Here is a 62,989-nt window from a genome sequence, read left to right as displayed (position 1 = left end):
TAGACACCATATTAAAAAGCAGAGACATTACTTTGCCGACAAAAGTCCGTCTAGTCAAGGCTGTGGTTTTTCCAGTAATCATGTATGAATGTGAGAGTTGGACTGTAAAGAAAGAAGAGCGCCGAAGAATCGACACTTTTGAACTGTGTTGTTGGAGAAGACTCTTGAGAGTCCCTTGGACTGCAAGGAGATCAACCCAGTCAATCCTAAAGGAAATCAGTCCTAAATATACACTGGAAGGACTGATGCTGAAGCTGAAACTCCAGTACTTTGGTCGCCTAATGCGAAGAACTGACTCCTTAGAAAAGACCCTGATGCTGGGAAAGACTGAAGGAGGGAGGAGAAGGGGATGACAGAGGATGAGATGGTTGGATGACATCACCAACTCAATGGACATGAGTTTGAGTAAACTCTGGGAATTGGCTGTGGACAGGGAGGCCTGGCGTGCTTCAGTCCATGGGGTTGCAGAGAGTTGGACACGACTGAGTGACTGAACTGACTGACTGACTCACTGACTGACGTCCTGTGAGGAACCATCCAGGCCACCACCCCCAGGGGTCTCACAACCTTCCGGGGCCCAGAAATGAGATTGCCACCGATTGGGGCTCGGGATCAAGCCTGATAGCAGCAGGTAGAGCAGTATGATGCCTGGGGCCCTGGGCTCTAGTCCCTCTCTTCATCTCCTCTGTCGCTCAGCTTTAGTATCTGTAAAACTAGGACTGTTCATAGCACCAACTACATAGGGTTTGTCATAGGGATAACATACAAGTTGCACTCAACAAGTAGTAGTAAGTGGCCTACTCAAAGGTCACCTCATTTATGAAGTGTTCCCTGAGTGTGGGACAGATATAGTTCCTCAAACTAGATTTTTAAAACTCCTGTTCTGTTCAGTTCAGTTCAGTCACTCAGTCGTGTCCTACTCTTTGCGACCCCATGGACTGCAGCACGCCAGGCTTCCTTGACCATCACCAACTCCTGGAGCTTGCTCAAACTCATGTCCATTGAGTCAGTGATGCCATCCAACCATCTTATCCTCTGTCATCCCCTTCTCCTCCCACCTTCAGTCTTTCCCAGTGTCAGGGTCTTTTCCATTGAGTCAGTTCTTTGCATCAGGTGGCCAAAGGATTGGAGTTTCAGCTTCAGCTTCAGTCCTTCCAATGAATATTCAGGACTGAATATACTCAGTCCTTTAGGATTGACTGGGTTGATCTCCTTGCAGTCCAAGGGACTCTCAAGGGTCTTTTCCAACACCACAGTTCAAAGGTATCAATTCTTCAGCACTCAGCTTTCTTTATGGTCCAACTCTCACATCCATACATGATTACTGGAAAAACTGTAGTTTTGACTAGATGAACCTTTGTTGGCAAAGTAATGTCTCTGCTTTTTAATATGGTGTCTAGGTTGGTCATAGCTTTTCTTCCAAGAAGCAAGCATCTTTTAATTTCATGGCTGCAGTCACCATCTGCAGTGATTTTGGAGCCTAAAACAGTAAAGTCTGTCACTGTTTCCATTGTTTCCCCATCTATTTACCGTGAAGTGATGGGACCAGATGCCATGATCTTAGTTTTTTGAATGTTGAGTGTTAAGGCAGCTTTTTCACTTTCCTCTTTCACTCTCATCAAGAGGCTCTTTAGTTGTTCTTCGCTTTCTGCCATAGGGTGGTGTCATCTGCATACCTGAGGTTATTGATATTTCTCCCGGAAATCTTGATTCCAGCTTGTGCTTCATCCAGCCTGGCATTTTGCATGACGTATTCTGCATATAAGTTAAATAAGCAAGGGGACAGTATAAGCCTTGACATACTCCTTTCCCAATTTGGAAACAGTCTGTTGTTCCATGTCCAGTTCTAACTGTTGCTTCTTGACCTGCATACAGATTTTGCAGGAGGCAGGTAAGGTGGTCTGGTATTCCCATCTGTGGTATTCCCATTTTTGAAGAATTTTCCACAGTTTGTTGTGATCTACACAAAGGGTTTGGCATAGTCAATAAAGCAGAAGTAGATATTTTTCTGGAACTCTCTTGCTGTTTTGATGATTCAGTGGATATTGGCAATTTGATCTCTGGTTCCTCTGCCTTTGCCAAATCCAGCTTGAACATCTGGAAGTTCATGGTTCACATACTGTTGAAGCCTGGCTTGGAGAATTTTGAGCATTACTTTGCTAGCATGTGAAATGACTGCAATTATGCGATAGTTTGAACATTCTTTGGCATTGCCTCTCTTTGGCACTGGAATGAAAACTGACCTTTTCCAGTCCTGTGGCCACTGCTGAGTTTTCCAAATTTGCTGGCATATTGAGTGCAGCACTTTCACAGCATCATCTTTTAGGATTTGAAATAGTTCAACTGGAATTCCATCACCTCCACTAGCTTTGTTCGTAGTGCTGCTCCCTAAGGCCCACTTGACTTTGCATTCCAGAATGTCTGGCTCTAGGTGAATGATTACACCGTCATGGTTATCTGGGTCATGAAGATCTTTTTTGTATAGTTCTTCTGCGTATTATTACCACCTCTTCTTAATATTTTCTGCTTCTGTTAGGTCCATACCGTTTCTGTCCTTCATTGTGCCCAACTTTGCATGAAATGTTTTAAAACTCCATCTGTTAGGAAAAGGCAGCCTGGACAGTGAGAAATTTAAAACTGAAGCCAGGTCTAGATTGAATCCTTCCAGAATGCACTAGCTTTGTGGCTTATGGTAGGTCATGTCACTTGTCGGAGCCTCAGTTTCTTATTCATAAATGGAGACAATAGCACCTACATTGAAGGGTTGTTGGGAAGATTAGTTTTTAAAAAATTTAAAAAGGTGCTTCAGTATAGTGCACACTAGTTGCTCAAATATTTGTTGAATTAGTACACAATAAAACAGTATGTACTCCAGACATCTGTCAGCCGTGAAAGTGTATTGAAGGCAGCATGAAAAGAGGAGAAACAATTTACAGACCTGCTCTGTTACATCCTACGTGTCTGGGCACAGGACAGTCGCAGTCTGTCTCTCTCTCTTTTTTACCTTTCTTTTAGCATTTGTTCCAGAAAGGGTAATTCATTATTTATGACACACAAAATGCATCAGTGTTTGTCACTCTCCTGAATTTTTTAATCACCAACATCATGTGTTACAGGGCACAGATCTGCAACCGCCGTGTGCATCGTTCTGCAGTAGTTTACTGCTTATGACACTTGTTTATAATTGGTGCACATGTAAGTTTAGACATCAGAAAACAAACCTTTAGTTGGAAAAAACAAACAGTGCCAAGGAAACAGAGTCTAAGCTCATACTGCTTGTCACATGCCAGGCCAATAAAGCCCAACAAATAAGCCCAATAAATCGAGAGACAGGTTTTGGGAGCAAGGAATAATGACTTTATTGAAAATGCCGACTGAATAAGAAAGTGGTAGGCTCATGTCCTAAAGAACCATCTTGCCTGAGTTAGAATTCAGACTCCTTCTATACTAAAAGGGGAAGGGAGTAAAGTCAAACACTTCTTGGTTCCCATCAGCCTCCAGAGGGGATTTGTTCATTTCCTCCTGCCACCTTTCACAGGTGGACCTGGTCAGGAGGTTCCTATGAGCTAAACATAGATATTTTAGCTTAATGCTCTTTACCGGGAGAGCAGGATTCCCAGAGATGGGCCATTATGTATAACTTAAGTTTATAGGCAGCATCCCTTCAGTGATTAACTTGTAATAGAATACAGAAATATTCTTTCCTATTACATTAACACAGTTAATACACAAGATCAAGAGTCAGCAAACCATTGGTCAAATCCAGCCCACTACCTGCTTCAGAAAGCTAAGAATGTTGTTTCCTTGTGAACACTTGCAACTTATTTGATGATAGCGAACACACTAACTTTGTACCACAAATAAGTGAAATTATCTCCCCTCCCCTCCGCCCCCAAAGAAATCCATTCTTCTCATTTGTAGATCTCAATTGTTATTCTATTTTTAATCGATTAAAATTTGTGAATTTTTACAAAAGTGATGAAAAGCTAACAAGATTATAAAACTTACATTAAGCAAGGAAAATAAATTTAAAAAATTTAAGTTGTGAAAATGTGTGGAACTTTTAAGTGGCAGAGTCTGGATTTGAACCTAGGAAGCCTGATCGTTCACACTACTGCCCTCCTGAAAAGCAAAGAGCCGCCTTTCGGAGAGATGGTGCGCTTTCAAGGTGATGCTCTGAGCTTCGTTTGCAGGCTTCTCCAGACCTGCGCACCGCCTTGCCCAGGCTCCCAGAGCGCTTTGGGTCCATCACCATTTATGTTTGGCGCCATCTAGTGGAGCCAGAGCTACTATGCACCCGGCTGCCTAAGCCTGCCCCTCCTTGGTTCTGGCCTCAGCCCTTAACCCCAGAAAGTAAGGTTAAGGGTCACAGATGATGTGCTTAACTGCTGGCTCATAGTAGGTGTTCAGTAAACACTCTTTTCCAGATGAGATGTCTCTGCAGTGGCTGGTTTCTGAGGCTGGTTCCTCGGGGTCATATTCCACCAAGGGTGTCTTGAAATACCAACAAGTAGTGGGATCAGCTCCAATAGTTTGGCCAGCTGATGTGAAGAGCCAGCTCATTGGAAAAGACCCTGATTCTGGGAGAGATTGAGGGCAGGGGAGAAGGGGGAGACAGAGGATGAGCTGGTTAGATAGCTTCAGTGACTCAATGGACATGAATTTGAGCAAACTCCAGGAGACAGTTAAGGTCAGAGGAACCTGGCGTGCTGCAGTCCATAGAGTCACAAAGAGTCAGACACGACTTAGTGACTGGACAACATCATGGGGTCAAGACCCCATCGTGGGGTGATCCGGCCCAGCCCCTTCCTGGCCTCTGCTGTCTACGGCCCTCTGCTTCCTTGGCAGGTGGTCCCACTGCCCCACCCCCCAGGCAGGGGTGCTGTCTTCATGTGGCCCCCACAGCCTTCTCCACCCTGAACACGGCACATCCTTCACCCAGCTCATCCCAACAAGGTTGATGGCAAAGTCTGTCCCGGTGTCTTTTTTGCTAAGAACCACCAGCTTCACATTGACTGAGGGCCAGAACTCTCAGTTACATCATTTTGAGGTTTGATGCAAAATGAAAATGTGGCAACTCTTGTTCAAAAATTATTAGGAATTTCAAAACAACTACAGCAGCATTAACCACATGAGGGGCCAACCTGAGCATGGGGGCCCTGGGCGGCTGCCCAGGTGGCTGGCCCATGAAGCCCGCCCTCCTGGGTGCACGACAGCATCCTAAGATCTTAGCCAGAGCTCCCCTCATTAACACCCTCTCGCGGACCCTGCCTGATGAGTAGTTTTATCTCATACATTTTTTAATGTGATAAAATATTAATACATGCAACATGAAATTTACTATCAGTCATTCAGTTCAGTCACTTAGTCATGTTCCACTCTGTGCGACCCCATGGACTGCAGCACGCCAGGCTTACCTGTCCTTCCCTGTCCATCATCAACTCCTGGAGCTGTCCAAGTCCATGATGCCATCCAACCAGCCTCTGTCGTCCCCTTCTCCTGCCTTCAGTCTGGCCCAGCATCGCCGTCTTTTCCAATGAGTCAGTTCTTCACATTAGGTGGCCAAAGGACTGGAGCTTCAGCTTCAGCATCACTCCTTCCAACGAATAGTCAGGACTGATTTCCTATATTAACCTTTTAAAGTGTCCAGTTCAGTGTTGTGATACAGTATATCCACATTGTTGGGTAACCAATCTCTAGAATTTAGTTATCTTGCAAAACTGAAACTTTTCCCACTAAACACTAATTCCCATTCTCCTCCTCCCAGCCCTAATGACCACCGTTCTGCTTGCTGTCTCTACGAATCTTACTCCTCCAGGCGTTTCACCTAAGTGAAAACATTTAGAATCTGTCTTTTTGTGACTGGCTTATTTTATTTAGCATAACATCCTCAAGTTTCACCCCTATTGTAGCCTGTGTGAGAATGTTTATTTTTCTTTTTAAGGTTGAGTAATATTCCATTGTATGTATTTACCATATTGTTTATTCATTCATCAGTCAGTGGACATGGATTTGAGTTGTGAATAATCTTTTGACTATTGAGAATAACTGAATATGAGTGTTCAAATATCTGTTCAAGAGTCTGCTTTCAGTTTTTTTGGATATATTCTCAAATATGGGCTTGCTGGATCCTTTGACAATTCTGTGTCTCATTTTTTTTTGAGGGACTGCCATACTGTTTTCTACAGTGGCTACAACTTTTTTAAAGTTTTTAGGCACTTTATTATAAAAAGCTGGTGTGTGAGTGCGTGCGTAGTCATTCAGTCGTGTCTGACTCTTTGTGGCCCCCATGGACTGTAGCGCGCCAGGCTCCTCTGTCCATGGGGATTCTCCAGGCAAGGATACTGGAGTGGGTTGCCATGCCCTCCTCCAGGGGATCTTCCCAACCCAGGGATCGAACCCAGGTCTCCAGCATTGCAGGCAGATTCTTTACCATCTGAGCCACCAGGGAAGCCCAAAAAGCTGGTACATAAATGAATAAATATTTCAAATTCACCATCCAGGAACTCCCTGGCAGCCCAGTGGTAAGGACTCCACACTTTCACTGTGGAGGGCCTGGTTTCAATCTCTGATTGGGAACCAAGATACCACAAACTGTGCAGCTTGGCCAAAAAAAAAAAAAGGTAAAATTCATCATACATTTACTTCATGTTTTAACTTGACCGTCTAGTAAATCTTTAGCATCATTGATTTTAGACTGCTATATGAGGAGATTCTCCCTTGCATTTGTGATTTAAAAGCATAATTCATTGATAAACATTGCTCACTTTTCCTTGCTGGCAATAGGACTTACACTGTAGCGGTACTAGTGCCGCTTCCCTCGTCACTTTGGGTTCAGACCCACCTCTGTCGTAGCCACCACGGAGGGTACATTTTGATAGACTTTGAAACACTTGTTCTGCTTGAGGTTCCATACGCTTCCTGACCTGCGTGGAGGCATAAAACGGCCTGCAAGTCCTGCAGCAGGAGTGATCAGCCCAGCGGCTCCCACTCCACTGGCCGAGGGTCCCGCCCGGCTGCCCTGCCCGCCCCCGGGCCTGGCTCATCCCAGCCCAGAGGCCACAGCCGCCGATTCCACACCTTGACCACCCTGGCTACAGCATTTCTTTTTTCCTTAGTTGCAGCATGTGGGGTCTAGTTCTCTGACCAGGGCGCGATCCTGGACCCCCTGCATTGGGAACTCAGAATCTTAGTCGTTGGACCACCAAGGAAGTCCCATTTTACATTCCCTCCAACAAGGCACAAGGGTTCCAATCTCTCCACATCCTCACCAACACTTATTTCCTGTTGTTGGGTTTATTTATTTATTTATTTCAGTAGCAAGGATGATATGCTATGATATCCCTACTCTTTTAATATGATGTCTGGAAAAAAAAAAAAAAAGGAACCTGAAGCTTGGAGGCAGGAAATAGCTTGCCCAAGGCCATGAAGTCCATCCATGTCATCAACCCAGCTGCGACGGTCACTGATTGCCCTGACTGACTCACGTTGCTGCGGAGGAGGCCAGCCTGCCATTGTCAAGGTGCCAGCCAGGACCACTCGAGGGTTCTGACGGAGCCCCAGCCCAGCTCCCTGAGGCCACGACGAACCTCCGGGGTGCCCAGTTACCCGAGAGCCAGCACCAGCCGCCACCCTGCTTAGACTCAGGCCAGCCGGCACGCCCGGCCCTGCAGGCTCACGGCCCTCAGCCCCTCAGCCGCCACCAAGTGCCCCCCGCCAATGCTGTCCCGCCCCCCAAAGCCTCCTACAGCCTCAGTGCCACGCTCAGGTCCTGGTGTGGCCAGGTCCCCAGCACCCGCACCCTGAGCCCCTGCTGTGTGGAGGCCAGAAGGCCAGAACTAGGATCCAGCCCGAGCATCCTCTAAGACAGGGGTCTCCAACCTCCGGGATGTTATGCCTGATGATCTGAGATGACGGTGAGGTAATAATAATAAAAACGAAGTGCACAATGAATACAGTGCACTTGAATCATCCCGAAACGGCCCCCTACCCTGGTCCGTGGAAAAATTACCTTCCATAAAACTGGTCCCCGGTGCCCAAAAGGTTGGGGACCACTGCTCTAAGGACTGAGGAGGGGGCTCTGGTACTGGCCCTGGCTCTGTCTGACCCATTTTTGACCCACAGTGGGAGTTGGGGGAGAGAGCTGTCTGGTGTGGAGCCAAAGGAGCAGAGTTCCTGTGAGCTCAGACGTGACTGAGAAGGGACGTCCCCGGCGGTCCGGGGGTTAGGACTCTGCTCTCACTGCTAAGGGCCTGGGTTCAATCCCTGGTTGGGGGGCTAGGATCCCGTACACTGCACAGCACAGCCAGAAAAAGGAAGAAATGGGTAAGAACAGAAATGGGGAGGGAATCAAGATCTGGACCTCCTTGGGAAAAACCTCTCAGGAGTAGCTGCTTTCTTGACAGCGTGGTTGCCCAAGAGTGGGTTGTGAGCTCTGTTTAGAGGCAGGACCAGCATTAGAGAGCACACAATTCATTTGAAACATAAGTTACCGGGGCCTCACTCCATGAGTGGGCTTCCCAGGTGGCGCTAGTGGTAAAGAACCCACCTGCCAACGCAGGAGACACAAGAGATGTGGGTTCGATCCCTGGGTCGGGAAGATTCCCTGGAGCAGGGCATGGCAACCCACTCCAGTATTCTTGCCTGGAGAGTCCCCATGGACAGAGGAGCCTGGCGGGCTTCAGTCCATGGGGTCACAAAGAGTTGGACATGACTGAGCGACTAAGCAGCAGCTGATGAATTAAGCTCCCCAGGCCCAGTTCACACCACGGTCTCTGCATCACACCTCCGTGGCCACGAAGGCTGACACCAATTCCCTGTTCAGCACAGCTGGAAAGTGAGGCTCATGGGGGCAAGGAGGCTGGCCCAGGCCCCACAGTTCTTCTTTAAACAAAAAATCTTTAAAAAAAAAAAAAAGAATTTATTTATTAGATTGTGTCAGGTCTTAGTTGTGGCATGCGGGCTTAGTTATTCAGCAGCAGGTGGGATCTTAGTTGCCCGACCAGAGGTGGAACCTACAGCCCCTGCATTGCAAGGCAGATTCCTAACCACTGGACCACCAGGGAAGCCCCAGGCCCCGTGGTTCTTCCGGGGCCCCCGCAGGCCTGGCCCAGGCCCCGCAGAAGATTCGCAGGGGCAGATGTTTGGTCCTGACGGGGCTGCACAGGGCTTCGCCTCTTCCCTCAAAACCAACAGTCCCGCCTCACAGGCACCGAGTATCAGAGGACTCAGACCTCTACATGGTCAGCTGAATAGTTTTTCCCAAACCCAACCACCCCCCTAGACGCTGAGGCCCCCAAGGGCAGGGGCTTTGGACGCCCTGTGTTGTCTCCAGAGTAAGGCTGCTCAGGGGAGAAGCCAAGGGCAGGCTGGGATGAACAGGTGAGGGACCCTGAAGCTGGGAGTCAGTCCCACCTGAGTTCCAGTTGGGGCTTTGACCTGCCGGCTTCCTCGTCTGTGAGTTGGGCTCCGAAAACGTGCTTCCCTGGATTAGGGAGAAGAGAAAGCTGTGCTGCAAGGGCTTCTCGGGCTGTGGGCACCAGCCCAACGCAGGCGGCTACGCATCTGTTTCCAGACCCTAATGCTGGGCAAGATTGCGGGCAGGAGGAGAAGGGGGCAACAGAGGATGAGGTAGTTGGATGGCATCATGGACTCAATGGACTTGAGTTTGAGCAAACTCCGGGAGATGGTGAAGGACAGGAAAGCCTGGCGTGCTGCAGTCCATGGGGTCGCAGGGTCGGACACGACTGAGCCACTGAACACCACCACCACCAGGTTTAAGCCAGGGCCTCCTCTCCAGAATTCTCCTTCCTGGGAAGCACGGTCCACTCGGGGGGCTCAGCCCAGTCCCTGGGGGGGCGATTGTGTCCCTCTACCTGCTGGGTGAGCAGCTCCCTTCCTTCCGAGGCAAACGTCCACACTTGAGCTTCCAGCCCCCACACCTTTGCTCACACTACCCTCTGGCCCAGAATGTCCCCCCGTGAACGATCGGGGTCAGAGAACATGCGTTTGGCATGTTTTGAGACACCAAGCTGCCCTCCTGGGAGGCCGCATCCACATGTGTTCCCAGTACAGCTGCCCAAAAAGACAAGGCTTCTGCAGCTCTGCCCACGCAGGGTGTTATCAACGGCTCACATGCTGGGCGGTATCAGTATTGTTTTATGTGCGTTTCTTTCGTTATTCATGGGGATATGGGAGTACATACACTTCTTCAGAAAAAAGGACAGGACCGCAGAACTTTGTCTTTTTTTTTTTGCAGTTCCGTGAGGCTTCAGTTTAGTTCAATTCAGTCACTTAGTCATGCCTGACTCTTTGCGACCCCAGGGACTGCAGCACGCCAGGTCTCCCCGTCCATCACCATCTCCCGGAGTTTACTCAAACTCATGTCCATCTAGTCGGTGATGCCATCCAACCATCTCATCCTCTGTCGTCCCCTTCTCCTCCTGCCCTCAATCTTTCCCAGCATCAGGGTCTTTTCAAATGAGCTTGGGGGATCTTAGTTCCCAGACCAGGGCTTGAACCCACACCCTCAGCCATGAAACTGCCTACTCCTAACCACTGGACTGCCAAGGAATTTCCGCCTGCAGAACTTCAAATAAAACGAAATGATTTCCTGGGAGTTCCTCGGCAGTCTGGTGATTAGGACTCCTCACTCTCACTGCCAAGGGCCCAGGTTCGATCCCTAGTTGGGAGGCCACAAATAAATAAACAATTCCTATGAGAGAAAACAGCCCTGAACACTGTGGTCTCCCAGGCCCTCATCGTTCTTCCAGGCAGGGGAAGGGGAGTTGAGAAAGCCATGATCAGCAGTCGTGAGACGCGGAAACCCCAGGGCCTGGAATGAGAAACTGTGCACCTCATCACCTGCGGGGCCTCAGTTTCCTCCTCTGTAAAATGGGAGCTGCAGGTCTCATCCTATAGGGTTGTTGTTGATGATGAAATGGGATGGAAGGACTTCCTTGGTGGTCCAGTGGTTAAGAATTCTCCTCCCAGTGCAGGGGACGCAGGTTCAACCCTCAATCTGGGAAGTTTTCACATGCCCCAGGGCATGTGGACTAAGCCTGTGTGTCACAACTCCCGAACCCACACACTGTGCAGCCCGTGCTCCACAACGAGAGAAGCCACTGCAATGAGAAGCCCGCCCATGGCGAGGAAGAGCAGCCCCCCACTCGCCCCAACTAGGGAAAGCCCACGTGCAGTGACAAAGACCCAGAGCAGCCAGAAACAAACAGAGCAGTGTGCACATGTAAAAATAAACAAATAAATAAAATCAAAATGAGAACCAAGATGGCAAAGGGGAAATTCATTCATCTGTGAAACAGATGTCTACCGAGGGCTCGTCACGCGGGGTGCGGAGGAGTGAACGCATACACAGCCTCCCCTCTTGGGGTTTACAGACAGGGCCTTCCTGGAGCAGAGGCGTGGACAGCAGCGGCTGCCGACACCATGGCCAGTCATCCCTGCTGAGTGTGGGCCGAGGGAGCCGCTAGGACCTCTGTTATTGTTTTGAAAAAATCTGCTATCGTGCTGATAAACTCGGCTGTCAGGAGGGATGTTATTTCTGGGTGAAGGGAGGTTCTGCGGGACCGGGGCTCCTTCCTGCCGGCACCAACGTGGGTCTTGTCCCTCCCGCCAGACCCGACTTGAGCGATAACCTGAGGCCTTGAGCCTGCTCCTGGTAGGGGACATTGGTGGCCAGCGCGGCAGGATGTCCACAGTGGGCTGCCCAGGGCCTCCACAGTGTTTCAGGAGCAGATATCATCCACTCCCTGACCCCGGATTCCTGGAATTGTCTGACAGAGTGGAGGTCTGTTCTCCATCCCCCTGACAGGTTGCAGGAGATTAGGTTATTTTGGTCACACCAGCCATTTCGGTTTTTGGCTGGAGCTTGTGTCTATTAAATTGTCCTGGCTCTGAGCGGAGTGGCCTGACTGGTTAAGCCTCGTAATCTGCTCTGAAACGTGCTGGCTCTGTTTCCAACTGTGATGGTCCCCTTGTCATCAGCACCGCTGGCCTCTCCTCGGGTTCCACCATGGGCTCAGCTTGCCAAGTACTCCCTGGCAGCCAGGAATCTGGATCTTGAATAAATCCTCACTCTTGGCTGTCTCAGGTCTGATTCATTGTGCTTTGTTTTATTGCATTTTAATCTGTATCAAGCTTTACTTTACATACCCCAAAGTATGTAGGCATTCAGCTTACATACAAATCTGAAGCATTCAGCTCAGTGCAAGGAGACCCAGGTTCGATCCCTGGGTCTGGAAGATCCCCTGGAGGAGGGCCTGGCAACCCACTCCAGGATTCTTGCCTGGAGAATCCCATGGACAGAGGAGCCTGATGGGCTACAGTCTGTGGGGTCACAAAGAGTCGGACACAATTGGAGTGACTGAGCACGCAGGCACCCCTCTGACCACCATGCGCGTCACCCCAGAAAACTCCCTCCTGCCCCTTTCCAGCCAACACCCTCCCACCTCGAGAGGTGGCTGTTAGCCCCTCCATCACACAGATGCGCTTCGCCTGCTCTCCGCCTTCACACAAACAGAATCGGGCAGTGTGTTCTCTCTTGTGTCTCTGCTTCGACCTTCTTTCACTCACAATACTGTCTATTGAAAAGTTACTGTTGAGGGCGCTTCCTTGGTGGGTCAGTGGTGAAGAATCAGCCTGCCAATGCAGGAGACACAGGTTCGATCCCTAATCTGGAAGGTCCCACACGCCGTAGAGGAACTAAGCCCAGAGCGCCACAACTACTGAGCCCTCGCTCTGGAGCTTGAAAATGCTGCAGCCCGTGCAACGCGACAAGAGAAGCCACCGCAATGAAAGCCTGCTCGTCGCACCTAGAGAAAAACCCACACACCAACAAAGACCCAGTGCAGCCAAAAATAAAATGAATAAATACACGTATTTTTTTTTAAAAATTGGTGTTTGGGGAATTCAGTATGATGTAGGTGATGGAGAAACCCAGATGCTGTTACTGAAGAGAGGGTTTAAGAACTGAAGATGCCAAAAGCTGCAAGATACAGTCAAAAATTTTTATTTTAAAAAGTTACTGTTTCATGACTAGAAACATACTACACATGTATAGCAAAAGTTACAAATATTGTACAAGAGAAAGAAAAGACCACTCAGTGATCCCCACACCTGTTACCCGATCTTGACCTTCTGGTGTGTTCCTTACACAACTTTCAGCGAAAGTGAAAGTCACTCAGTCATGTCCAACTCTTTGTGATTCCATGGATATAGTCCATGGGATTCTCCAGGCCAGAATACTGGCCTTTCCCTTCTCCAGGGGATCTTCCCAACCCAGGGATCGAACTCAGGTCTCCCACATTGCAGGCAGATTCTTTACCAACTGAGACACACAACTTTCAAGGCAAATCAAAAAAAGTCTTCTATGTGAATCAACTCACATTGTATTAAGACTTATCCTGCAGCCCTTGAATCTCAGTTGAGACAGTGCAGGTACAGACGTCTTCCCGAGTTAGTGCGTGTGGGTTGACCTCAGACTTTCACATTATATTCCTTAGAAGCCGGTCCCCAGATCTGGGAAAGGTGGAACACGGGAGACATAGGAGCTGAAAACAATTCCCAAGTCTTTGCCCGGAGTGCCTGGAAGGCCAGAGCGGCTGGCAGCTGAGATGGGAAGGCTGGGCGAGATGTCAGCTGGTGGGGTGCCGGTTTCTTCTGGCTGCGCGGGGCTAAAGCGCCCCCAGATCGGCGGGGAAATGGAGGAGCTTCTTTGCCGTCCAGTGGTCACCCGCTTATGCTCTCCACTCCATTTCCTGGGGGGCGGTCTTAGCCCTCTGTTTTCAGACCCCGGTGTCCCCGCTCCCTGTGGCACTCTGGCCCTAGGCAAGCCAGCGCCGTGGCCTCCCTCCAAGGCCAGAGTCTCTCTTGCATCAGGGGCCCCCCGTGCCTCCCACGCCAGCTCCTCACGCTTAGAGGCCCTGGTTGAGCAGAGCGGGCTGAGACCGCAAGGGGCCCAGGAGTTCAGCTCTGGGGCATCTGGGCCTGACCGGCTCATTTCCAGGGGTTCACAACACGTGGGAGATTCTAGGGGGCCACGGAGGGCAGAAATCCATCTGCATGTGTCTTCGGGGCTGTGAGGAGGATCCTGCCAAAGCTCTGGGGAGAGTTGAGGGAAATGGCGTCTGGGGTCACTCCCTCCTCTGGGTTTCCCAGATGTCATTCAGGCTGCCAAGGACCAGCCTTGACCTTCAAAAATAAGCTCACTGCCGCTGACTCTTGTCCCCAGAGGCCTCTCGCCAGGACCTGGAGAAGTATCTGGTTCCAGGCGAGCACCCAGGGCTCCCCACCCACCTCCAACTTCCTCTCCATCTCCACTGGCTCCTGGCCGGAGACCCACCACACAGTGGGGCCCCAGCCCTGGGTCTTGATCTCAGTCAGCCCCGCAGTCCCTGGGAGTTCTCAGAGTGCCCTCAGCTGTCACACAGCCTGGACCCCAGACGCCAGAGCTTGGGGTCCTCCTGCTACACAGGTCACGCAGCCTGGTCCTTGCAGACTCAGCCTACACCCGCCTGGCAGCAAGTCCAGGTGGGGCTGGCCTGAGCCCAGACTCTGACCCCAAGGCCCAGGGGGAACCGCCCATGCACAAGTTCAACTCTCCCATCTTGGACCACCATCACCAGACTCAAGAGAGACCAGTCCCCATGGGTTCCTCACGAACACTCCCGCCTTCCCCCACAGCTCCAGGGATGACCATATAAGTGCACACCCACCCCTCACCTGGGGTCTTAGTGCAGGACTGTATTTCCTTCCAGAATATTCTGTACAGATTTTCTTTAAATGTTGGTCTATACTGGACACACTGATTTGTAAAGTGTGTTTCATTAAATAGATGATGTATCTCCAAGATAACAGTTTCTTTGTGAACATGTCAAACTCTTCATCAGTTTTTTTTTTTTTTTTTAATTTGGCCACACCATGCAGCTTGTGGGATCCTTGTTCCTGACCAGGGATTGAACCCACGCCCTCGGCAGTGAAAGCATGGAGTCCTAACCATCAGACCACCAGGGATTCTCTCAAACTCTTCAGCAGTTCTTAAACCCTGTCTTCAATAACATCCGCTGGGTTTATCCATCACCTACTATGTATCGGGCATCACGCTGAGAGCTTCCTGTGCGTTCACCCTCACAGCAGCTCTGGGAGGTGGGAACTTCACAGAGGATGGGCTCAGAAAGGCCCATTGCTGCCTGAGGCTACACAAGTTATAGTCGGCGGAGTCAGGATTCTAACTCACGGCTGTGTGACCAGGAATCCCAGCCCTCACCGACCAGGCCACAGGCTCCTGACTCAGAAAATGCCTTTACCCTGATTTCCATTTTGTTTCACTTTGAGGGACTCATTGGAAGGGACCCTGATGCTGGGAAAGATTGAGGACAGGAAGAGAAGGGTATGACAGAGGATGAGATGGTTGGATGGCATCACTGACTCAATGGACATGAGTCTGAGCAAATTCTGGGAGATGGTGAAGGACAGGGAAGCCTGGGTGATGCAGTCCATGGGATCACAAAGAGTCAGACATGACTGAGCGACTGAATACAGACTCAGCAACAAACTCAACAACAACAGACTTCCCAAAGCTCAGCTACAGGCCCCCAGGTCAGACGCATCAGAGAGACCTGGGTTCAAGCCCCAGCCCTCCAGTCTCTTGGCTGTGTGGCCGTGGACCCCTCAGGACCCCTCTTTGAGGCTCAGTTTCTCCATCTGTGCAATGGGGCGATCCACACTGCAGGGGTCATCCAGGTAAGATACCCAGCCCACCGGGCTCTCAATGGCCTCTTGTCCTGGGAAGCTGCCCCCACAAAGCATCTACCAGGTGGGCGCGAGTGGAACAACACTGTGAGGAGCTGTTCGCGCTAGCTCCTGGCAAGGAGCTCAGGCCCAGCTCAGGCAAGAATCTTGAAACCTTTTGACAGGTCTCTCCTGGTACTACAGAGCCCCTGTCAAAGCTGGAGGATTTTCCCGACAAGGTTCCCAGTCAGTTCAGTTCAGTCACTCAGCTGTGTCCAACTCTTTGCGACCCCACGGACTGCAGCACGCCAGGCTTCCCTGTCCATCACCAACTCCGGGAGCTTGCTCAAACTCATGTCCATCGAGTCGGTGATGCCATCCAACCAACTCATCCTCTGTCGTGCCCTTCTCCTCCTGCCCTCAATCTTTCCCAGCATCAGGGTCTTTTCAGATAAGTCAGTTCTTCGCATCAGGTGGCCAAAGTATTGGAGTTTCAGCATCAGCATCAGTCTTTCCAATGGATATTCAGAGTTGATTTCCTTTAGGATTGACTGGTTTGATCTCCTTGCAGTCCAAGGGACTCTCAAGAGGTTCCCAAGGCTGGGACAAAAGTCTGGGATGGCACATGGAGAGACAGCCATTTACAACTTGCTTTGGGGACATCTCCAACAGTCCAATGGTTAAGACTCTAGGCTTCCGATGCAGAAGGTATGGGTTTGATCCCTGATGGGGGAATTAAGATCCCACATGTCTCGTGGCAGGGCATAAAAGAAAAGTAAAGAAAAGTAAAATTAAATAAAACCTGCTCTGACCCCTGGGTCCCCTGGGTGGGCCCTGGATGCAGAGGCCAGCGCTTGGCAAACTTGCTTGGCCAACCTTCTCCCTGGGGTTCCCAGCTGCCCTCTCCTCCTGTCTCAGGCCTTGGACATGGGAATGTCCTCCCATCTTTCAAGTCTTTTCAGGAAGACTGCATCCTCACTGAGGCTTCCCTTGACATCGTGGCTAAAGGACCCACCTCTCCCCCACTCTCCTTGCACTCCCTGGCTTTTCTCTTCTGACTTGCGTGCTTGCTGTGTGCCCAGCTGCCCAGAGCTCTATTTTCTCGTCAGCTGGTTTCTCCTCCACTGTGTCCTGCACTTGGCAGTGAGCCCTGTATCACTGCCGTGAACGAGTCATCTCTAGATCTCCATTACCCACACCCCAGCCAGGCATACGGTAGGTGTCAACCAATATTTCCTAAATGAATGATCAAAGCAAATCACAGTAAGAACAAAACTCAACCCTAGCTTGGCACAGAGGGTCTGCTGGCCCATGGACCCCTCAACTGCAGAGAGATGTGGTCATGGCCCCAGCAGGAGGGGCTTACCTGGGGCTGGGGCATCCAGAGACTCTTTGGGAGTGAGGCTCCCAGGCGAGGAAGGGACTCCCTGGGGGTTAGGTTGCTCTCCGATAGCAGGATCCACAGTCCACTGGCCCTGGGACAGGCCAGCAAATCTCAATGAGGAAAGGGAAGCTGAGGCCCGGGAGGTGTGAGGCCAGCTATGGTGGGTGGAAGGGACACTGCAGCAGGAGTAGGGAGACCCAGGCTTGAATCCACCTCTGTTGTTCATGGGCTGGTTGGTCTCTGATAAGTGGCTAGCTTTCTTTTGCAGAGCCTCAGTTTCCTGATCTGTAAGATGGGGCCACAACGTTCCTCTTGCCTGTACTGATACACAGACTGTTCATGTGCACTGGTGTCTATAACATGGGACAGTGGTAAGGATTGCAGGCAATAATAGAAAATGCTAAGCACTAGGATTGAGGGATCTGAATGGATCACGGCAGCTACTATTGTTACTGTTAATGCTATTATCATGAGCTATGCTTTTTTGGACTGACAGGAAGCCAAGGCTTTCTACAGGCCCAATTCCTATTCAAACAGCTTTTGCTTCCTCCTGTCCATTTAATCTGCATATTACTTGGGAACCTCGCAAGGCAAATATTTTCACCCACCTCTTCCTTGGGCACTTCTATCCCCTATCTGTCCCCAAACTGTCCTTTTTCCTCCATCTGTTCTGCTAACGTTTGTTGTTGTTCAGTCGCTAAGTTGTGTCTGACACTTTGTGACCCCATGGACTGTAACACATCAGGCTCCTCTGTTCTCCCCTATCTCCCAGAATTTGCTCAAACTCATGTCGATGATGCCATCCAACCATCTCATCCTCTGTTATCCCCTTCTCTTCCTGCTTTCAATCTTTCCCAGCATCAGGGACTTCTCCAATGAGTCATTCTTTCCATCAGGTGGCCAAAGTATTGGAGCTTCAGCTTCAGCATCAGTCCTTCCAATGAATATTCAGGGTTGATTTCCTTTAGGATGGACTGGTTTGATCTCCTTGCAGTCCAAGGGACTCAAGAGTATTCTCCAGTGCCATAACACAAAAGCATCAGTTTTTTAGCCCTCAGCCTTCTTTATGGTCCAACTCTCACATCTGTACATGACCACTGGAAAAACCATAGCTTTGACTAGGCTGACCTTTGTCAGCAAAGTGATGTCTCTGCTTTTTAATACGCTGTCTAAATTTGTCACAGCTTTCCTTCCAAGGAGCAAGCAAAGCATCTTTAATTTCAAGCCACTACCCCCAGTGATTTTTGCAGCCCAAGAAAAGAAAATCTGTCACTGCTTCCACTTTTTCCCCTTCTATTTGGTATTAAGTGATGGAACCAAATGCCATAATCTTAATTTTCTTAATGTTGAGTTTCAAGCCAGGTTTTTCCACTCTCCTCTTTTACCTTCATCAAAAGGCTCTTTAGTTCCTCTTCACTCTCTGCCATTAAAGTGGTGGTGATGGTGGTTTGGTCACTAAGTTGTGTCCGACCCTTGCGACCCAGGCTTGCGACCCTTGTAGCCCGCCAGGCTCCTCTGTCCATGGGATTCTCCAGGCCAGAAGGCTGGAGTGGGTTGCCTTTTACTTCTCCAGCCATTTATCTAAGGTTGTTGATATTTCTCCTGGCAATCTTGATTCCAGCTTGTGATTCATCCAGCCTAGCATTTCATATGATGTACTCTGCATATAAGTTAAACAAGCAGGATGACAATATACAAACTTTTCATACCCCTTTCCCAATTTGGAACCAGTCTGTTGTTCCATATCCAGTTCCAACTGTTGCTTCTTGACTCACATACAGGTTTCTCAAGAAATAGGTAAGGTGGTCTGGTAATCCCCTCTCTTTAAGAATTTTCCAGTTTGTTGTGATCCACACAGTCAAAGGCTTTAGTGTAGTCAATGAAGCAGAAGAAGATGTTTTTCTGGAATTCCCTTGCTTTCTCCAAGATCCAATGACTATTAGCAATTTGATCTCTGGTTCCTCTGCCTTTTAAACCCAGCTTGTACATATGGAAGTTCTCAGTTCACATATTGCTAAAGCCTAACTTGAAGGATTTTGAGCATAACATTGCTAATATGTGAAATATGTGCAGTTGTATGGCAGTTTGAACATTCTTTGGCATTGCCCTTCTTTAGGACTGAAACGAAAACTGACCTTTTCCAGTCCTGTGGCCACTGCTGAGTTTTCCAAATTTGCGGACATACTGAGTGCAGCACACCTACTGTGTGCCTGACACCATGTCTTCAGCTTTGAGACCCCTCTGGAAACATTCTTACACACATCAATGAGATCATGCCTCTGCTTTGCCCCCTCCCTTTTTAAAAAATATTTACTTTTATTTGGCTGCGCCAGGTCTTAGTTGCAACAAGTGGGATCTAGTTTCTTGACCAGAGACAAAACCCAGGCCCCCAGCACTGGGAGCGTGGATTCTTAGCCACTGGACCACCAGGGAAGTCTTTGCTTCCTCTCTCTGAGTCTGTTTTCTCATCTGCAGAGTGCGTTTAGAGAGAAGCCCCTATTTTGGAAAGCTCCTCCTTCCGTCTGTAAAGCTGCTGCTGCCACTGCTGCTAAGTCGCTTCAGTCATGTCCAACTCTGTGCGACCCCATAGATGGCAGCCCACCAGGCTCCCCTGTCCCTGGGATTCTCCAGGCAAGAACGCTGGAGTGGGTTGCCATTTCCTGTAAAGCAGCCCAGGGCAATGCAGGCTTTGCAGGGTTTGGAGTTTACCTGATTTGAGAGACCCTAACAGAAAGGATTACAAAATCAGAAGAGGCCAGGAGAGAGGGAAGGAGGGGTCTCAAAGCCGAAACTCTGCTGGGAGTTCACTAAACCTTTGGTGATTATCTCCTCTGACCCTCCCTCTAACCCTATACGGTGGAGGTGGGAGGGGGCGTGCTGTCATCCCATGTTACAGATGAGAACAATGAAGGAAAAAAATATTCATGACATCACTCCAGAGGTAGTAAGGAGGGGTGGGGGGACTCCCAGTAGGTAGCAAATAGCAGAACTCAGGGGAGAGGAGCTCCCGAGCACCTGCTCTTTTGCTCTCCGAAGAGGCAGCAGGATGGAGGCACACAAGCCTGTTGTGTTCCTGGGACAACAGCTACTTTGTAATCCCAGTGGTCTGCCCTGCCCTCCTCCACCTCCACACACCCCAGCTTAATATCCGGCGGGGAACTCAAGACCCTACTGCTCCCTAACCCACCCCAGGGCTGGGGACCATCCCTCCTGGAATTTTTCTGGTGTCTCCTCTCACCCAGGAGGTTTCCAGGGCCCTTCTCTGCCACCCATTTCCCCACAGACCCAGGAACCCAGAGCAGCAGGGACTGTCCTCACCATGGCAATAGGAACACAGGTGAGGTGGATGGTACAGCTGGAAGGATAGGGGGTGGGAGGAAGGGGGGCAGGAAGACCCCTGGCTTTGGTAGGATGCTGCTGAGGCTGTTTCTACAAAGCTGGAGTCTGACTTTTCACATCTGTGAAAAAGACTTAAAAATGCCTAAAGCCTGGACTTCCCTGGTGGTCCAGTGGTTAAGAATCTGCCTGCTGGGACTTCCCTAATGGTCCAATGGCTAAGACTCTGAGATCCCAGCACATGGAGCCTGGGGTTTGATCCCTGGTCAGGGAACTAAGATCCTACATGCTGCAACTCCGGGAGTTGGTGATGGACAGGAAGGCCTGGCGTGCTGCAGTCCATGGGGTTGCAAAGAGTCGGACAAAACTGAGTGACTAAACTGAACTAATGCCGCAACTAAGACTCGGCATAGCAAAAGAAAGAAAGAAAGAGAGAGAGAGAGAGAAAGAAAGAAAGGAGGGGACACAAGTTCAATCCCTGGTCTGAGAAGATTCCACATGCCTCAGAGGAACTAAGCCCCTGGAGCACAATTGCTGAGCCCACTTTCCTAGAGCCCTTGCTCCACAAGAGAAGCCACTGCAGTGAGAAGCGCAGACAACTAGAAAAAGTCTGCAGGGAGTAACACGAAGGCGCAGTGCGGCCATAAATAAATAAATTGTAAAAAAAAAACAAAAAACAAAAAAAAGGTTGCAGGGCCTGGGGGAGGGAGGAGGAGTTATTGTTTAGCAGGTGTGCGGCCTGTTTTCAAACATGGGACGTTATGGAGATGGATGGTAGTGATGGTTGTCCAGCACTATGGATGGGTTTTGCCTTTTCATACTGCTCAGGGGGTTCTCAAAGCAAGGATACTAAAGCGGTTTGCCATTCCCTTCTCCAGCGGACCGCGTTTTGTCAGAACTCTTCACCAGGACCCCTGAAGAGCTGACTCATTGGAAAAGACTCTGATGCTGGAAAAGATTGAGAGCAGGAGGCGAAGGGGCAACAGAGGATGAGATGGTTGGACGGTATCACCAACTCAGTGAACAGGAGTCTGAGCAAACTCCAAGTGGAGGACACGGAAGCCTGGAGGGCTGTAGTCCATGGGGTTGCAAAGAGTTGGACACGACTTTAGGGACTGAACAACAACATGGATACCACTACACAGTACACTTCCAAATGGTAAAGATGGTACATTCTGTTATGTGTGTTTTCACGTAATTTAAAAAAAAAAAAAATTGAAGAAAAAAACAAACCCAAACAAAACTTAACTCCTGAAGCTGCCAGCACAGAGAGCTGGGATATTTGAGCACTGAAGTCACGCTGTCATTTAGCAGGTCATTAAGTTCTCTTTCATGCATGTACATGGGGGAAAAAAAAGCATCAAGAAGCCCTAAGGACTTTTTGGGGCAATCCATGTCAAGACCCTGGATCACCCACCCAAATGTAGTCAGGGGGACTCATCCGGACAGTTCTGCCGAGCGAACCACAAACTTGCAAAGCGCAGGAGGCAGAGAGATAGTAAAGAGTAAACAGATCACCCCCTAGCCGCTCTGTTGCCTTTTGGACCCCGCTAGGTCCTGGAGTCGGGCGGGGAGGCGGCCCTGGGGGCGGGCCGGGGCGGGGCCGGCGGTTGACACCCTGGCGCACGCGGGCCCCTCGCCGCAGACAATACGCCTCCCGGCTCGAGCGCTGCGGACGCCGCCGCCGTCACCACCCGCCGCCACTGCCACCGCCGGACGCGAGGTGAGCCCTCCCGCCCCTGCTGTGACCCTCGCAACGCTGCCGGCCGCCCCTCCGCCCAGCCCGAGCCTGGCAGGTGAGCGCCCCGGGGCTGCCCTGGGCGCCCGCTGGAAGGTAGAGAGGCCAGTGGCCCCAGGTTTTCCTGTCCCGGCTGGATTACTTACTTGCGGGCGACGTCTGGGGACCCCGGCTCCGAAACACTCCCCTCGCTAGCCGGGGTGGGGGGGCTCCAGTTCCCCGGTGGGCGATCTTGGCACCCGCGGCCCCTGGGGGCCTCAGTCTCCGCATCTGTGCAATGGGGCGGCCCGTCTGCGCCGCGCGGGGGACCCGGCGCCCCATCGCCCTTCTCCTCCCTCCGAGGCCGGACTCCCAGGTCCTCTGGGCATCGGACCCGAGCGCAGGGCTGCCAGCCCAGGGCCGCGACGGCGCGGCCACCAAAAAAAGAAAAAGGATGGGGGTTGGGTGGGGGAAGATGGCGTCGGGCACCGGTCCCCGCCGGCCCCGGGGTGGCGGGCGCCGCGCACCGGCCAGGGGGCCCGAGCCCGGCCGGACGCGGGACGCGGGGAAGTCCGGAACAGGAACTGCGCGCCGGGCGGGCGCGGCGCCCTCTGCCTGCCCACGCCCGGGGCAGGTGCGCCCCGCGGGGAAGGCGCCCGGGCCGCTGGTGCAAAGCAGGGACCGCCGGGCGCGCCCCATCCGGGGACCGCGAGGCGTCCCGCCGCCAGCCCCGCGCGGCCAGAACCAGCCCTGAGGGGCTCCGGGCTCCCCGCTTCCTGGGTGTGAGTCGTTTTGTAAACCGTTAATTGTTCCTATAGTTTTCGCCAGGACGTTGTTGTTCTTGCCGCTGCTGCTATTGTAGCATTTTCCGAGCACCTAGGCGGCTTGGTTTCCTTCCTAAGCTGCGCTGCAGCTCCCCGGGAAGGGAGGGTTATGGCTTTATCCTTACCACGTTAGGGAGGGCTCTGTGCTGGCCGGCCTCCAAGGATGGGAGGTCTTCTTGTACGGATGGAGAAACTGATCCTGAGTTCAGGAGGCGTTATAAATGCGGTCTAGCTACAAAGCCCAGAGCTGTTTCCTAGAAGCCAAGCCAAGCTCTCCACTCAGCCACTTTCTGGTTGTGTTGTCTTCTCTGGGTTCGGGCACCCCTAGCCTCAGTTGCTCGTTCTGTAAAATGGGTCCATGAGGTTTCCCACCAGGGTTGGAGGAACACCACCCCCGAGTGTTGGTGGCCGTTAGTGAATTCTCCAGAGTTAGATCTTTAATAACTCTATTTCTACTTATTCTGGGCATGCCCTTGGAATGAGTTCTTAGGAGGAGCGGCACATTTGGGGCGATTGGCACCTGATCCCTCAGTGGCCGGGATCCCGGTCTTCGCACTGGGCTGGCGGTGCTGGTCTTCCCCACGGTCTCATCTCCCCTCCCTCCTCAGTCCAGCATTTGGGAATTTCCCACCGTCTTAACCTCAAGGTCACTGTGGCTTCTCCAGCCTTACCAACGTTGGATTGTACAAGTTTACTTTTGCTTGTGTTTGGTTTGGGCAGAGTGGGGTCTGGGAAGAGTGGCTTCTGGGGGACAGTGCCTTGGAATGTCCTTCGGGGCAGGAAACATTTTTAATCTATCCTTTAAAATGGCTGCCAGGTGATTTTTTTTTTTTTTTTTTTTTTGATGGGAACTTTATCAGCAGGAATATTTCTCTAAGCACCAGAGATTCTGTGCAGCCTTCCATGGGAGGGGGTGAGGCCTAAAGTAAGTGGAGTGATGTACTGTAGCACCGCCCCTGTGGATGTCAGACTCACTATCTCAATTGCTTCCTCCTCCGAGAAGCGTTCTGTGAATACCTGACCTGGAGCTGCAGCCCTCCCACTGTTCCCGGGGGTTCCTCTCCCCTAAAGCCTTTTTTTTTTTTTTTTGGATAAGTAAGAAGTGGATTTATTTAGAGAGATACACATACCATAGACAGAATAGAGTCTGTCTCAGCGAGAACGGCCTTGGGAGAAATATACTCTACTGAGAGTGTGGGCTGGCCTAGGATTTTACTCTATTGTTTTCAGGACTCTCAAGACAGTATGGAAATTACACGTGCTCACTTAGTATGATTTACACGAGCCTGTAGCTCCATTGGAACAGGAATTTATTATTTATTTTTTTCTTTTTCTTTTTGGCCATGCCGCACAGCTTGTGGGATCTTAGTTCCCTGACCAGGGATCGAACCTGAGCCCCTTGGCACTGGAAGCGCAGAGTCTTAACCACTGGACCACCAGGGAAGTCAAAGAACAGGAATTGAGAAAGATCACACTAGAGTATCCCCCGTGCCCATCACAAGCTGGGCACTCTGGGAAGAAGCTGGTTAGAGCTTCTAAACATAGCTGGTTGTATGTATCAATATGTTTATTGTAAGTTTTATCAGGTGATCAGTAGATATAGAAACTGGGCTTCCCAGGTGGCGCAGACGGTAAAGAATCTGCCTGAAATGCGGGAGACCTGAGTTCTTTCCCTGAGTTGGGAAGATCCCCTGGAAGGGAGGGCATGGCAACCCCCTCCAGTCTTCTTGCCTGGAGAATCCCCATGGACAGGGGAGCCTGGCGGGCTGCAGTCCATGGGGTCACAGAGTCAGACACGACTGAGCGACAAAGCACGAAGGACAGATGCAGAAACTAAGCTGCAAAGAAAGGAGAGACCAGTGTCGGTCCATCTTCTCACGTCTGATCGTCTCGGAAATGGATGGGGGTCCTCGGTGAGTGGCCCCGTCCACCAGTGAGTCTTGACCCTGACCTCCGAGGTGTTTCCCCCTCTCCCTGGAAAGCATCCTGTTTTTAGTGATCCCATTAAGTTTGTAGACAATTAATGGCTTCTGGCTTCCCCTCCCGTGGCCGTAGTGGATCCCACGAGAGTCAGGCTGTTTTTCTCTTGGCCCAGAACAATTCTTCGGTGTTTCAAGGAAGTTCCCGGCACGCTCGGGTTTTGTTGTCGGCGGCCACCAGGAAGCCTGCGGCGGGTCTGAGTGGACGTGTGCGGCCGGCGCTTTGTCCTGCCGTGGGTTGGTTGGGGCCGGGCCCTGGGCGAAATACAGAATGTAAGCAAATAAGTCCCCGGCCCGAGTCCCTCGCTGGCCTGGAGGCGGGCAGGAGAGGCCGGGCCTGGTGGTCAGGGCCCTGGGGCGGGCTTGGGGAGGGCAGCTGATTTCCCTAGTGTCAATATTGGGATGTGACAACACAAAACAGCCGCTGGGCCTTGCCAGGCGCTGCCTGGTAAACCTGTTTTTCTGGAGGTGGGAGAAGACATGGGGTCACCCAGAGTCAGAGGAGAGGCAAGCTCGGGGCTGTAGCGGGCAGCCCACCTGGCTCTCTGGGCAGAGGCACTGGGTCTGGCGTGGAACTCAGCGAAGGCTCAGAGACCAGCCGGGGAGATGGGCGGATTTCCCATTTGCAGACAATGACGCATCCGGGAAATCCCAGCAGTGAACCGGGTGGGCGTGCACCTCTGCTGAGCTCCAAGTTCACGGACCAAGAGCCTCCCGTTAGTGAGCACTGACCATATACCAGCGGTCCCCAATCCTTTCGGCACCAGCGATCGGTTTCCACGGACTTGGGGGGAGGGGATGGTTTGGGGATGATTCAAGCACGCTATACTGATCATGCTCTTTCTTTCTGCTATTATCACATTGTGATATAGAATGAAGTAATTATATAGCTCACCATCATGCAGGGTCAGTTGGAGCCCCGAGCTTGTTTTCTTGAGCTCAGGGGGTCATGTGGGCGTCGGGGAGCAGCTGTAGGTGCAGATGAGGCTTTGCTCGTTCACCTGCCGCTCACCTCCTGCCGTGCGGCTGGGCTGCTAACAGGCCGCACACCTATCTGGGTTTGCAGCCCAGGGGTTGGGGAACCCCTGCTGTGTGCCATGGATGCAACCTCTGCCTCCTCTCAAAAGCTGAGCGTGTCGGGTCCAGTGTCCCCTGGCCAGGAGTTGACTGTCCCGTGGGCCCAGTCCCTTCATTCTGTTGGACCTTGTATTATCTGGTTCCCTTGGGCTATCCTCGTTCACTAGTTCCTGCTCTGAGCCAGGGCAGACAGACAGGTAAACATTTAATGAGACTGTCATGGGCTGTGTGCCTAATCCAGGTCTGTTTACACAAGGTGCTGGGTTAGGAGCAATTAATTCTGTCCTGGGAGGAGGTGAGTTCTGGGCCTGGAGGAAGATGCAGGTCCCTGATGCCAACCTGGGGAGGTAGCGGGAGGTGTAAAGGTGGGCGTGAGGGTGTGAAAAGAGAGGAGTAGGCAGCCCAGGATCTGTCCCAGGAAAGGGGAGCCCCCAAGGCTGCCGACAGGAGGGGTCCGTGTCCAGATCTGGTAAGTGGTTGAGACCCCGCAACGCTGGGGAGACCCAAAACTGTCTGGAAGGAAGGAGACCGTGAGGGCCACGTCTCTCTGAGCCCCTAGTGTCTGGCCCGAGGAGCACATAGTTCTTCATGTAAATTCTTGTGACCTTTAATTGAAGTATAGTTGATTTACAGTATTGTGTTAGTTTCAGGTATACATCAAAGTGATTCGGATATATACATATACATATATATGTGTGTGTGTGTATATATATATATAATCCTTTCTATTAGGTTATTACAGGACACTGAATGTAGTTTCTCATGCTATATAGTAAGTCCTTATTTGTTTTATATATGGTAGTGTAGATCTGTTAATCTGACACTCCTGATTTATACTCCTTCTTTCCCCATTGGCAAACATAAATTTTCTGTGCCTGTTCTGTAAACAAGTTTATTTATACTGTTTTAGATTTCACATATAAGAGATATCATTTGTCTTTCTCTGTTTGAGAATGGTAATCTCTAGATTCATACATGTTGCTGCAAATGGCAATAGTTCATTGTTTTTGAAAAAAAAAAGTGAAAGTTGGTTGCTCAGTTGTGTCTGACTCTTTGCGATTCCATGGGCTGTAGCCCACCAGGCTCCTCTGTCCATGGAATCCTCCAGTCAAGAATACTGGAGTGGGTTGCCAATTTATTCTCCAGGGGGGATCTTCCCAACCCAGTGACTGAACCTGGGTCTCCCGCATTGCAGGCACACTCTTTACTGTCTGAGCCACAGGGAAGCCCTCATTCTTATAATGACTGAGTAATATTTCATGTGTGTGTGTGTGTGTGTGTGCTGGGGGGGGGATTTCCCAGGCGTGTGTGGGCTTCTCAGGTGACTCAGCAGTGAAAGAATCTGCCTGCAGTGCAGGAGATGGGGGTTTGATCCCTGAGTCGAGAAGATCACCTGGAGAAGGTAATGTCAACCCAACCCACTCGGACATGACTTCACCACTTAACAACAGCAATCATCTGTTGATGGGCACTTGCATTGTTTCCATGTCCCGGCTATTGTAAATAGCACTACTGCGAATGGGTTTTCATCTTTTCTAGATATGTGCCTAGGAGTGGGGTTGCTGGATCATATGGTAGCCCTGTTCTTAGTTTTTTAAGGAACCTCCACACTGTTGTCCATAGTGGCTGTACCAATTTACATTCCCGCCGACAGTGTAGGAGGGTTCCCTTTTCCCCACACCCTCTTCAGCATTTGTTGTTTGACATACAGCCTTTTTACACTCATGCGGCAGACCCAAGCAGTCCCTTGGCACCTGTTCTTTTTCTAATGGTGATGGGGAAGCCCAGGGTCCCTTTCAGGTGCCAACAAGGATGCGGTCCCCTGGGATCCCCTCCAGACTGGCCTTGCAAGGCCGCCTCAACATGTTTCCCCCACCTGTTTCCTCCTTGCTTCGTTGAAGTGTGTATCCTAACAAACACCGAAGTCTGGGTGGCTCATGAGCCACAGATACTTAGCTCTCACTGTTCTGGATGCTGGAAGTCCAAGGTCAGGGTGTCACAGACCTCCTGTATCCCCAGTGGAGGATGTGAAGGGGGCACTCCTGGGCCTGGTTTAGAAGAGTCCTAACCCATGAGTAGAGCCTTCGGGATCTCCTTGCCTCCCCAGGCCCTCCCTCCCCTCCTTTTCCCATCACGGGCGTTAGGTTTTCCACAGAGGAATTTGGGGTGGGGCAGAAACATTCAGACCTCGGCCAGCTGGTTTAAAGATGATTTCAAAATCAGTTGTCAAGAGAATTATTCACCTGTTACACTTTCTCTTCAATTTTTTTTTAATGGATATTTGAGCAGGAAAGAACAGAAGAGAATCTGTCCCCAGTGCTTGTTTTGTGAGTGAAGAATTAGGGGGTCCATGGGGGCTTTTGGCTAAGATCAAGTGTAGTGTGGGGAATTTCCTGCTGGCTCAGTGGTAAAGAATCCACCTGCCAATGCGGGAGAAGAGCAGCAGACACGATCCCTGGGTGGGGAAGATCCCCCTGGAGGAGGAAATGGCAACCTGATCCAGTCTTCTTGCCTGGGAAATCCCATGGACAGAGGAGCCTGGTGGGCTACAGTCCAGGGGGTCTCGAAGAGTCCGGCACGACTGAGTAGCTGAACACAGGGGCAAAGGAATTTGTCCAGAGCGTCACAGCCAAGCTGGACCAGAACCCAGGGGTGCCTGCAGCCCAGGGCCCCTGGACTCAGCGTGTTCCTGCATAAATAGTGTGTAACCAGTGAGATGTAACCACATCTCAGAACAGGTTCCATGTCTTGCTCCTGTCAATCACAGCTAACCATGACTTCTTTCCTTCCATTTTAGAGGCGGCCACCCTGCCAGGTTGGGAGGAGAAGGGGGTGCTGGTTTTGCACCGCTCTTTCCACTGACATTCCTGAGATCCTTGGGCCAGGCCCTGAGGAACTGGAGCCCAGTCATCCCACAGCAGCTCTGGCCAAGAGTGTGTCCTGGAGTTGGGGCCGGATTTAATGGAGCTCCTTCGCCTAAGTGGGCGACAAACCCTTCACTGTTAACTTCTGTTTGTTTGTTTCAGCTTCACTCAGAATATTCTTTTAAATTAATTTTTGGCTGCACTGGAGTTGCTTGGGCTTAGTTGCCCCGAGGTACATAGGATCTTCCCAGACCAGGAATCGAACCCATGTCTCCCTGCATTGGCAGGCAGACTCTTATCCACCAGGGAAGTCCAGAAGTGCATTTTTAAAATGCACATTTCTTAAAAAAAAAAAAGTATTCCTCTTACAAATTGTCCTGCAATCCATATATATAGTAGCTTGGAAAATAATGTGTAGAAAACAAAAGCCAACGTAAAAGATGGATTAAAACAGCTAGAACAGTACAGGCTTTATACGGCTCTGATTTTACGGTTTTCTTATTGCATTATCAGTATCAGAAATCTGTTCCTTCAGCTGGCTCCATTGCTCAGGATTTAAAGAAGTACATTTTCTTCCTGGTTTCATTTCACCTTCCAGATCCATCCAATAGTCTCCCATAGCCCTTCGCTGTTCTAACCCTCAGTTAATCCGGAGGGAGGCTGGACCCAGTAGATGCTAATCCAAAGGGCGTGGGGTTACTGAGCTTTAAACTACAGGACCAGAGAGGGCAAGCCTTTGCCCTGAGGCCACCCCAGCCAGAAGCCAAGCCGAGGTTGGATTTCTCACTCTCTCTTTTGTTTAATGTGTATTATTTTTATTTATTTAATTATTTGGCTGCGCTGGGTCTTAGTTGCGGCATGCGGGATCTGGTTCCCGGATCCGGGATCAAACCCAGGCCCTCTCTTTCGGGAGCTTGAAGTCTTAGCCCCTGGGCCCCCAGGGCAGTCCCGAGGTTGGATCTCTTGCAGTGTCTGCACCTGGTTCAAGGTGGCCCAGGTCAGCACCTGCGCCGGGCTTCAAGGCAGAGGGCTGCGATGCCGGTGCAGTGGTAGGACTGAGGAAGTCCATTGCTCAGTCATGTCCGACTCTCTGCGACCCCGTGCACCGTAGCACCGCCAGGCTTCTCTGTCCATGGCGATTCTCCAGGCAAGACTGCTGGAGTGGGCTGTCATGCTGCTGGCTTCCAACTCCCATGCTGAATTTCCAGCCTTTTGCTTAAAATACCTTTCCCTCCTCTTACCTTCCTCTCCCCTCTCCTTTCCCCCCAGTTGTTCCTCCATCACTTAAGGGAAGTGAGCCCTGCCCACCTGAGACCAGCTGCTTCAGGCATCTGCAGGTTCCTAAGTCTGGCCTCCCCTGCCAGGTGGGGAGGGCGTGGGTGGGGTGGGGGCTGGGACGGGTTGGATGCTCGATTCCTGAAATAGACCTTGAAGACACACATTACCCTTTCAGACAAGCATCACCCTTAACTCAGGCGATGAACTGGAAACAATTATTTTTGCTCAATTTTTTGAATTAGTGAGACTAGCACTAATATTCAAGAAGACAAACATTTAGAGTTAAGAAAAATTAAGTCTCCTTCTTACCTTTTTCCCAGAGAGTCCTCTTCCCCTCTTTCCTGATCTTCTTTCTGTTTTGGGAGATGGATCTGTGCAGATAGAGGTGTTTGTCTTTTTGTTTTTTTTTAACACATGTGTGCAACACAGAAGGCAAAGGGAGAAGGGGACGACAGAGGATGAGATGGTTGAATAGCATCATCGACTCAATGGACACGAGTTTGAGCAAACTCCGGGAGACAGTGAAGGACAGAGGAGCCTGGCATGCTGCACTCCATGGGGTGGCCAAGAGTCAGACACCTGAGCCACTGAATAATAATAACACAGCACAGTCAATCTGTGTTCCCTGCTATGTTCACGCGCCTTCAAGATCTTGGCGCAGCGGTACCTGCCAGGTACATGCAGGCCTGCACAGAGGACACATTTCTAGAAATCAAAGGGCTTGTGCATTTGTGACTTTGATAGACACTGTCAAACTGACCCCCAGAGAAGTAGGGACTAGCGGGCTCTCCCTTCCTCCTGGATCTGTTGATGCCTTAACCAGCTATGGAGCCCCCGCCCCCGCGAGGTGGCAGAAAATGGGCCACTGTGGTATCTTTTGATGCTCTTGGCAGCCCTGGAGGCTGTGCTGCTTCTGTGGAGAACTCTCTCGGAGCTGGGCTCAGAGTTAGGTGACTGCTCCTGTCTCACAGCAGCGGCAGAGCTGGGACAGGAACCTGTGTCTGTCCTGCCCGTCAGGGCTTTTCTGCTTGATGCTGTGGGCACTGGGTGCTTTGTACCCTAGGGCACTGGGGGGGCTGTATGCGTGGGGGGTCCCCAAAGGAAAAGACTGAGGGCCAGGTCTTTGCAGCTGGGTCCAGGGCATCCACCGGCCTAGCCCCCAGGACTCACCTACCACAGAGGGCCTCACTGGTTCCTGCTTTGCTGCAAGGCCCTCAGGGACATGGGGAAGGCTGGGCTAGGGGGCGACTCGCGGTCCCCCCCTCAAAGCCGGGGCAGCTGTTTCCACCCCAGTGTGTGTGTGGAAGAGGCACACCCGTGACACTGCAGACTGGCCGGTCCAGAGCCGACGCCCCCTCCTTCCAAGCCCCGCAGGCGTCCTCGTGACTGTGGGGGCAGCGAGGCTCAATTTGCATCCTGAGATCCAGCGGAAAATGGGTTTCCACTGCGTGTGTAGGAGGGTGAGCGTGGGCTGCCGCCTGCGTGGGTGTGCCTTCCTTTCCACCAAAGAAGGGTTTTAAACTTCTTCTTTGCAAATACGCTGGGAAAAAATAGACGCTTGAAACCAGTCCAGGCTCCTGGATGTGCAGCTGCAGTGATGTCAGTTCTTGCCCCCCTCTTTACTCACTCGACAGGCATTTATCTGCCCGGTGCTGTGGGCTGGGAAGCAGGGATTAATAACGATAGTGACGGCAGTTCCTTTTTTTTTTTTAACCTTTGTTTGGCTGCACCACAGGGCTTGCAGGATCTTAGTTCCCCAACTAGGGATGAAACCCCGGGCCCCCTGCAGGGTAAGCTCTAACCACTGGACCCCTAGGGGAGTCCCAGCTCCTGGTTGTCCCCTGTGGAATGGCTCTTGCTGGTGTCCTTGTTGACGGGTGAGGGAGCTGGGCACAGGGGTTGTCCCCCAGGACACCCAGTGGGGGCCAACAGGGGTGTCAGAGGAGGCGGAGAATGGCCAGCAGCACTGGCCAGGCGAAGACTGGAGGCCTGACGTGTCTGACATGCACTCTTTAGTGTGGTGGGAGCCGGGTTAGGATTGGGGCGGCAGGGCTGAGGTGACCAGGGGGAGAAAAGCTCCTGTAGTGTCCCCTGAGGGGCCTGGGGAGCAATGGAGCGGATGGAGGGGTCAGATCTGAGGCTGCTGCGCGGAGGTCGGATTGGAGCCCCCCAGCAGGAGACACACCAGACGGGACGGGCCCAGCCCTCAGCCTCCGCTGGAGTGAGGGGGCCGCTGGGAGGGACCCACTCTGGGGGGCTGCTGCAAGGCCCCTGCCCGTACTCTTGGCCACACTGTCCTCTCGCTCAGATCTACAGCCCCAAGGCCAGCCTAGGTCTACTTGTCGATTCTCCTCCGTTAGTACCAGCCAGAACCATTGCACTGACCGGGGCAAGAAGGCTGAGGACTTGAATTTCTTCACTTCCCTTATTAATAGATACGGGGTTAAGTGGTGAGCATTTTCATCCACCTACAGGGCTTAAATCAATACTTGACAATAATTGATACCTAAACATCAGCCAGGATTATAAGACAGATGCCGGTTCTTTTTTTAAAGAAAATATTCTTTATTTGGCTGCACTGGGTCTTACTTGTGGCACGTAGAATCTTTAGTCCCCTGACCAGTGATCAAACCTGGGCCCCTTGCATTGGGAGTGCAGAGTCTTAGCCACTGGACCCCCAGGGAAGTCTCTAGTGCTGGTTCTTGCCTGGAAAAGGAACCCTATTAGCGTGGGACCATTATGCCCATTTAGCAGGTAAGGAAACTGAGGGTCTTGCCCAAGATCTCACTGCAAGTGAGTGGTTGGTTAGGACATCAATTCAACATTCCCCTGCCTGTTTTGGAGCATCAGGGCAGGGCTCAGACAATGATCAAGGGAAGAGGGGAGTCTGCTGTCTAGCCCAGGCCATCTCTGATCAGAGAGGTCCAGAAGGGTCTGGGGACCCACAGGAAGGTGCAGAGGGGCAGGCCCTGCCCCCGACAGCTGAGTCCAGTTGGGGAGGCACCGCTGGAGCTGCTAACACGCAGTGCAGGCCTCACGCCCGAGCCACCAGTCGTCACTGTCCCAGGTCAGGCACCGGCCCCGTAGGACTCAGGGACCCTCATCCTTTGGTACCCAAGGTGCCCAAGGATTCTAGGCACGTCTACTGGGAACCGAGGGATGTTGGGATAGTGGGTCAAGGTGAAGCTCAGGCCACGTGCCCAGTGAAGTCCCCTGGTGACCCCTTACCAGTGGGGCAAGGGTGTCCATGGGGGCACAAGCCATCTCTGGAAAGGGAACAGCCCCATGCAGAGGGGCTTGGAGGGGGAGTGGGGGGTAAGGGAGCAGGGAGACAGATGCAAATGAGGGCTGGGGCAGCTTTCCCTGGAAAATGGCCATTTGCATAGACACTCTGGCCTGGTGCCTGAGGGCAGCGAGAGCTCCTGGTCCGAGGTCCTGAAGTGCCCGCCCAGCACAAGGTCAAGTTCACTGGGCTTAGAGCCTGTTTAATGTTAAAACCTGTGTCCATTTATCTGGATCTTTTAAGCCCTTTAATGGAATCTGTATTTATCCATAAAGGCATTTTTTTGGGGGGGTCACCCCCCCAACATTGCATAGTATGCCGGATCCTAATTACCCAACCAGGGATGGAACCCGTGACCCCTGCAGTGGAAGCTGAGAGTCTCAACCACTGGATCGCCAGGGAAGTTCTTGTCCATACAGATTTTAAGCACCCTTTCTTAGATTAAAAAAAAAAAAAAAACCCTCATATTTCCTGATCAGAAACCTTATATTTCCACAGTTGTATTTACTGTCTACAATATTTTCAGGTTGTCTTGTAGGAATGCTCTTGATTTTTCTGTGTTGATCTAGCTTGTTAAGACTCATTTACGGGACTTCCCGGGCAGTCCAGTGGTTAAGACTCCATGGCCCAAAAAAGAAAGAAAGAAGAAGTTTGTTATCATTCTTTAGTAAGTTGTATCCAACTCTTTTGTGACCCCATGGACTGTAGCCCGCCAAGCTCCTCTGTCCATGGCATTTCCCAGGCAAGGCTACTGGAGTGGGTTGCCATTTCTTTCTCCAGAGTGTCTTCCCTATCCAGGGATCAAACCTGAGTCTCCTGCATTGGCAGGCAGGTTCTTTACCACTGAGCCACCAGGGAAGCCTGAAAAAAAAGTCTCATTTACCATTTTCGCTATAAATCTAACTGAAGTCCACTCCCCTCCCTGACCATGGTGTCAATGCCCCTCCTTCCAGGGGGGTTGACCGGGGAGCAGGATTTGTGACCCTAGTTCAGCATCCTCTGATCATAAGGGGAAGGGATGAAAGTCATCCCTGGCTACAAAAGTGGCTGCAAACCTTACTGGTTATGTCATCTACTCTTTCGGGCAGTGTGGCGGGTGGATCGAGACCCTCCTCATAGCTTTTAACTGATAGACCCCAGAACAAATGGGTGAAGATTTAGGCCCCGAGTGGTACCTGTGCTGGGCATCTGTGTTGCTAACAGCCTTTTAGGGGTCTCAGAAAAGTCCCCGGGACGCCCCCCCACCCCCGTCTGTGTGTGCTGGCCTGCTGGTTTGCAGTGGGCTTGGGGTGGGGTTGCTGGTGGTGGGGGCAGCCTGCTTTTAACACTTTGCCTGCAGGTGCCCTCAGCAGGTGGCTGCACCCTTCCCCTCACCCCGCCTTGGGTGCCAGGGGCCACCCTCCTGGCTCCACCCACCAGGTCTGACCTGACAGTGCCTTTCAGCCCATGGGGGAAGGGGCTGTCCTGACAGGTGCGGCTGGCATATGTCAGACCAGGGCTCTTTTGTGGCCCCTGTGGCTGTGTTTACACGTCAGCTCTCTCCAGCCCCAGCGCCCGCGACCTGCCTTTCACGTCAGGCTTTCATCTGGAACAGATGTAAAACTGTTTCTCTCCTAGGAGACTGAAGCAGCCCGCTCCCTTTGATGCAGACTCTGGCCATGTATTCTCTGTGGAACAATGCTGTCCTTATGCGATTTCTTTCTCAAAGGCCAGGGTGCCCCAGACACCCAGATGCCTGTCTTCGCCATCCGATGATGTCATGTCCATCTCTGCGTGCAGTTTGGTTGCATTGTTGAGAATGACTTGTCTAGACTCGCCCAGCGACACCTGGAGGACCCAGGACGCTTACCTGCCGGCCCACGAGCCCCTGCCCCGTCTTTGCGTTTCCAGCCGTCACCCTTTGCCGCGGGAAGCACGTGGTGCGCTGAGTGTAGCTCTGCCTCTGAGCCGCAGTCATGAGTGAACACTGGTCCACGCTGGCCTGGGGAGCAGGAGGCCTGGGTGTGAACCAGTTGATTATTGATACAATTAATTTTTTTTACGGGGTGCCACATCCATGGCATGTGGGATCTTAGTTCCCTGACCAGCGGTGGAACTGGTGCCCCCTGCAGTGGAAGCAGAGAGTCCTGGCCACGGGACTCCAGGGAGGTCCCTTCCATTAATTATTATTGAAAGAATAATGCATTGAGGTCCAGAGGTCATAACAGTGCTGCTCCCCACCAGGCTCTGCTCAAAGTGTTAGTACTTGGGACGCCCCTGGTGATCCAGCGGTTAAGAGTCTGTCTTGCAGTGCAGGGGATGGAGGTTCATTCCCTGCTCGGGGAACTAAGATTCCACATACCTTGGAGCAACTAAATGGGCACGTTACAACTAGACAGTCAGAGCGCCGGAATGAAAGATCCCACATGATACACCGAGACCCAACACCGAGCCAAATAAATGAATCAATGTTTTCAAAAATGTTTTGACACTTAAAGGAGGTTCCTTCATCCCCCAGCAGCCTAGTGGGGGGACTCCGGATACCTTACAGATGAGAAGACGGTGACATCACACAGCTCCTGAGTGGATGAGCTGAGATTTGAACTCGGGCCCTTTGGTTCTTCATTGTGTTCTGGAGCGAAGGCTGTTTGATACTGCGTGGGGTAAATTCTGGTGAGCACCGTCATAGGCCTAACCAGCTGTCACACGTGATGATGTAAACAGAACTGCCCAGTCCGTGTCTGCTCCCTTTCAACCCCCAGGTCAGACTCTGAGACCTTGTTGACTGGAAGTGGGTTACAGGCCCACCACTAGCTGCAAGGCTTGCCGGGGAAAGTGAGAATAAAAGGGTTAGAACTGGCGTAGATGACACACGTCAGGGCCGCCCCAGTGAAAGCTAGTTCTGTCATCAAGGAGCCCGGGGAGTGGAGAGGTGAGACAGTCAAGTGGAGAAAGGAGGTTATAAAATACTGGGGAAGGAGTGATTCCATTTTTTTTTTTAGGTTCTCATTAGTTAACTGTTATGCATTTTGTTGTTGTTCAGTTGCCAAGTGGTGTCCAACTCTTTGTGACCCCATGGACCTGCCACATGCCAGGCTTCCCTGTCCTTCACCATCTCCCAGAGTTTGCTCAAACTCATGTCCATTGAGTTGGTGATGCCATCCAACCATCCCATCCTCTGTCATCCCCTTCTCCTCCTGTCTTCAATCTTTCCCAGCATCATGGTCTTTTCCAATGAGTCAGTTCTTCGCATCAGGTGGCCAAAGGATTGGAGCTTCAGTTTCAGCATCAGTCCTTCCAATGAATATTCAGGGTTGATTTCCTTTAGGATGGACTGGTTGATCTCCTTGCAGTCCTAGGGACTCTCAAGAGTCTGTTCCAGCACCACAGTTCAGAAGCATCAGTTCTTCAGCTCTCAGCCTTCTTTACGGTCCAGCTCTCACCTCCATACGTGACGACTGGAAAAACCACGGCTTTGATATATGTCAATCTCAATCTCCCAGTTCATCCAACCCCACCCCTAGGAGGGATCCCAGTTTTGAAAATGTGTGTGCTATGCTGTGCATGTGTTTAAAAACTGACACTATCTCTCTGGGAGTTGGGATTGTGAATGACTTTTCCTTGCTTAGCTTATGATATTTGCCTCTTTCTGCTTAGGGGGAGTAGCAGTAGGAAGCTGGCAGAACCCAAGGAATTGGCACTCTGGATGGAGCCCAGCCTTAGTCCACTATGACACGAGACATTTGGAGTTTTTTGCTTGACTATAGGCCTCTTGGGGACAGCATCAGAGCCTTGCATTTATAGTCCAATTTTCTCTTTTTTGGGTGGCCACACCATATGACTTGCAGGATCTTAGTTCCCTGACCAAGAATTGACCCGAGCCATGGCAGTGAAAGTGTCAAGTCCTAACCACTGGACCACCAGGGGAGAAGTCCCTGATTCTCTTTTCACAAAGGAAGAAGGCAAGACCCCTTATAAATCTTCTCCAAATCCCTGAGAGATGGATGAGAGAGAACAGAGAGGCATGGTGACCCTCCCAGAGGCACACAGCAGAATTCATGCCAGGGGGAGCTGGGGTAGAGGTAAGGTGACTAGTAAGTGATACCCCAGACGGCACACTTCTGAGCATCCAGTCCTTGTCTTTTTTCTTCCAGAGAAGAAATGTATCAAGCAAGACCCCTCTCTAGGAACCTCTTTTTGTACACCTTCCTACAAAACCATGGCCCAGGCTTCCTGGACGACCAAGACTCAGGGCTTCCCGGCGTGACCAGTATCTTGGAGTTCCACCCCGTCTCCCCCTACAGGTAGGTCCCAGAAGCCTCTGGGCCTGGCCCACCCCCGTTCCTGGTCACTGACTGTGGCAGGCGGTTAGCAGAGTCCTCTGCGTTCTCCGGGCAGGGCTGCAGAGTGGAAATTCCCCAGGTGTGATCGCGGAGGCAAGCGCCCTGGGCGGAGCTGCTCATAGAGGAACCCCTCTGAGCACCCAGTGCAGTCAGTCCCAGGACCGCCGTGCGGTGCGGGCCATCAGAATGACTCAAGCTCGTGGCCTTGACGAAGTGCCTCCTGGCCCTTCTGACCGCAGTCACGTCAAGGCCTCATAAGAGATGGATTTGGTTTTAGAGAACCAGAAGGAGGTGGCTTCAGATGCAGTTCCGAACCCTGGCGTTCAAGGCAGAGAGGAGGAGACTGTCCCAGCATCAGTGCCAGGGTACTAGAGGCTTCCCTCCCACTTCAGGCCGTGGAAAACTCTTAGCCATTAGGCCTTGGACTTGGGCTTGGGGCTGGTCCAGATCTTAGGGATGGAGGGACTTGGAAACCTGCCCCCTTCCCCTCCCTGTAGATGGAGTTGGGGGCAGTGTCGCCCTGACTTCAGCCTGCCACCTGATTGCCCGCCAGCCCTCCCTAGCGTCACCGTCCCCGCCTCCCCACCCCACCCCCCACCCCCGCCCAGACTGGGCAGGTGGCCGGGGCTAGGCTGGGAGGGACTTGGAGTCCGGGGAATTTCCAGCCAAGTCACCGGGTTGGAATGTGGGCAGCCCCCTGGGAGCAAGGCTGAAGCCGGCCCAGGTGCCCAGGGTGTGAATGTGAGCATCTCCGTTTCCATCAGGGAGTCAGTGGTGGGGGAGGGCCAGGTAGCCCCTCCTTTCTCAGAAGGGGTGGTGACATCAGGGGTGGGCTCGGGATTAGGGACCCGGGAACACGTCCCAGAGCTCCTCCCTGCACTGGGGCGCTCGGATTACCTTGGAGGGGAAGGGAGGCTAACTGCTGCCCCAGGCATTGAGTATCTCCCTGCCCTCCCACAAGCTGGGGGGCAGGGGGCAGGCTCCACCCGGGCAGCCCCCTCCCCAGGGTCCAGCACCTGTGCTCCAGGGAGCCCCCTGGGGATGGGACCTCCCTGGCTTCTCCTGAAGCAAAGTAGGAGCCAGAGGCAGGGGCGTGCGAGGGTTCCCTGCCCCCACCCTGGTGGATCTGGGGGTGGATCTGGGGGTCTGGGGGCGTGGGGTCACCAGCCCAATCCCCCCAGGTCCCTTTCCTTGCCTCCCGCAGTGACAGTCCACACTACCTGGCCATGCAGCTGGCCTCCATTGCCGACGAGATGGAGCTGAGGTTGCTGCTGCCCCAGCTCGATGAGCCCTTCTGGATGACCACGTACAGGTGACAAGCCCCAGCGGGTTCCAGGACGCCCGTAGACCAGGGCTGGCCCCTGAGGCTCCACTCATGGCGGGGGAGCCCAGAGCTCAGAGCCCCCTGGTCCCTGGAGCCGGCCTGGGCCACAGACCCCAGTGCCCTTCTCGCCCCCATCCTCAAGCCGAGACGGCCCCTTTCCCGCAGGGTCTTGACTGAAGACGACAGGAAGTGCTCAGGGAGCCGGGATGGAGCTCCGTGCCCAGCTTTACGGGCAGAGCCTTCTGCGTGGGGGAGGGGGTTCTTGCAGGAGGACTCAGCTGCCAGCATTTGCCAGCTTCCCTGCACGTTCTCAGAGCCTCGCAGACTTGCCTGGGTGAGACCAGAGAGAGCCTTGACTACCAAAGACCAGGATGCAAGCTGGCAGGGGCTCTTGGCGTCCAGGGAAGCAGCCTGCCTCAGAGGGGCCCGGGCCTTGCTCGGAACACGACTCCTCTGGGACGCAAGTCCAGATCCCCACCGGGGTGAATTTAGAACCAGAGGGCCGGGTGACAGTGGGTGGGAGGGGACAGGCCCTCTCCGCCCCAGCGGTTACCTGTGGGCCACCTCTGGCCCCTCTTCCTGTCTAACGGCCCTGCCCCCTTTTCTGTCCTGCAGCTTGTTTTTCCCCTACAGCCACGTAGGGCTCAGGGATGTTCTGAGAAGCGTTATGGCTGCTTTCACCAACCTCAGGGAGAACCGAAGGCTCTGGAGCTTCCTGACTCTCAGGGACCGGGTAAGCTAGCCTTGAACTCCTGACCTTGATTTCCGTCCGGCGAGGGGTGACCGCTCTGGAGCAGCTGCTTGGGGCTCGCCCTCTCTGGATGTCACTCCCGACTGTCTCGTCTTGCCTGCTCCCCCCATCTTCTACTGCGGCCTGGTCCCCAGGGGCCTCTGGGTGTGAGGCTGTGCTTCATGGGCTGGATGCACGCATCTGCTTCCTCACCTGGGCTGTGTTTTTCCCCCTCTGCCAGGAATTGCCTTCATCGGGCAGACTGGCTGCTCACAGTTGCCTCTTGTCCTCACGAGCAGCTTTCCGGACCCCTCCCCTTCCCTCCCTACCAGTGCAGCAGAACGCCCCAGTCCATCCTGTCCGTATCACACTGGTTCTCCCAGCAGACCAGCAGCCCCCAGTGGGCTGGCCTCCTCTCCTGCCGCATCCTTAGGGCCACGGTCCGCTCCTACCTCTCCCGTGTTTCTCATCTTTCCGGTCACCCGGCCCCAGACTCCTCCAGTCCTTCCTGCGGCCCCCACATTACCTGACGACTCCCCGCACCACCCCCGTTCCCACCCTCGCCTGGCTGGTTCCCCATGTCCACGGGGCGGGGGGTTGAACTGGCGGGCCTGCTGCCCACTGGAGGTCCTCACCTGTCGCCACCTTCATCCCACAGGTGTCGCCCAGCCTGTGGCCTGAGCTGGCGCTGTCCCTGCTGGTGGTGGCGATGCTCAGCTGGGGGTGCCGCCTCCACTGACGGAGCAGCTGGTCAGTGTGGGGGTGGGGCTGGCCCCTCCCCCTCGACCACCACCCTGGCGGTGGCCCGTTTTTGGTTTTGTTGTCTTTTAACTGTTTTCCGATGATGCTTTTTTTTTTTTTTTTTTAATATTTAAACTCTGAGTGCTGGGACACTGGGGTTCATACCAGTTTTTTTTTTTTTTTTTTTCTTGTTTTTTTTTGTAAGAGAAATGAATTTATTATACCTCTGGGGTCGTTACTGGTTAACGACCTGCTCTCCCGGCCCCAGCCTGCTCTGCGGTGGCCTGTCCTGAGACAGAGCCTCCCTCTCACGGGCTGGTCGAACAGGGGGCGGCGGGGGGAGTGCTGGTCACACCCCCGTGTCTGGGATGCCCGTGGCACAGAGAATCTGCTGGAATAGATTTCTGCGGGGCGAAGAGAGCTCAATAAAATGTTGCTTTCCAGCCCGTCTGTGGTCCTCTCTGGGGGTCGGTGGGCTGCATCCTGCTGGTGGGGTGTGGGGGACGGCAGGGCGTGCGCCACATCACCAGTGCGCCTGTGGTACCACCAACTCCCTCCTGCACCTTCCGCGGCCGGCGTGCTGCTTGGCCCGCACGAGCTGGATTACTCCCTCATCATGCCTTGGTGCCGGAAGCCGGCCATTAGGGAGTCCTTCCTTTGGGCTGTCAGTGCCTCTTACAATTGGGCCGCCTGCCCTCCTCGCATCTGCTCATCCAGGGCTCCCTGCTGGGGTGCAGAGAGGGGGCTGGGCAGGGGCACCCGGGGCAGGAAGCCGGGCCCGCACCCTGCGGGCTCAGCCCACCCCAGACCTGACCTGGAGGCGGTTTCTAGACCCTGCGAGGCAGGCCCTCTTTCCCCTGGTGCTGTCTCTCCCCACCCCCTCGTGCCAGCCCTGGGCTAGGTGAGCCACCTTCCAGCTCCCCCACCCCCGTTCCATTCCCCGGCCCCTAGCATCTTCTGCAGTCTCGTCCTCCACCCTCTCCAGGACTCAGGGATGGTGAGTCTTACGCTCACCCCAACTCGGCCCTGGAGCTGACCCAGCAGGTGCAGCTACCCCCCAGCAGCTACCAGGTCCAGCAGGCTGGTCAGACCCTGCCCGCCCCACCGCACACCTTCCAACCCTCATGACTGAAGGGACCGCCTCGCACCCAGGCCTTATGCCGCAGCTCCCCAAGGTCTGGCCCTCCACGGTTTTGAGACTGGACTTCACTCCCTTTCCCAAGGTGTCACCATGTCAGGCCCTGAGAACCTCACAGCGGGGCTGGGGGGTGGAGCCCAGAATCTCCCAGTTCCCAGGCAATGGCCGGGATGCCCCATCTGTGCAGCCGGCTTTGTCTGGAGAGTTCACTCTCCATTCCAGACTGGTACCACATTCCCACCAAGCTTGTAGACCCAGGAGTGACCCCAGGGCTCACCCTGTGTGATCTACTGACTCCTAGGCCCAGGGACCCACTGCAGAATGGCTAGGGATGTGGCAAGGCCAAATCCAGAAGTGCCTCTTCCAGGAAGTCCTCCCGGCTTGTTCCATCTTGAGCTCTCAGGACAAACTGCCCACCCCGCCGTGTAACCCATGTGGATGCCCATGCCTTTTCAAGGAGTTTGGGGCTCCTCAGAGGAGAGAGGAGCCAGAAACACCGTATGGAGCCTCCGGGTGTGGCTGATGCTAGCTGGGCAGACTTCTCCCTGCGTGAATTCAGGGTTACTCGTTTGCCAGGGTCATCCTGTCCTGGGGGTTGCAACATTCTTTCCGTCTGTGGTATCAGGAGCCCCAATTGCATTACATCAGCCACTGGTGTAGGTTCTGGGGATGTAAAGAAGGCAGAGATCCCTGCCTCAGATCTCACATTCTCTTTAGGGAAGGAAAAGATGCACACTCATCAGCTAAGAGTACTGTCTGACATGTGCTGAGGGTACCGGGGGACTGAGAAAACGCTGGGGCCTGCAGAGGGTGAGGCAAGTCCTCTCCAAGGAGGGGCTGGGGGAGCTGGACTGCAGTACAAAGGCCCTGGGGTGGGGACGGGCTGGGGCGCTCGGCCTCACTGTGTCTCCCAGTTCATGCCAGCCCGGGCCTGGGTTAGCTGCTTGCCACAGCTCTAGCTCCCACGGGGCACTTGACCTTCTGAGCCGATGCAGATCCGGCCGTGGAGGGCCAGCACTTCACTCCCGTCCACCTGGACAAGCCCCCAATGGGGGAAACTGAGGCCCAGAGGCAGGGGACTTGACCAAGGTGGCCCAGACTTCCATCACCCTAGGATCCTCCAATCCAATCAGACTGGGATCCAGAGTGAAACCCGCTCTGGCTGCTCCAATGTGGCAGTTTCCATAGGAGCAGAGGAGCTGAAAGCAGTCTCAATCTTGAGTCCACAGCAACAGCAGAAATGACTCTCCAGTTTCCAAAAGGGAGAGCCGGCTTGGCCCTGTCAGGCAGAGGGCAGGGTGACATTCGGTTACCCACTGGCCACAGGACTCCTACTGGGCGGTCCCTGAGACAAAGAGCTGCGCCCAGAGGAGCAGGGAGGCGTACAGCCTGGACGGCTCGCCCTCCACCGCCCACCCGTGGGGCTGTGCCCCTCAGAGCTACCCGAGACACAGCCAGACGCCTGGACTGGACCGCTGAGACGCATGGTCTCCCAGGCTGCCTGTCACTGACAGCTCTCAGCCAAGGGGGCTCCAGCAGACTCAGCAACTGTTCACAAAGTAACGAGGGCTTCCCTGGGGGCTCAGGGGTAAAGAATCTGCCTGCCAGTGCAGGAGATGGGTGCGATCCCTGATCTGGGAAGATCCCACGTGCCAAAACTCCCGAGCCCATGCTCAACAAGAGAAGCCTCCGCAGTGAGAAGACCGCACACCGCAACTAGAGAGTAGCCCTCTTTCAGGGCAGCTAGAGAAAGCCTGTGCAGCAATGAAGACCAAGCACAGCCAAAAATAAAATAAATAAAATACAAACTAACAAAGTTCTTTGTGAAGATCCGATTCTCTAACAAAACAAAGGAGATCCAAGCAGTCCATCCTAAGGGAAATCAGTCCTGAATATTCATTGGAAGGACTGATGCTGAAGCTGAAACTTCAATCCTTTGGCTACCTGATGAGAAGCCGATTCACTGGAAAAGACTCTGATGCTGGGAAAGATTGAAGGCAGGAGGAGAAGGAGACCACAGAGGATGAGATGGTTGGATGGCATCACTGACTCAATGGACGTGAGTCTGAGTAAATTCCGAGAGTTGGTGATAGACAGGGAGGCCTGGCGTGCTGCAATCCATGGGGTCACAAAGAGTTGGACATGACTGAGCGACTGAACTGAACTGAATAAAACAAAGTCTGAAGAAATAGTTCTTCATTGTGCTCCAAAGGGCATGCAAACCTAGGCCTTGGTCAAACAAGGATCTGTGGCAGTGATTCTCAGCTGTGGGAGGGCTGTGGGCTGTGGACACGGGTGGGCGTGTCTGGGGTCACAATGCCCAGAAATGTGACTGGCATGCAATCGCTAGGCGCCAGGACAGCGGCCCACGAGCACGTGACCATCCCACACAGTGAAGGCTGGTTCTGCTCAAAGACCAATAGCACTCTAGTTGAGAACCACAAAATTAAAAATGAGAGACCCTTAGGAGCTTGGGGTTTGCAGATACAAAGTACTACATATAAAATAGATAAAACACAAGATCGTACCATACAGCACAAGCAATGATATTCAGTTATCCTGTGATTAAACCATCATGGAAAGGAATATGAAAAAGAATGTATATATATTAGTATACCTAACTGAATCACTTAGCTGTACACCAGAAATTAATACAACAGTGTAGATTAACTAGACTTCAATTAATTACAAAAGAGACACCCTACTCAGGGTTTGACGTATGCCTACATGAGTGACGTTTCAAGACGAGCTCAGACATTTCATCCCCAGTGAGGTTTTCCCAGTATCACTGTGTAATGAAAAAACCACCCCAGAAGTTGAGAACTGATCACATTTAATACTGATATCAGGAGCAGGCCCCTGCGCGTGCTCCCGGGGTGGAGCAGACTGAGGATACGCTCGGAGGGCGGCCCGAGCTGGATGCGGCCCTGGGCACACAGCAGGCACGCTGACTGCAGTCGCAAGGGGTGACGTGGGGTGGGGGAGGACGCAGGGCCCCCAGCCGCCCTCCCCACGCTGCTCCCGCCTTGCTGAAGGACCCTCCTTCCCACCAAGGCAGAGGCCACTCGCTCCCTGGCACACAGTAGGCACTAGAGGTTTTCTGTTGGGAAGTAAACACATGGGGCACCGTCTCCCAACTGTTGAGTGATGGGGACAGAATGGCTGCCAAGGCCCGCTGGGTCCTAAAGCCCTTTGGATTCAAGGGGCACAGGAGCTAAGGTTTTGGCTGCGTTGTGTCCAGAGGAGGCTGGGCCAGCAGAGGAGGGTGTCTGGTGCTGGCCTCAAGCCATGGCCCACGGCGCCCACACGGCCAGAGGCCAGGCTTTCCCGGGCCTCAGAACACTTCTGCCTACGGAGGAGCCGCCTGGGGCCTGGGGAGGCGACGTGGTCTGCCCGGGAGGCGGGGGTGGAACCCACTGGTCTGCACAGAACCAGCACATTGCAGCTCCCCAGCGCTCAGACATGTTTCAAGGGCGGGAGAGATGGACACCGGCGTGTGAAGAAACACTCGTTTCTAGTGCTTTCCACAGGGCAGTCAAAGCATACTATCCTCCCGCTCACGCGGAGGTGGCGGCCTGACAGGAAGGCCAGGCTGGGCTCAGCCCCCTGGAGCCCGAGTCCTCCTCGGCCACAGCCCGTCCACGCCAGGGTCCGCGGGAGGCCCTACAGCGGCTGCTCTGGGTCCTCGTCGGCCTCCAGCACCTCCACGTGACTGTAGGACCTCCAGGCCTGCAGGTTACAGCTCTTCAGGATGGTGCCCAGCTGCTTCCCGGGCCCCACCTCGAACGTCTGGGGGAACGCGGTGCCCTTCTTCCTCTCGTATATGGCGTGCATCGTCTGCTCCCACTTCACCGGGGAGACCAGCTGCCGGACCAGCAGTTTCTGGATGTGTCTGGCATGCGTGTATTTGTTCCCGTCGACATTCGAGTGCACGGAAACCAGGGGCTTCTTGACATCAATCGCCTTTAACACCCGCGCCAGGGGCTCCACGGCCGGCTCCATGAGGCTGGTGTGGAACCCACCGCTAACTGGCAACATCTTGGTGCGTCTGAAGTGATACTTAGAGGAATTCTTCTGGAGAAACTGCAGAGCCTGGGAGAAACAAGAAGGGAGGTGTAAGCCAGCGAATCTCAGGGGAAGAAACACACAGCAAGGCGGTCACCACTGACCAAAGTCATCAGTCCTCCATAGAGAATATGTGTATCTCTACACACCCACGCGTGTATTTCACCCCGCACAGTTGCAAAGTCGGTGTCCCGGAAGCCCCTCTGACCATTTGCATGCCCCGCCTGGGTAGGTGACCATCCTGGGCCTCAAAGAGAGCTGAGGCCGGGAAACGCGGTCCTGTCCCAGCTCCGTCACTCACTAGCTCAGTGGCCCCAGGCAAGTCTCTGAACTTCCTTTATTCCATCCGTGAAGTGAGCACAATTTCATCTACTTCATAAGACTGCTGGGAAGTGACCAGACAGGAGGTGTGAAAGGATCTGATACACAATAAAAGCGCTATCTAATCCTGCTACTCATCATAACTGTTAAAGCTTGTTTCCTTGTTACTCTGTAAACTTCAAGATGACAGTTCAGGAGGCTCCGAGTCTCATGTCCCAATCCAGGCTCTGAAAGCTCTCATCTGGGGCTTCCCTAGAGAAGGCCAAAGCTCTCCTTCCCTGCGGCCCGAAGTCACTCCCCGAGGGCTCCTCTGTCCAGAGGGGCCTCTGGGACTAACAGGCCCAGACTCAGAACCACTACATACTTGGCAAATATCTTTGAACAGTGTATATTCTTAAGAGATCCTGAGCCCTCAGGACACAGCCCAAGGCATACGACCCTGATAGCCATTCCCTGGGATCCAGCAAAGGGCTTCCTATGCACTAAACCGTCTGCTGCGGCTCTCCAACCTGACGCCACCCATGGCCTGCTCAGAAGCTGAGCTAGCTGATCCCAAAGACTCAAGGAAAGTCATGGTAGCTGAACGACCTTGGGCAATTTTGCTTTATCCATCTCTGCCTCAATTTCCTCACCTGCAAAATGGGGATAACAACAATAGTTATCTCAGGACTGCGATAAGAACCATGCCTGGCATACAAGCCCTACGGAAGGGTTAGCAATTACTGCCTTGTTACCGAGCCCTGAGATTGGGAACACGGAAAAATATAGCAGGGGAGCTCTCTGTGCCACAAAGGGGACGAGGGGCTGATATTTTCGGTTGGATGGTGGTTGTTTGGCCCGCCCCGTGGGCCCCGCCCTGCAGGAATGTAGCCTGTGCCCAGGCAAGGCTGGTGCAGTGGCTCATAAGAGGTCACTAGCCTGTGCCCTGAGTCTGTCTATTCCACACCAAGGTCACTGAGCTGTCTGAGCCCTGGAGCAAAAGCCACGTGGAACAGAGCCCAGTACAGAGAACCGTCACGGAGGGTGATGCACGCGTGTGGGCAGCACAGAGGGGGCTGGGCCGTCACTGCAGCAGAGTCCAGCCTGACCTGGTGCTTCACGCCCAGGACCATGCTCCATCCGTCTCCATCACCCCGAGGGATGTGCCTCTGGTGCGTCTCAACAGAGGCCTCATGGACTCCACAGCCCAAGCCCTTCCCACCTCACCTGTAGCTGTCTGATCACCGGCCCCTATGGAGACAGCTGCTCAGCAGCACTTCCTGCATCACTGCTGGGGTCTAACTCTTTCTGGGGGAAGTCTCTGGACTCACCCCACTCGAGTTCCAGGCGTCAAGGCCACAGTCCCAGGGTCCAGAGGCTCCTGTGCCTGGCGCTCAGCCCAGGCCCGGGTCTAGCAGAGGGCAAGCTGTTCCACATCGACCGCTGGGGAGAGCTCCGCTGCCCGGGGGGCCTGCTGCACCTAAGCTCTTTGCTACAGTACTTCCCGCTGCACCAAAAGGCTGAATCTGGGAAGCCCGGGAGTCGCCGCCTGGACTGGATGCCCACCTGTCTGGGAGCCCTAGAGGGAGACGCCTGCCCCTCCTGGCCCATTCCGGGCTTCCTTCTAAGACTACTAGTGGGAATGAATAGCCAGCTCCGTGACGAACTTGGGGCCACTGCAGCTGATCTTCCCATCATCTCAGAACGGTCCCAGGAGGAACCGCTGGCTCTCCCTGATTCAGAGAAGATACAGAAGGACCCCTGTACACCGACCGGCAAGGCCTTACCGAGGGGAGGAGCCCAGCACGGTTGAGTGGAGAACAGATGTGAGCCCTCCTCCCGCCTCCACCATCACGGGCACTGGCCTCTCTGCCTCAGCTTCCTGCAGCGAAGCCGCCCTGGTCACAGCACAGGACCAGCCCTGAGGACTGGATGAGCTGAGCCAAGACGGGGCAGCACCGGCCTGACTTCTGCACCCCACAGGCCCCCAGCCAGGCTCACAGAACTGCCCCTTCTGTTTGGGGCGCCTCCTGGCCTGGGATGCCCCTGCTCTTGGCAACCCCACTCTCTGCGTGTCCACCAGACATGTCGGCCCTCAGATACTTCCTAATACCAGGGTTGAGCAGAGTGCCCACTAGGCTCGGCGGGCCGCCGGGTATGCAGTAATTCCACCTTCTGCACCCGACCGGGCTGTAGGTAGGCTGCTCCCGCCAACACCAACCTCCAGGTGTCCTGAGATCACCCTGCAGTCAGGAAAGAGGTAGTTGGACACCTCACACACGGGGTTCTCTATGCCCCGAGTCCTGCAGTGTTCCTGGGCTTCCAGACAGGCGACGGCGAACTTGGACTGACGCTGGCCGAGGACGGACAGCATACCACTGGGGACAGCTTCCGAGGCTTCCTGCATGGCCTCAGCTCGAATTTTCACTGCGTACAGACCTACGCGGAGAGAAGTGCATTTGGAAAAATCAGGGCACGTGATCGAGAAGGGAAGCCCAGACCTGAGGAACAAAGCTGGAGACGTGGGCACTGGGGTCCATCGCCAGCCTGCAAGCCGCCACTCCAAGGACCCGACTGCACAGAGACGGTCCCCAACCAGCAGGGAGCAAGGCACAGTCCCGGCACAGTACAGATGAACCCATGGAGCTTCCTGCCTGAGAGCTGGCTGGTGCAGGACGGCGGTTCTTAACCAGGGTGATTCCCCCCAGGGCGGTGTCTGGAAACAGCTTTTGATCATTGGGGCGGTGGGGGGCGCCACTGACATCTAGTGGGCACAGGCCAGGCATGCGGTTCAACAGCCTACGATAAACAGCCTCCAAGTAAGGGTCATCTGGTCCAAAACGTCAACAGTGCTGCTGAGAAGCCCTGGCATAGAGTGGAAAGGAAAAGACTTTGAGCTGCATCACTTAAGGGAAGTCATAACCTCCTTCCAGGTCAAATTTCTGGCTAGTACAATGAAGATAATAATATCTAGCCTGCCTGAACTGTAGTGAAAACTGGGAACTACAAATTATTTCAGAGAAATGGCGCTGAACAAGGAAAATAATTAAGAACCTTTAGATGCTTGGAATGTACAAAGATGCTTGTACAAACTACAAACAAGTACATGAATTTTAATGACATAATTATCATAAATCAAGCATGACTGCCCTCACTGGAAAGCTCGGCACTGGCAAGGCAGATGAACTGGAAGGCAGGGCTCCCGGCTCAGTGTGGCTCAAGTGTGAAGCGGGAGGACAGGGCTGTGTGCCCAGGGAGGCAGCTCCCATGATCATGATGTGAGAACGGACTGAACACGATTCACAACAGCCAGGACACAGAAACAGCCCGTGTCCACAGGTGAACGGATAAAGAAGACGTGATGTGTATATATACAATAGAGTGCCACTCAGCCACTAAAAAGAATGAAATAAAGCCATCTGCGGCCACATGCGTGAACCTAGAGACTATCATGCTAAATGAAGTAAGTCAGAAAGACAAGTACCATGTGGTATCAGTCACACGCGGAATCTAAAATACGACACAGGGGGACTTCTCTGATGATTCAGTGATTAAGCATTTGCGTTCCAATGCCAGGGATGCGGGTTTGAACCCTGGTAGGGGAACTAGCATTCTGCATGCGGCAGGGCAACTAAGCCACAACTAGAGAGAAGCCCACGCGCTATAACAAAGAGCTGATGCAGCCAAAAATAAATAAATAAAATATGGAAACAACAACTAAAAAAACCCCAACACCAATGAACATGCCTCAGAAACAGACTCAGATACAGAGACCAGACCACTTGTGGCCGCCAAGGGGGAGGGGAGGTGGGGAAGAAGAGGACCGAGAGTTTGGGACTCGCAGACGCCAACTATGATGCACGGGGACACACTCAATATCCTGTGATAAGACATAGGTAAATGAAGATGAAAAGGTATATATGTATAACTGAATCACTTCACTGAAGAGCAGAAATTGACACAACATTGTAAATTCACTATAGTTCAGTAAAAACAGAAGAAAAAAGAATGGACTGCAATTACTGGATAGCGTCGCCCTGGTCCTGGGCCTGCTCCCTGGTGGGGAGGAGATGATCAGACCAAGAAGCAGTTAAGGGACGAGACCAGGGTTTGATGGGACAACATGGTCAGAGGAACAAACCCTGCACCCTTTCTCTCAACACATCTTCATTCTCCCAGCACTGTGTATGTCTGTGCTGGAGTTTTAGCCCCTTACACAAGCAGAACTGTGGAGCAAACACATTAAGAGCCCGTGTTAGGAGGCAGGAGGGCACACACAGAAACGTGGATACCTTCCCAGGCAGGCATTAAATGACTGCAAACTGTCAAGTGAAAAAACACGTGTCAATAATTCTGCAAATTTTGTACACATTAAACTATATTTCTATAAAGTATCTTTATTAGGGTGAAAAAATACGAAAAATTTTTTCACTTTCTTGACCAGGCTTTCTTTCTATAATGCATTTTAAAAAAAGAGGTGAAATTCACATAAAATATAACCAGTTTTAAGTGCACAAATGCAGTGGTATTTGTGGTATCCAGCATGTACAGGACCTTCCCGGTGGTCCAGTGGTTAAGAATCCACCAGCAAAGGCTGGGACACAGGTTCAATCCGTGCTCTGGGAAGCTTCCACATGCTGTCAGGCAGCTAGGCTTGTAGGCAGCAACTACTGAGGCCACACCCTAGAGCCGGTGCTCTGCAACATGAGAAGCCTGTGCACCGCAACTACAGACAAGCCCCCGTGCAGCAACAAACACCCGGCACGGCCAAAAAAACCTTCCCATCAGCCCACAAAACACCCCACCCCCACCGAGCAACCGCTCTCCATTTCTCCTTCCCTCCACCCCCCGTAACCTCTAATCGGTTGTCTCTATGAATTTATGTATTCCGGACATTTCATATAAAAATAAGTGAGTTCTGTGTCTGGCTTCTGTCACCTAGCATGTTTCCGATGTTCATCCATGGGGCCACATCAGTATTTTCTTTCTTTTTATGGCTGAATAATATTCCACTGGATCAAGCTACCACAATTTGTTTATCCACTCATCTGATTATGGACATTTGGATCATTTCTACCTTTTGGAAATGAATATGAATAACGCTGTTACAAACATCTCTGTACAAGTTTTCCAGTGTGGACATGTGTTTTCATTTCTTAGGTACAGACCTGTGAGCAGAACTACTGGGTCACAAGGTAATTCCATGTTTAACTTGAGGATCCACCAAACTGTTTCCACAATGGCTGCACTGCTTTGTATTTCATCTGTGTGTGAGGTTCCTACATCCTTGCCAACACTTACTATTTTCCTCTTGTTTTTTTAAATTAAAGCCATCCTGGTGGGCATGAAGTGGTACCTCACTGTGGTTTTGATTTGCATTTCCCTAATGGCTGGTGGTCTGGCATTCCCATCTCTAAGAATTTTCCACAGTTTGTTGTGATACACACAGTCAAAAGCTTTGGCATAGTCGATAAAACAGAAGTAGTTGTTTTTTTGGAACTCTCTCGCTTTTTTAATGATCCAACGGATGTTGGCAATTTGATCTCTGGGTCCTCTGCCTTTTCTAAATCCAGCTTGAGCATCTGGAAGTTCATGGTTCATGTACTGTTGAAGCCTGGCATGGAGAATTTTAAGCATTACTTTACTAGCATGTGAGATGAGTACAGCTGTGTGGTAGATTGAGCATTCTTTGGCATTGCCTTTCTTTGGGATTGGAATGAAAACTGACCTTTTCCAGTCCTGTGGCCACTGCTGAGTTTTCCAAATTTGCTGGCATATTGAGCGCAGCACTTTCACAGCATCATCTTTTAGGATTTGAAATAGCTCAGCCCTGGAATTCCATCACCTCCACTAGCTTTGCTCATAGTGATGCTTCCTAAGGCCCACTTGACCTCACATTCCAGAATGTCTAGCTCTAGATGAGTGATCACACTAGCATGATTATCTGGGTCATGAAGATCTTTTCTATATAGTTCTTCTGTGTATTCTTGCCACCTTTTCTTAATATCTTCTGCTTCTGTTAGGTCCCTACCATTTCTGTCCTTTATTGCGCCCATCTTTGCATAAAATGTTCCCTTGGTATCTCTAATTTTCTTGAAGGGATCTCTAGTCTTTCCAACAAACTATGGAAAATTCTTAAAGAAATGGGAATACCAGACCACCTGACCTGCCTCCTGAGAAATCTGTATGCAGGTCAGGAAGCAACAGTTAGAACTGGACATAGAACAACAGACTGGTTCCAAATTGAGAAAGGAGTATGTCAAGGCTTATATTGTCCCCTTGCTTCTTTAATTTATATGCAGAAAACATCATACAAAATGCCAAGCTGGATGAAGCACAAGCTGGAATCAAGATTTCCGGGAGAAATAGCAATAACCTCAGACATGCATATGACACCACACTTACGGCAGAAAGCGAGAAAGAACTAAAGAGCTTCTTCATGAAAGTGAAAAAGGAGAGTGAAAAAGTTGGCTTAAAACTCAACATTCAGAAAACTAAGATCATGGCATCTGGTCCCATCACTTGATGGCAAATAGATGGGGAAACAATGGAAACAGTGAGAGACTTTATTTTCTTGGGCTCCAAAATCACTGCAGATGGTGACTGCAGCCATGAAATTAAAAGATGCTTGCTCCTTGGAAGAAAAGCGATGACCAACCCAGAGAGCATGTTAAAAAGCAAAGACACTACTTTGCTAACAAAGGTCTGTCTAGTCAAGGCTATGGTTTTTTCCAGTAGTCATGTATGGATGTCAGAGTTGGACCATAAAGAAAGCTGAGCGCTGAAGAATGGATGCTTTTGAACTGTGGTGTTTGAGAAGACTCTTGAGAGTCCCTTGGACTGCAAGGAGATCCAACCAGTCCATCCTAAAGGAAATCAGTCCTGAATATTCATTAAAAGGACTGATGTTGAAGCTGAAACTCCAATCCTTTGGCCACGTGATGAGAAGAACTGACTCATTTGAAAAGACCGTGATGCTGGGAAAGATTAAAAGCGAGAGGAGAAGGGGATGACAGAGGATGAGATGGTTGGATGGCATCACCGACTCAATGAGCATGACTTTGAGTTTGAGTAAGCTTCAGGAGTTCACGATGAACAGGGAAGCCTGGTGTACTGCAGTCCATGGGGTCGCAAAGAGTCGGACATGACTGAGCAACTGAACTGAACTCAATGACTGGTGATGTTGCACATCTTGTCATATACTCTTTGGTTCTTTGTAGATCTTTACAGACATGTCTATTCAAGTCCTTTGTACTTAACTATAAGCAAAATGTTTACCTGTTTATACACAAAAACCTTAAGAAATGAAACTAATCTCAAGATCAAACACTGATTTACTCTCTTTCACTTAATGAGTACCTACTGAGCATCTACCACATGACAGGCACTGGAGGTCCACGAGTGGACCAAGAATGCACAGGAACAGTGGGACAGACAGAAAAGCAAGATGCTTTCACAAGACTACAAGGAGAAAGGAATTCCCTGATGAATCGTTCAAGATGAAAATCAGGTGAAGTCTGGTCCTCAGATCCCACTGTCATCTCCACCCATGTGCCCCCTTCTCTAACTCTGAGTAGGTCCAGAATTGTTTCTGGCAGTGCCCCTTTCCTCAGTGGGCCCTGCAAGACAACACCCCGTGCATCAAATCAATCCCCTTCCTGTGTACCTTCAGAAAACTCCATGGCTCCAGCGAACACTAGGGCTGCAAATTCTCCCACGCTGAATCCAGCAGCAGCAACACAGTTCTCAATGACCTGCAGGGACAGATGCAGAAGAACATGAGGCCGAATTCTCGGGGGAGTTCAGTCTGGGGCTCTGCACTTGCGCGCTGACGGTGTTCAGTGGCTCAGTGAGCCAGGTTCTGCTGGCCTGGTGCTCCAGCTGGAGGACAACACACTGAAGTGGCTTTGACCATCACTGACCAGCCCTTTACGGATGAGGAACTTCCCTGGCAGTGGAGGTCAAACCCTGCCGTTGGACTCCGTGGATAAGCTGTGACTCCAACCCAGGGCTCTGGATTCTCCTGCTTCTGCCTCTCAGGCCCATGGAGACACAGGGCACTAAGTACAAAAGTTAAGCGCATGACCTTCAGAGTCAGAGAGCAGGATCTGATGCTCAGCCTGGGAGAGTTCCCTAACCTCCTTGCCTCAGTTATCTCATCTGTGAAATGGGCAGAGCAGGACCTATCCCCACAGGGTTGCTAAGAGAGAATTACATGGAGATAAAGGCTCTAAATCGCTCAGCACAGACCTGGCCCAGGATAAACACTGGATGAATGTTATTATCACGACTTCACAGGACCCCTTAAGCTAATTACTATCTCTGCTGTCCTCTTTCCCCATCCATAAAATAATGCTACCAACCTCACAAGGCTGTGGTGAGGATGAAATGGGGGTAAAGCTCTGTCTTAACATGTTTTGATATTAAATCATCCCACAACTTCAAGTGAAGAAATACTTTCATCATCTTCTCAACGACCCTTCATAAAGGTTCATCCTTCTAAAACCGTTTAGTAATTCATTAAATGATTGAGGATCACTTACATTCGAAACCCGGCCCTTCACTCCCTTCACACACTAGGCAATTTTCACAGTATATTTTATTCTCTGCTATCTATCTCCCTGCAAGGAGATCCAACCAGTCCATCCTAAAGGAAATCAGCCCTGAATATTCATTGGAAGGACTGATGCTGAAGTTGAAACTCCAATGCTCTGGCCACCTGATGCGAAGAACTGACTCATTTGAAAAGACCCTGATGCTGGGAAAGATTGAAGGCGGGAGGGAGACCACAGAGGATGAGATTGGTTGGATGGCATCACCGACGCGATGGACAAGAGTCTGAGTAAGCTCGGGGAGTCGCTGATGGACAGGGAGGCCTGGCGTGCTGCAGTCCATGGGGTCGCAAACAGTCGGACACGACTGAGCGACTGAACTGATCTATTTCCCTTCCCTAATACACAAGCACCGATTCTCGTTTTGCTTACGCCAGTTTATCTCCTGCGCCTACAACAGCGCCTGGCACAGGTGGGACCTCAGGAAAGACCTGCCAAACCGAAGTCGGACGCGGGGAGCCCGGGGCCTCACCGCCGGCTGCAGGTGATGCAGTTTCTCCACGGCGGCCAGCGAAGCCACGAAGACAGCGGGCTGGCAGTGCACGGTGCGGTCCAGGGCCTCCTGCGGCCCGCGCAAGCTCAGCTCCAGCAGGTCGTAGCCGAGCACGCGGCGGGCGGCGTCGTAAAGCTCGCGGACGCGCGGGTAGCGGAGCAGCCCGCGGCCCATGCCCACCACCTGGCTGCCCTGGCCGGGGAAGAGCAGCACAGAGCACTGGCCCGGCTCCCGCCGTCCCGCCGCCGCCTCCGCGTCCCGGGACCCTCCGTCCGCCGCTGTCGCCTCTCGTAGCAGCGCCGCCACATCCACAGCAGCCGGCGGAGGCCGCGGCCAGTTCGAGGAGCCGCGACGGCCGCTCACGCTCCGGGCCCAGGCCCGGGCGGCCCGCGCGACCCGGACACTCATGGTGAGGGAACCCGGCCCCCACGCTCGTCACCGGGGCGACCGAGGCCCGACATCCGGCGGCGCGGCGCGGTCCTTGACGTATTTCCCGCCGGGCGGGCCGAGGCACCAGCGCAGAGAAAGGTTCCGCGGGTACCAGTTCCCGCCCAGGCTCTGAAACTGGTGCCTGGGCTCTGGGGATCCGTGGGGCACGTGCTAATTTAAACTCGCGCTGGAAAGAAGAAAACAGCACACCGCACCCTGAGCCCTCATAAACATTTATGGACTAAGCAACTTAGCGCAAGGTAATATTCGACCTAGCGGTGGAAAAGCGCTTGAAACGTTTCCATGTTCTTTATTGTATTTGATTAACCACCAGTGGTGTGCTCTCGTTTATGTTAATAATTCCGACAGCCCAGACACACTGTAAGCTTTCAGTAAACATCTGTTACATTGAACAGAGTCCGGGGTATTTTTCAAATATTAGCCTGTTTTAATTCCTCACAGTAACGCTATGGTTACTTTGGCCTTGGAGTACAGAATGAAGCAGGGCAAAGGCTAATAGAGTTCTGCCAAGAGAAGGCACTGGTCATAGCAAACACCCTCTTCCAATAACACAAGAGAAGACCCTACACATGGACATCACCAGATGGTCAATGCTGAAATCAGATTGATTATATTCTTTGCAGCCAAAGATGGAGAAGCTCTATATAGTCAGCAAAAACAAGTCTGGGAGCTGACTGTGGTTCAGATCAGGAACTCCTTATTGCCAAATTCAGACTTAAATTGAAGAAAGTAAGGAAAACCACTAGACCATTCAGGTATGACCTAAATCAAATCCCTTACAGTGAAAGTGAGAAATAGATTTAAGGGACTAGATCTGATAGAGTGCCTGATGAACTATGGATGGTGGTTCATGACACTGTATAGGAGGCAGGGATCAAGACCATTCCCCCAAAAAAGAAATGCAAAAAAGCAAAATGGCTGTCTGAGGAGGCCTTACAAACAGCTGTGGAAAGAAGAGAAGTGAAAAGCAAAGGAGAAAAGGAAAGATATACCCATTTGAATGCAGAGTTCCAAAGAATAGCAAGGAGAGATAAGAAAGCCTTCTTCAGTGATCAGTGCAAAGAAATAGAGGAATAAGAATAGAATGGGAACAACTAGAGATCTCTTCAAGAAAATTAGAGATAGCAAGGGAACATTTCATGCAAAGATGGGCACAATAAAGGACAGAAATGGTAGGGACCTAACAGAAGCAGAAGATATTAAGAAGCGGTGGCAAGAATACACAGAAGAACTATACAAAAATGATTTTCACGACCCAGATAATCATGATGGTATGATCACTCACCTAGAGCCAGACATACTGGAATGTGAAGTCAAGTGGGCCTTAGGAATGATCACTATGAACAAGGCTAGTGGGGGTGATGGAATTCCAGTTGAGCTGTTTCAGATCCTAAAAGATGATACTGTGAAAGTGCTGCACTCAATATGTCAGCAAATTTGGAAAACTCAGCAGTGACCACAGGACTGGAAAAGGTCAGTTTTCATTCCAATCCCAAAGAGAGGCAATGCCAAAGAATGTTCAAACCACTGCACAGTTGCACTCATCTCACACGCTAGTAAAGTAATGCTCAAAATTCTCCAAGCCAGGTTTCAATAGTGCATGAACTGTGAACTTCCAGATGTTCAAGCTGGTTTTAGAAAAGGCAGAGGAGCCAGAGGTCAAATTGCCAACATTCGTTGGATTATCGATAAAGCAAGAGAGTTCCAGAAAAACATCTATTTCTGTTATTGACTATGCCAAAACCTTTGACTGTGTGGATCACAATAAACTGTGGCAAATTCTGAAAGAGATGGGCATACCAGACCACCTGACCTGCCTCTTGAGAACCTGTATGCAGGTCAGGAAGCAACGGTTAGAACTGGACATTGAACAACAGACTGGTTCCAAATAGGAAAAGGAGTATGTCAAGGCTGTATATTGTCACCCTGCTTATTTAACTTATATGTAGAGTACATCATGAGAAATGCTGGGCTGGAAGAAGAACAAGCTGGAATCAAGACTGCCAGGAGAAATACCAATAACCTCAGATATGCAGATGACACCACCCTTATGGCAGAAAGTGAAGAAGAACGAAAGTGATGAAAGTGAAAGAAGAGAGTGAAAAAGTTGGCTTAAAGCTCAACATTCAGAAAACTAAGATCATGGCATCCGGTCCCATCACTTCATGGAAAATAGATGGGGAAACAGTGAGAGACTTCATTTTTTGTGCTCCAAAGTCACTGCAGATGGTGACTGCAGCCATGAAATTAAAAGACTCTTACTCCTTGGAAGAAAAGTTATGACCAACCTAGACGGCATATTAAAAAGCAGAGATATCACTTTGCCAACAAAGGTCTGTCTAGTCAAGGCTATGGTTTTTTCCAGTAGTCATGTATGGATATGAGAGCTGGACTATAAAGAAAGCTGAGAGCTGAAGAATGGATGCTTTTGAACTGTGGTGTTGGAGAAGACTCTTGAGAGTCCCTTGGACAGCAAGGAGATCCAACCAGTCCATCCTAAAGGAGATCATCCCTGAATATTCATTGAAAGGACTGATGTTGAAGCTGAAACTCCAATCCTTTGGCCACCTGATGCGAAGAACTGACTTATTTGAAAAACCCTGATGCTGGGAAAGACTAAAGGCCGGAGGAGAAGGGGATGACAGAGGATGAGATGGTTGGATGGCATCACCAACTCAATGGACATGAGTTTGAGTAAACTCCCGGAGTTGGTGATGGACGGGGAGGCTTGGTGTGCTGCAGTCCATGGGGTCACAAAGAATCGGACATGACTGAGCTTCTGGACTGAACTGAATGCTATGGTAAATAGGTGCTATTACTATCCTCAATTTACACATGCTGGATCCTTGGGTTGGGAACATCCTCAGGAGAAAGGAAGGGCTACCCCCTCCAGTATTCTGGCCTGGAAAATTCCATGGACAGAGGAACCTGGTAGGTTACAGTCCATGGAGTCGCAAAGAGTCGGACACAACTGAGCAACTTTCACTTTCACTTTTCAGACAAAGTCTCAAAGGTTGAGTGGCAGATGGTTAGTGACAGAAGGAGGACTGGAGATTGGGATTATCTGGTTTCTGGGTGGTGGTGCCAGCCTGGGTTAGAGAGAATCTAATTCTGAACTCACCTGTATCTACACCCCGTTCCTCCCCTGCCAGCCTCTAAGGAGCTCTGGACACACACACACACACACACACACACACACACCCCGGGCACACACAGGCACACACACACACACACACACACCCCGGGCACACACAGGCACACACACACACACACACACACCCCGGGCACACACAGGCACACACACACACACACACACCCTGGGCACACACAGGCTCACTCACTCCACATCTCAGACTGAGAAAGATCTAGGTGGACTCACATCATCATCTCCCAAGTGAGCTTGTCCTGAGAAAAGAATCAGATGAGCAAAGACATAGCTCTTAGGACATGTACAGGCCCCTTGCTTTTGACACAGAAAAGATGGAAATGAGGTGCATATCCAACTAGAGGTGATTAGTTAATGATGGTAAGTCCATACAATGCTGTGTCCTCAAAGATGTGGAAGAGATTTTCAGGTTAAGACATAAACAGAGAACTTTGTGGGAGAATGTGAGGGTGGGATATTTCAAAAGAACAGCATGTGTGCTATCTATGGTGAAACAGATCACCAGCCCAGGTGGGATGCACGAGACAAGTGCTCCGGCCTGGTGCACTGGGAAGACCCAGAGGAATCGGGTGGAGAGGGAGGTGGGAGGGGGGATCGGGATTGGGAATACATGTAAATCCATGGCTGATTCATATCAATGTATGACAAAACCCACTGGAAAAAAAAAATAAAAATAATAAAAAAAAAAAAGAAAAGAAAAAAATAAATAAAATGAGTTGAAGAGAAATTAAAAAAAAAAAAAAAAGACATAAACAGAGGACACGCTGCCCCCAGAAGCCCATCAACCCACAGAAGAGGAGTCTTCTAGAGACATAAACCACAGGACAGAGAGAACAGGAAAGGGGGACCTAGCAACAGAATCTCTTCCAGCTAGGGAGCAGGATGCCCAGTATTACCTGATTTAGCAGACTGCAGACAGCTGAGAGCTGAGAACCAGCCCTTATTCATACAACAGAATTCTCAAATGCTTAGGAACTGGCAGCGCTAGCCACTTGTAGATCTAAGGGTTAAAAAAGGCTGAAATAGAACTATTTGAAGGTGTCTTTGAAGACGACAGATCTTTAGATATCTTTCCTCTCTCTAGCTCTCCCTCATTCTGGCAAATTCTTAGCTTTGGTAAGGGCTGGGCAAGCAAGGGACAGGGGTGACTGTGAGGACTGTCCCGAAACAGTTGGTACCGCCTGCTGAATGCAGAGACTCTGCCCATGCTCCCCCAATCTGGGTTCCCAGAAATGTGCAGTCAGACCCCTACCCTCCAGGCGAGAGCCGGAGGGCCCTTGGGGACTGTGACCAGTCCAAGAAGAAAATCCTAAAGATACTGACAGGGACGTCCCTGGTGGTCTAGTGGTTAAGAATTTGCCTTCCAATGCAGGAGATGATGGTTGGATCCCTGGTTGCCACAACCTAAGATTCTTCAAGCTGAGCAGAGCTACAGAAATTAAAAAATAACAGCAATGCATAGGAATCAGAGACTATGATGAGAAGAGAAAGTAACTGTCTGAAGAAAGCTGCCCTTGAGCCTGCGTGCCACAACAGAAGATCTCACGGGCTGCGGCTGAGGCCTGACACAGCCAAAAATAAATAAACAAATATCTAACAAATAGATGAGGATATTGACAGACCAGGAAGTTACCGAACAGCCACCAAGTTCAAGTCACAGTGAAGCTAATTCAACATATACCATCCGTAGACTTATTTTCCTTTTTCTTCTAATCATGAGCAGCCAGCCAAAGATCCCCAAACATCTGAGGAGAGCCTCTAACATACAGAAAAGTAAATAAATAAATAAATAAAACAGCAGCAGCGTGGGAATTCCCTGGTGGCCCAGTGGTTAGGACTTGGTGCTTGCACTGCTGTGGTCCATCTTCAGTCCTTGGTGGGGATTGGACCTAAGATTCTGCAACGGCGCAGTGTGGCAAAGAATAAAAGATAACAATAACAAAAATAAATCATAGCAACAATATAAAATAAAAAATAAGAACAGCATGTCCTCTGTTCATGTCTTAACCTGGACATCTCTTCCACATCTCTGATAGGAATCAAAGACTATCTTGAGAGAAGAAAGTAATTGTTTTAAGAAAACTACCCTTGATAACTGAGAGGTAAGTGAAGCCATTGCATCAGTGAAAAAAAAAAACAAACCAGGAAGTTTTTTCTTTAAAGAACATTCAGAAAACAAACAAACCAAAAAACAGTGCCTTGGAAATAACAAATAAGACAGCAGAATTTAAAAAATCAATAGAGGGATTTCCCTGGAGGTCCCATGCTTGAGGCTCCATGTTTCCAATGGAGGGGGCACTGGTTTGATCCCTGGTCAGCTAACTAAGATCCCACATGCAAAAAAAAAAAAAAATTAAGTAAAAAAATTAAAAAATCAATAGAGGGCCAGGAAGAGAAAGTTGAAGAAACTTCACAAAACTTTTTCCTTTTTTTTTTTTTTAAAAAAGCAAATTATGAGAAGTAGGAGAGGAAAGGAAGTTAGAAGACCAGCCCAGGAAGTCCAGGATTCTGAGTAACAGGTATTCAAGAAAGAGAAGTGAGGTGTAAGGAAGGAAACCAAAAGTTTTAATTTCTGAAAAATAAAGGATATGAGCATCCTGAGAGTTGGCACCATGGATGAAATTAGACCCACATCGAGGAGTTATCAGTATGGAATTCCAGAACTCTGGGGACAAAAAGCTTAAAACCGCCCAGGAAGAACAAAACAGGTTTTACACAGAAAGGCTGAGAATGCAGAAGGGCTTCAGCTGGCTCATCAGTATGGCCTCCTGATGCTGTGGGGCAAGGATCTCTAACTTGGAATTGTCACTCAGTCAAGCATCCTTCAAGTCAGCCATGGGATAGAACGCAAGATCTCCAAAAAGATACCTCCTCTGCTGTCTTTCTTAAGACTGCCTCCTGGAGGTTTCCCTGGTGGTCCAGTGGTTAGGAATCCACCTGCCAATGCAGGGGACACGTGTTTGATCCAAGAAGATTCCCCATGCCATGGAGCAACAAGCCTGTGCACCCCAACTCCTGAGTCTGTGCTCTAGAGCCCGTGCTCTGAAACAGGAGAAACCCCGAAATGAGAAGCCGGAGCACCACAGCTGGAGAGGAGCCCCGGCTCGCCGCGACCAGAGGAAGCCCGTGCAGCAAAGAAGACCCAGCACAGCCTAGAAAAGAAAAAACAAAAGCTGAATATCCGCTGAGCCTGGCCTAGGCGCGCGTCCACCCTTGGCTGTCTCGATCACTGTCTGATGAGCCCTTGTTCTCCCCTCCATATCCTGCTCCCTGGCTCCTTAAAGGACACTGTTCCATCTCACAGAAGGGTCCACCTCACAGAAGTGTCCACAGAAGAGCTCCTGAGAGCTGGACACAGGGGCAGTGAGCTCAAAAGCAAGAAGACAAACCACCCGCGCCTCTGACTGCTTTGTACTGAATGTCCACACCGCCGCCCTGCCGCACACGCTGATAGGGGAGCCGCACCCCGGCCTTGCCCTCCGGCTGCCCCCGAGGACTCTTGTCAACGCTTAGGGAGGCTGAGGCCAGTCTGTGCCCCAGAGAGTTCAATTTCATCTTCCCAGGGGTCTTCCTCTGGCCTGGCCATCATGCCCACTCTCTCTAGCAGGCGAATCAGTATAGGGCTGTTTGATATATGTTTCTGTTTGTTTGAAACAGTTCACAATTAAGAGAAACAATGCAGACAAGTGTTTGATGAAGTAGAAAGAGGTTTTTGATTTATTGTAAGGGGAAGAAAACAAATTTACAGAACCAGTGACTGTACCGCCTGAAGGCATCCATGCAAAGGAACGTGTGCCTATATGCTTAGAAAAAGGCACAGAAAGACTCTCTAAGTGTTGACGGTGGGTGATGGGAGAGCAGGTGACTTTATTTTTTTCCTTTTGTCTATATTTTCCAGTTCCTTTAAATGCGAATTACTCATGTAAGAAGGTAAACACACAGATAAAACAAGAGGGAAATAACTCCATCTGAATCACACTTGGAATTGAGAAGCCGAACGACACAGTGGTCAAGAACGCAGGCGCCTAACCGACTGGCAAGCAGGGTGACCCTGTCACCTCTGAGCATTCTCTGGGGTTTGGGAGGGTGTTTTCCACGCCTCCTTCCTGGACTGACTGGGCTTTGCTTGTGTTGGAGCTGTCAGCCTTGGAGATGTCAA

The 62,989-nt window shown here is 51.6% G+C and overlaps 2 protein-coding genes and 1 pseudogene across 3 annotated transcripts; 1 reads left to right on the top strand and 2 right to left on the bottom strand.

The window, feature by feature from the left end:
• Positions 1-6,646: 6,646 nt before the first annotated feature.
• LOC133043029 (mitochondrial import inner membrane translocase subunit TIM14-like) lies at positions 6,647-7,046 on the bottom strand (annotated as a pseudogene).
• Positions 7,047-7,910: 864 nt separating this feature from the next.
• On the top strand, positions 7,911-41,021 carry BIK (BCL2 interacting killer). Its single transcript, XM_061123922.1, has 9 exons — positions 7,911-7,916; positions 8,125-8,177; positions 16,892-16,962; positions 20,415-20,468; positions 22,113-22,263; positions 37,623-37,772; positions 39,016-39,123; positions 39,751-39,868; positions 40,524-41,021. Exons 1-9 carry the CDS (start codon positions 7,911-7,913, stop codon positions 40,602-40,604), a joined length of 792 nt encoding a protein of 263 aa, XP_060979905.1. The 3' UTR covers positions 40,605-41,021.
• A 3,535-nt stretch (positions 41,022-44,556) lies between these two features.
• Positions 44,557-55,665, bottom strand: MCAT (malonyl-CoA-acyl carrier protein transacylase). Of its 2 annotated transcripts, XM_061124373.1 has the most exons (4): positions 55,194-55,642; positions 53,776-53,863; positions 48,331-48,548; positions 44,557-45,836 (listed from the first exon to the last, which is right to left on the bottom strand). In XM_061124373.1, the coding sequence occupies exons 1-4, from the start codon at positions 55,620-55,622 to the stop codon at positions 45,408-45,410; spliced, it is 1,164 nt and encodes a 387-aa protein (XP_060980356.1). In that variant the 5' UTR covers positions 55,623-55,642; the 3' UTR covers positions 44,557-45,407. The 2 variants fall into 2 exon arrangements, with proteins under 2 accessions (XP_060980356.1, XP_060980357.1); XM_061124374.1 differs by lacking the exon at positions 48,331-48,548 and having other exon boundaries at positions 45,671-45,836; positions 55,194-55,665.
• Positions 55,666-62,989: the final 7,324 nt, after the last annotated feature.

Source organism: Dama dama, chromosome 22 (genome assembly GCF_033118175.1).
Source record: "Dama dama isolate Ldn47 chromosome 22, ASM3311817v1, whole genome shotgun sequence".
NCBI classification, from domain to species: domain Eukaryota; kingdom Metazoa; phylum Chordata; class Mammalia; order Artiodactyla; family Cervidae; genus Dama; species Dama dama.
This window is presented reverse-complemented; position numbering and strand designations above follow the sequence as displayed.

What these genes read in the sequence shown, in the direction of transcription:
- BIK (XM_061123922.1), top strand. An exon ending in GCCAAAGGAGCAGAGTTCCT is followed by an intron (nt 8,178 to 16,891) that starts GTGAGCTCAGAC and finishes TGCACTTGGCAG; the next exon opens with TGAGCCCTGTATCACTGCCG. An exon ending in GCCCAGCCCGAGCCTGGCAG is followed by an intron (nt 22,264 to 37,622) that starts GTGAGCGCCCCG and finishes TTTTTCTTCCAG; the next exon opens with AGAAGAAATGTATCAAGCAA.
- MCAT (XM_061124373.1), bottom strand. Translation starts at nt 55,622, where the DNA reads ATGAGTGTCCGGGTCGCGCGGGCCGCCCGGGCCTGGGCCCGGAGCGTG. An exon ending in AGCCATGGAGTTTTCTGAAG is followed by an intron (nt 48,549 to 53,775) that starts GTACACAGGAAG and finishes CTCTCCGCGTAG; the next exon opens with GTCTGTACGCAGTGAAAATT. An exon ending in TGATCTCAGGACACCTGGAG is followed by an intron (nt 45,837 to 48,330) that starts GTTGGTGTTGGC and finishes TGTTTCTCCCAG; the next exon opens with GCTCTGCAGTTTCTCCAGAA.